We start from the raw sequence: 71,757 nt of genomic DNA on the forward strand, positions 1-71,757 counted from the left end.
AAAGTAATCACCTCTTCAGGGGTGTTGTGTGGCAACTATTTGGCAGTGATTAACTCTCCACTTGCCTTAGCTGAACAGCAGGTAGGGTCTATAGCTTCTGTTTTGGGAATTAGTGTTAGCACAAAGGTGCCTGTAAGGCAGGAAAGGCTGGGCAGACGCTGGCTGGTGGGGCAGTGGTGGCAGCAGTGGTCAGGGCTGATCCTGCCTCATGGTGCAGTTCCTTTTTGACTTTGTGCAAGGTTGGACCTGTGATCTGATGTCGGAAATGGTGTTCAGTGAGAAACTGCTCATACATTGCGTAAAGCGAATTCGTGATTATTTATATGCAGCCTATCCTTTGTCCTCATAAATATCGATATTAACTGGTGTTCTGGGTAAATTCCAGTTGGGGTAAATCTGCCTGTACCCCAGCTACAGGAGGAGGTGGGTGGCATTCTGAGATCAGGTACAACAAGTAATTAGAAGGTGAAGGATTAATCAACTTTGAGTACAAGGGCTGGGCGGGATCTATTATCCTGCGTGAGTCAGATCTTCACGTTGCTCTCTGCTCCTGATGTGTCCCTTTGACGATATTAAATTGCTACAGCCAGTTTAATGGTCTGTATAAGCAAGTGTGTGATTTCTTGTTATAATTGTAATATTGTTTTTGGCCTGTGGAAGACCTGAACATACTCACATCCTCATTCAGATATCAGGTGTGAATATTTGTGCTTATGGATTAAAAATGCCTTTTTCGGTGTTACCGGAAAATTTGTTTCATTGACGTACCTACTTGCTACAGAGCTTATTCATTTGAATAATGATAAGGACAAAACAGAAGGAGGAGTGAATGTGAATCAAATCAGTATCATTTTTGGATGAATATTCCCAAGTAGGTCTAGTTATTGCAAAATTATTTATTTCTTCTTAGCAGAGTGGCTCATCTATGAGATCTTGATTTCTGATAGGCAAAGCTGCTGTAAGCTTCAGCCAGGGATGTTCATACGTCCAAGACACAATCCATTTCTCTTCCCACATCTGCTGGATGATTGTACTATTACCTAACTTCGTCCAGTGGGTAGACAGTGACCTACGGCTGTGGTAGTGGATGCGTGGTTTGCTCCTATAACCGCTTCCTGGGTGTTTTAGAGAACAATGAAGTTGCTCTGGGAGTTTAAAGTTTCCCTCTAGAGAAGGCAGCTGTGGTGGTCTGGAAGGAATCGCCCACTGAACGGCACTGCCAGCCAGTTTCGCAGCAGCTCTGGGTTGCACCCAGTTGTTGGAGAAGGCTTTAACCTTCATTTTAAAAACATGCAATTTCATCCACTATCTGTTTCATCTCTTTATGCTCTTTCACAATGCTGCATGAGTATACCCAGCCTTGTGATTAATCTTACTCATTCTGATACCAGTTGCCTGATACCCTGGGAAATTTTCTTAAAATGAGCAATTTTTGCCAGTAGGTGGGGTTTTTTGTTCCTTTCTTTTTTATTTGTTTGTTTTCCCCTATATACATTGACCGTACAGATTCAGCCTTTATTACTGCTCCCAATGGAAACAAGTTTGAAAAGTGTAGGTCTCTGAGATACCCGATTTTTCGTGTTTTATCTATTAATCACATGTACTCAGTGTTCAGTAATTCCCTTTTTATGTGGAGGCTGTTGGTAAATTATTCCAGGAAGACGTTTGTTGTTTCCTGTTGTGCTTGTCCTGGCTGGAGCAGGATGCTCAGGATGCACAGGGGTCTGTGGGGGTGATTAAGGCTTAGGGCCGGGATGTTTGTACTTCTTTGAATGGTGCGGGCTGTGAGAGCATCCTTGGCAGGGCTGTTGGGAGCACTTGGAGTGCCCTCTTGTGATGAGCCTCTGGCTGAAGCAGCAGTTCTCCACGTTTTCTGAAACCTCTTTATCCTCCTCCATCCCACCTTCTGCCCCATCATCCCTGTTTCTTCACAGCTGCACCTGCCAACGTGGAAACCCTCTTCTTTGTCTCTCAATTCTTGTAAAAATATGCTACATTTCACCACGATGTCTGGCATATGGCAAAGCTTGTCACTACATTTGGAGTCCAAACCAGACTCTGTCACCTCCTTGCAAACAGCAGCTACTGCCGTAGAAATTCTTCCCACTGAGGCATGTTTGGTTCTTTCTTCCTTTTCAAGGCCTGCTATGAGAGACGGAAAGGAAGTTGCTCTGCTCCTGCTCTATCAGAAGATCTAAAAAATACCGTGTGTTTATTTATAATTATAATTTAGTATTATTCTACATTCCCTTGTATCGTTCCCGCTGCTGGATGAGGTGCAGAGGAGGTGGAGAGGTTTGTGCAGTGGCTCCTCTCAGGGGACCTTCAGGGGAAATCAGGATAAATGAGTGCGGGAGAAAGACGGATGGTGGTTTGGTGGGTGGGAAAGTAACCCTGCAGAGCATGATAAACTCTCACTTATGAAAGTCCCGTAACAGACCTGTGGCGGAGACAGAAGATGCTTTTACAGCCCAATGTTGGCAACTGCAGCCACCCCACAGGAGACCCCGGATGGCTACGTTTTTTGGGAGACGCAAACCTGATGTGCATCTCACTGCCTCTGCAGCTCATCTCTGAGCATGCTGAGGTGTGAAATGAGCCCCAAACCACCATGTTCTTCTCACACAGCCTCTCGCCTCTTCTTAAATGGGGAGTTGCGTTTCTAGGAGAGTTAATTTGCACCTTGCGTGGGTATTAGGTGTCTGTTCCAAAGAAATCAGTGGGAATCTTTCCTCTGGCTTTAGTGTTGATCCAAAGTCCCTTGCATCTAGTTTGTGTGTCAGAAAAAATAATTCTCTCTCTCTCTGTGCTGTTTAATTTTGTAAATACTATAAACTCCCAACAAGTTTTGAGTCTAGCAAACACACAGGCAGTTTTGTTCCCAGATTTTTTGCTTCCTATCGGGATTTTAAGGTTGCAGCATGTGACTCTTTAAAACACTGCAACTTTGTTCTGTAGCACTGCTTAATTACAAGTCATGTATTTGCCAAAGCAAAGAAGAATCTGGGTTAAAGGAAAATAGTCATTTCCATTTCCTTATTACCAACGGGTGTTGCAATACCTCCCGATGTAAAATTACCTGCAAAGGAGTCTGCGTCACTGTGTGTCGACACAGTGCCACAGAGGAGCAGGACAAGATTCTCTGCTGAATAAAATTTGCCATTGTGGAGGTCTATAAGCCCTTTGTCTCATAAGATGCTTATTAACTTGGGTAGTTTCAGGCTGACTGGATTTCACAGTATTAAAATAGATAATGATTGCAGTGTTTATTATGGAATAATAAGCTTAGGACAAAAGCTTTTGCTAGTGCAAAGTGCTTTGCCGTGGACAAGCTGTGTCTGACAGGGAGACATTGCCATCTCTTGGGCAGGTGCAGCTAGAACGTAGACTTTGTTTAAGAGCTACAATAATTAAAAGCCTGGTAGCGTAGCTGAGGACTAGGAAAGGGCTGAGTCTGTCACTGAGTCCTGTTTCCTTGTATTTTAGTTGATGCTGTTTGTACGTATACACCTTAGTACTGGCAAGGGCACAATCAGAAATCAGAAACACAGCTCGTTATCTCTCTGTAAAGCTGGTTGTAGTTACCAGGTTGATATCCCTTAAGTATTCCAAGCTGTGACTTATTTCCTCTCAAATTATGAGCCTGGAAATGTTTAAATATAATTACATTTGGGATTATTGTCATTTACTTCCTAGAGTCTGAGCCTTTTTAACACAGGGCTCAGAACTGACTTTTTAAAATGAAATCTGCAATTTTCTGCAATCGCAGGGTTTTAAGAGCTTAAGCGTTAAGAGTCCTAAATATCCTAAGTCTCACAGCAAAACTATGAGGTTTGCAGTATTGGTGCCTGACTTGCTTCCTGATACTATATCTCCCTTTTTAAAAAGAAGGTGCGTAGGCATAATCTCCTGATTTTAATTAAATTTTGTCTTTCAGAAGGGAAAGTGGCAGGTGTATGGAGCTAGAGAGACCCTCTGTGAAATAATTAGATGAAAACTGATAATATTTGGCTTAATCCACAGTGCTGGTATAAAGGTTCTTAGAAAACAACACCTGCCCTTTGCTGATTAATAGGCTGCTGCTGTATTAGTGATCCCGGCATACACCTTTGGTAAATGTCGCCTGTTCTAATAGTAAAAAAACTTCCTGAAACTCAGCAGCCAGCCAAGCCAATTTTCTTTGTTTGTGGAACTTTATGGGAACTTTACATGTATGAGAATAATTGCACCTGATCCAAGTACAACAGCAGCTGTGTGGCCAAATCTTTCCCAATTTTTATAAAAAAAAAAATAATTAAAATTTTGAAAATTAGAGTATGAATTTTTGAACAATGGTGGTTCACAATTTTTGACCAAGTTTTGAACTTTAGGTATTTGGCCTCTATGGGCTTGTAGCGTCTTTGCAAAGAAAAAGGGAGAAACGGCCTATTTCCTTTGAGTGACCCTCAAAGACTAATGCCTGTCCCGCATCAGTAGAGCTGCCAAGTCTGGCGTTGGAGTGAGGGTGATACAGGGGTGAGCGCTGGAAGAAGGTGGCGTTGACACGATGGGATATACCCCTAAAAACTTTGGGGAAGGCAGGTATGTGGGATGAGTGAGATGGGGCAGTACAACCAAGGGTACAAAAAATTAGAGACAATATAAAACTTTATGGTGTGCTTTTTATTCCTCGAGTTCAACAATAGGCAATAGGTAAATTTCCTAGAAATGGAAGGAATATATATATAACTCACGCCCTCCACTACAGTGTTTAGATGTAGAAACTCCTGAGCTCAGAGTGGTCCAAGCAGCCTGTTGACTCCTCCAGTGCATCTTTCTCCGGGTGGGCTTTTGCCAACTCACCGATCCTCTCTCCTTCTTACTTTGGCTCCATAAAGGCACTTTGGTTTCTGAATTGCACCCACCAGAAGCCAGAAAGGACCCTCTCCTTTTTAAATTTTTCAGAAAATCCAATTAAAGTTGGATGTTCATATAAAATCACTCTGACAGTTCACCTCCTTGCCGTGATACTATCCAAAATACAATTTTATAGTCCACAGTGTGAGTAGTTTTAAAAGGTAAATTACAGCTCAGGACTGTTTATAGAGGTCACTGTGATTTCTACCAGTTATTCACAGGCAAATATTTAGCCTGAGGGAAGTAAATATTTTGAATGTTAGGTGTCTATTTAAACATAATCAATTATAAATTTGGATACATAAAACTGCTAGTTTGCAATATGCTATAGGCATGATGTACTTCCTCTGGGATTATTTTGATCTCAGAATAATTAAATGCTGGGATATACATCATGAAGTGTCGAGTGGCCACTTTAAGCTGCAGAATTAGCTCATGAAGGAATGCAAAGGCAGCACATTACCTCATAGGTATTAGGTATGGGATCTATCTCATGGGTTTCATATATTAAACATGAAAAAGGAGATTTCAACCAGAAAAAATATGTTCCAGGAAGCTGCAATAAAGCAGCTGGTGCTCTGTCTGTCCTGTGAATAGTCAGAGTGGAGATCTTTCTGTGCTTCTTTAAGGACTGTACAACATATGCAGTTTTTCTTCTTTATTTTAGCATCTAATCCTGTGAATACAACAGTCTCCGTCTTTGCGGCTGGGAAAGAAGTTTCTGCATTGGTAGATATTCTTCAGGTGTGGTACTTGCACTGCATTATGACTGCGTGTCGCTTCTCTGCTTCTTTTAGTAGTAATCGTTTTGCTGGGAAAGCCCTTTCTTGAGGTGCATTCAGCTGATTCCCCTTGATACCAGGGGCGGCAGGGGACAGAGACCAGGAATAGGGGACCTGCCATGGGCACCCACTGTCCCCACTGACCCAGGCTTGCACACTTGCCACCGAAGTGGTCCCAGAGGGTGGCACTTCGGGGGGCTCCCGGGCTGCTTTGCCATCCTCAGCTGCAGCATGCGGCTGGCAGAGGGGCTGACAGCCCTCGCCCCAAAGGGACAAGCCGCTATCACCAGCCAGGCTGGCATTTCAGACCCCTCTCCGGCAAATATCATCTTCCCTGAAAGTTGGTACTGGAGACAAGGAGGAAAACAATCCCACCGCTTGCTATTAGCAAAGGCATGGCTATTGAGGACTATTTTGTTTCTTAAACACACTGAAGGAAAACAGCAGTACACCAGAGAAACAAGGTTTCTGTGACATCCCCGAGCCTGACACACAAAGGGAGACCAGGGTGAAAAAGGGGAGCCAGGTAATTTTATCACTTTTTACCTTTGGCCGTCTACAGTTTCCAGGTGAGCACAATGGACGTGTTTCTTAGTCAAGACCAGAGGCATCTGTAGGTCCTGACAAAGGAGATCCGTGCCCCGGAGCAGGGCTTGGAGCGGGGCCGCGCTCTGCTCCCCACTGCAGCGGTGTTTGCAGGGCCAATTTACACTCCTAAAAGGGCTTAAAAAATCAGCACCGGTGTAGGAGTTCAGCCCAACGAGCTACAACAGCTCGTGCGCTCTAATTCTGGTCTCTCATATAAATAAGGACGTGTTACTGGTATTTTAAATATGCATTTAGGGACTCTTAGAGTGATTGACTCGATAGAACGTAATAGGTACCATGAAGTTCTTATAGTCCTTAAATAACTCCCTAAATGCTTATTTATGTGCAACGGTAGCTTTTGGATCCTTCTAGCCATTATACTTTGAAGTGCCATAAATCTCTATTTAGGTGTGACTGCACTGCCATCCTGCACGCTTAGGAAATTTAAAACAACATATAGTATAGGGTTTGTGAGATATACGGGCACAGACTGATGCAGGTTTTTTTTTTCTGATCTTATTTTCCCCTTGATATCTGAATCTTAATAACACTAAATACAATTCTACTGATTTATCAGGGAGATTATTTTATTCTTTTGCATCCAGTGAAAATCCCTATGGCAGTATTTTTTTCAAGTCAAGCATTTTAAAAGCCTACATGTGTAGCAGCTCCTTTTTCTACATAAATGACTTGTTTAATATTTACCCCACACAGTATTTAAAATTCTCATCACAAATGAAAGACCCCCAAAATTTTAATCTGAAATTAGAACAACTGTAGAGATAAATTACAAAGATTTTTTTTTTTTTTTGCATCTTAGGTTTTGTTTGGCTCAAGCATTTATTTCATAATTCTTTCTTTTGCAAAAAAAACCAAACCAAAAAACCGCAAACTAGCATCCCAAATGCTGTGCAGAAGGGCACACCGCACATGGGCTCCAGGATGGCTGCGGTGTCCCCAGAGTGGGCTGTTCTCCATGGCATCTGAAGAGCAGCATCTCCAGATGGAAGAAGATTTTGATCTTTTGTATCTTGCTTGGTTTGTTGTTTTTACACCACTTACAGCTTAGTTCTCAGTAGTCGTATGTTGCCTGCTTTAGGTGAACAAAGTTGACATTATGTAGGTCAACATGTAATTTGATAACCAGTGAAGGTTCTCCCACAGAGCTGTGTTCTGTCTATTCTGAGATGTTGTTCTTAGTAAAGGGAATTTAACAATTTTTTCCCTTTTTGTGGATAGACTAGGATACATTGGGAAGAGGGGAATACAAGGATCTCCAGGAGGACATGGACAGTGAGGACCAAAGGGAGAAGAGTAATGAGGTGCTCAGTGGTGAAGCAGGACTTCCTTCTTGGAGGGGACAAACTGGTCCTGGAAGACCTCCAGGAATTGCAGCCTACAAGGAGCAACTGGATCCCAGAGGTGACACAGGACCAAGAGGTAACTGGGGAGAAAAGTGGTCCAAGGGGGACAGAGGAAAAATGGGTGGGAAGGGCTGGAAGGGGCACATGGGGTCACTTGATGTCTGAGGATTGTTGGAACCCAAAGGAGACCCTGAAGTCCCTGGAAAAAGGGGTCAGCCTGGAAAACATGGGCTGGCTGAATTTCCACGTCGAAAAAGACAGAAAGGACAGAAGGAAAACGGGGGAGAAAATGAAACTGTAGCTTTTCCGTGCATCTTAAAAATAAAAAAAGCAGCCTTCTGCTTTTTTTTCACCCAGCAAGGGTGAATTCCTGCTCTCCATGTAGTGCTGCCTCTAAGGGACATTTAGGAGTCTGCGGCATACTGAGTACATAAGAGAGGAGAAAAAAGGTTGTATCTTGACTTGATTAATTTATCTGTTGTACCATCTTGTATGGAAATATTCCCTCCCCTAATTAACAACATGGCAGAAAATTTTCATTTCTGTCTGTTTTCTGTTTAGCTCAATTGTTTTGTGATAATGAATAAAGGAGACCAGAACACATTTCAGTTTTTCAGGAAATAAAATTATTTGGGTGGGGAGAGGAGGGCTTCTTCCAGGAGGTCTGCTAAAGTGTTGTAGGAAATCTTGTGAGAAGTGTTAATTGTTTTTTCACACAGAAATATTAATTCCCTTTTAATGCTTTTTACCCGGCTCGAGTGTAATTTAATTCCATTTTTGCCTACTTCCTATTCTATGTGAATATTCTTTTTTCCAGTTTGCCTTCTTGATACTTGAGCATTAAGATTTTAAATTACCTGTTATTACAAACCTGCCTTATTTTCTATGCTGCTTCAGTTTTCACTGTTTCCTCCTTAATTGTATTTCCAAAACAGATTTTTTTTTTTTTTTATCTGCAGGTCTAAATTTTCTATTTTCATTTGCAAACATTTTGAAGTGGAACCCTCCAGGAGGTGCTTTTTGAATCTCCTTTGCTGATCTCATTATGAAATACTCCATTAATTTAATGCAAAATATATTTACACAGCTTGCTGTGTCCGCCTGTGTTTCAGAAAGGTAGCCAAGGAGAGGATCCCGCAAGGACAAGGTTGCTCTGGCCACATCATCCAGGTTCAGGATTGCCCTGTGCCCCAGGAGGAGCCTCAGGCTGCAGAGGAGGGGAGAGGTGAGGGTCTCTGACGAAATCCTTCCTTTCCTCCCCATCTCTGATAATGATGGGGAACTGGCATTAGGGTTGCAAGGATTATTGGTTGCAAGGATGCTTCTTCCTCGGGGAATTGCTTTATGCTGGTTAAAGCTTCCTCTGGCTTTCCGGGATGCGCTGGCTTTCATGTGTTTGCTTTTGCCAAGCTCCGGCAGGAGCTTTTAGTGACCCAGCACTTATGAGAAGATCGCAGCCCTTCCTACCCATGGCTGGTGGATGTACTGGTGGAAATCAGTAGCATGGACACAGCTTTTTTTTTTCACTTAACTTTGCAAATCTCATTCAAAACCAGTTATCTGCAAATACGCAAGGCTAGGAGTGTGTTTGAAATGTACTTTGAAGGAATTTTAATGTCCCACATGCATCATTTATACCAGTAAAACGTAGATCCAGATCCCCCGAATAAACAGAGTGGTTAATCTAGTGCTAAATCTTAAATTACACTCTCAACCCATGAGTTTTCCAAACTGCTTCGGTAACTCAATAAGCACTGTATAATTAAAAAACCTGCAGTTGTCCCATAATCTAATAATACTGTTGCAGACTGCTACTATTCAAGCTATTCAGGAAAATACACTAACCCAGGATTAAAGCTGGCTTTAGCTTTAGTGTGCAGCAAATATGGCATTAAATTGAAGTCTGTGAAAGAGTAGCTTTGGTGAATATGGAGGCAACACTATAAAATGCAGTAATCTTGCTTAAAAATGGTTAATATTCCCCTGTGGAATAACTTCTGTTGCTGAAGAAAAGTCCCGAGTTAAGATCAAAATAAGGATTTTATTATAATTGGTTTGATTGCCTTTTGTCTTCAATTTATGTGTCTATGGTCTTGTCAGAAATATAACTGCTGAAGATGCAAGTATTTTTAACTTCACTTGGAAACGCCGAGTCCAATTACAGTCCTGAAAAGGGTTACTAATTTTTTAAAAAGAACTGGTTGAATTCAGGATCCAGCGCTGTTTCCAGCAGTGAGAACGAGGAGCAGTGAGTGCTGGTGGAGGTTCCATTGCAGGAGCAGTGACAAGCCCGTGTCCTACACGGGGCTAGAGCATCTCGCTGCAAAACTCCTAATTGATTTCTTTGGAATAGCCTGAAAAGCTGGGGAATCGATCTAGCCTGGTATGCTTAGTAATAGACTTTCCTTAATCAACTTGTTATTGCTGAAAGCTCTAGACTGTTGTGCAGGAGAAGGTGGTCGCAAATAAATCATGGAGGATTACAATTCTCTCCCCTTACATTAAGGGAGAATTGATTGTTTTCTGTAGCCTGCCTGAAACAAGCAGCCTTTCTTGGCCGTTAGCTTGGAGTGTACTGGTGTGTAGTAAATTCAGACTGATTGAATGAGATGGTTTCCTTGCTCATATTTCACCAAGACAAGGCAATGAAAGGCAGCCTCACATTCCTGCGTTTCGTACTGGACTCTGAACCGGGTTGGGAAATCTAAGAATAAACGCTGGCCCATTTTAAGGTCACTGGGGAAGGAAATGAGTGCTGTGATTGCTGGGAAAGACTGAGGAAAATCAATTAGCCTGTGAAATCCAGAGGGGTTATCAGTTCCAATAAGAACAACTTTGCAGCAACCCTCCTGGGGTGGATTTGTCCCTTTTCCCAGCGGAGTTTTGTTCTGCTGCCCCGACGTGCTGCACAGCCTCCCGCAGGTACCCTGCCCTGCACCGCAGGTGGAGGGACAACGAGGCAGCATTTGCTTACTCCATCTCCGCATTTACCTGGGGGGACAGCCCGGATTTGAGACTGAATTCCCCTTTGGGTGCATTTCCATGCAGACACATGCACCCATGCACCCGTGATCCCATACAGCTATTTCTGTAATTTCTCTCTTACCCTTTCTAAACTCCCACTGCAGGGAGGGGAGTGCGATGCCAAACTCTGCACATTAAATACCCACAGAGAAACCTGGACCCTGCTGAAGCAAATGGGCAAATTCATGCTGAGTCTGATGGTACCAACATATGATGCTGTGAGTTGAAAAAGGAGCATCCCCAAAGCCCCCCAAACTGATATTGCGGGAAGAGCCGTAAAAGTCCCATGTGAAGAGCAGCATCCCAGTCAGGGAAAGCGTTTGAATTTCCTCAAATTTCAATGTCACCTTGCTCCTTTCAGGGGACTTTGCCAATCCCCCCTTCTCCCCGCACCGTGCAGGCTCTCATTGGCCACAGGAGCAGCCGATACACAAATAAAACTGATTCTCTCCGAAAATAAGATTGTCTTTTTCAAAGTGCCATTGAGGGGGGGTCGTCCTGGGAGCAGGACCGTTTATAAGGTAGGAGATAGCACGCACTGATCGTTTAGTCTTCAGGCGGGATATTTGCAATGAAGTTGTAGAATTTAAGACATAGCGACAATATGATTTATCTCAAAAAGTTAGTCTGTCATGAATGTACAGCTGCAGGAGGACTAGTGTTTTTCCTCCCCTGTATAAGAATTTGAAACAACTAAATGACAAAGTGCAATCATCTCCCTGATATTTAAACCTGGGAGATTGGGGTTAAATACCTGTTGTGAACTGCAATACCGAAATTCTATTATTTTAGGGACTAAACCAAAGAACAACTGTTTTATTACAATGTTATTATGGGGACACGTACTAACAATTAGTGGATATTTAATCCAATTAAATAGATGTGCTGAACAAGATGTCACTGCGGCAAAGTTTAATTCTTCATATTTTGTGTCCACTGTGAATCATAATCTTTCCTAGTGGGGGGACTCAAACGAATGACTTCAGAATCAGTGGTGGTGAGCTAATGTAATGAAAAAGTCAAAAATTTCAGTTTTATTAAAATGCATTTGTATATTTAGGAATGCTTATTTTAGGAACAGTCTTGCCCATTATAATGAAAATCTGTTTAATGATACTTAGCTATGAGAAATTTATTTTCTAAGCAGACTGGCAAGGTATAATTTTTTTATTAATTATGTTTTTCCAGTATTTGACGGCAATCCATCAATCCAGCTATGGAATTAGAAAGTGTCTGGATTTAGAGCTTGTTGCAGGAATTGTTTGTTACAGTACAACATGGTAACAGTTTTGATTTGAAAACTGATTTACCATTTCCTCATAAAGTTACAAGGTCTCTAAAGCTGCAATTTCTTTCTTCTGCTGGCTTTCAGTGTGCAGAAGTCATGAGTCTGTTTAGTTATTTCCAGCAGTGGCAAAACACTCCTGCATGAGTACATTCTTCAAAAGGAGAATTTGATGCTTTTTTTTTCTTTTCCGAGACGGCAGATGACCCTCCTTCTCCACAACTGCGGCTGCTTCCCTGCTGCTGGCTGTAAGGTCCGGCTCCTCTCTGCCTGCCAGCGCTGAGACCTGCCCTCACCCACCAACCGCCCCGGAGTTAAACTCTTCATGGTCAGGTTGGCAGGGGCTGGTCAGGAGCAAATATGAGTCTATGACAAAAATCAGTGCCCAGTATCCTGTCCTGATGTGACACACACATGGAGAAGGGATAATTTATCCCTTACTGGAGCTGATGGGGTGAAGAATGGGTTGAACAGCAGCAATGAGCAACAGTGATCACTGGGGATTTTGTGTGGATAATCAATTTTCCCCTAAATGATTTGGTTTTATGTGAAAGCGGAAAAAATCATGACCCTGTCCTCTAAAACTGAATTCTTAAAGATGGAAAGATTATAATCCAGCCCCCAAACAGGTGACTTTGGGTTGGACCTCCTTTTGCCCCTGGATGGCAAGGATAGCCAGCGTTTATCTTGGTGACTTTTTCATGTAATTAAGTGCCTTAGCTTCTAAGGAAGGTTAGATTACAGGTTCAGCAAGAAAGGGAGTCTGTTCCACTTGTATTTACAGGTTGGTACACTGGTTTAGAAAGGAAACAAAGATGCTTTATATCACAAGTCATCTGAGAGGCGTCATTTGTCCTATAGGAAAAAATGTGTGCTTCTTACTTTGTTCTTTCTTCCTGATTGAGCTGAATCAACGATTTAAAAATAGAAAGAATGGACATGGAAGTTTACACTAAAAGAATATGCAAGTCCAGAAAATCATTCGGTAACAAAGAAAAAATCGACATAATTTATGAATACTTGATGTTTCATTTTGTTTCCATTTATTCTTTTAGAGCAGAGCTTTTTATAATGTGCAGTTGTGTTGGATTCTGAAATCATTATTGAATTATTCCTAATCCTATACTCAGAAGGGTGACATCATGTGTCTTGGTGATCGTGAAGCTCTCAGTCAGTGCCTTGAACTTCTGTGGGAACCTGTGGGAGCACTTCCAACCACAGCTAACAGGAGCAGCCGAACAGCAAGTGCTCTGTAGGATGACAGTCAATAGGAGTGAGCAGGCAGGAGGTTTTGCTAATTTTGCTTTATTTTTCACATAAAAAGTGAGGCTTTGTAATGTAGTCCTCCAGGCAGATGCCCAAATGTGCCTGACACTACTCCTGCAGGTCTTCTGGCTTGTGCCCGGGCTGAAGGGTCTCTGTGTATGGGTCAGCTGTGATGAGCATGGCCAGATGTTTCTCATGCTAAACCAGGTGATTATCTGGATTAAAAGACACAAGTATAGTAAAAGGGATGCAGAGAAAAGTGCAAGGAAAGAGATGGTGGATGCAGAGTAAATGGTCTTGGTGGGGAACATGCAAATGCAAAGGGTGTTGTGCAACTGTTTGTAATTGCATTCATCTTTTCCTACAGCTGCCAACATGTGGAGCTCACTGGGGTCTGCCTTGGTGTTCGTGGTGCTGGTTGTAACCGCTGTGCACGCGGGAGTGAAGGTGACCCCAGCTGTGAAGTACACAAAGATGAAGCCCTTACAGCTGGTGGGCGATGGTGCCTCTCACACCCCCCTCGCTGCCCTCGTGGGAAAAAGCCCGTTCTCAGCAGCCCCAGGCAGAGCTGAGTTAGCCACCCTGAGACCTGCGCCCCAAGGGGCCACCACACTTTTCCCCTTTGAGAACTACACACTTGACACAGCAGATTTCTTCTACAACTGCTGTGACTGCTGTCCACCCTCTGTGGGGCCCCGGGGACAGCCAGGGGAGCAGGGACCCCCAGGTACGGTGTTGTCTCTCTCGCCACTCTTGGCTAAAGTGTATGAACCATATTAAGGAGTCTCCTGCTTTTTCTTCAAGAAATGGGTTGTCAGGACTTGTGCAGCAAATGCTCGGTGTGATTATACCTCGTGTAAAGCCAGAGCAAAAAAGTGCATGCTAGCTACATCCAAGAAGTTATGAAACACCAATATGAGTGGGAAAGCCCCCAAAAGGAGCTTCCTTCCCATGGCACTCACTTTGGGGACCACGCTAGCATGGGAGCGCTTGCAGAGGTGGCCCCATACCATTGCAGCTGGTGGATGTCCCACATGGCCACACTCTTCAATTCTCTGTCCCTAGGTCTGATCCCCTGGGAGTCACAGATTTACTTTCACATTTATTTCAACTATTACCCTCAAAACTACCTGCAAGCAGTTTTGTGTCTTTGCTGAAGGCTTATAATAAAAGCCTCTTTTCTTTGATTTTTTTTTTCCCCTTGGAAAAGAGGGCGTTAAATACAAAAATAGTTTTGGGTTGAAATTTTAAAATAATTATTTGATCTCACAAGAGGCAGCTCTGTATAGAGCACCTAAATATTTTATAAGACACACTTTGTCTCTTTTTTCTACTGCTAAAATACATATCTATAGAGCACCTAATTCTAATACCGCTATAATGAATAGTGCATTAGTCTGCAAATGTTCACTTTATTAGCAGTAATATTGGAGATAGAAACTATTCATCTGAGAAAAGGTGGTAAAATAATGAAATAATTTTCTTTTAATACAATGTACTCGAGGGATTTTCACTTCCCGTGGCTCGGGAGGGATCAGCTAATGGAAATTACAGTGGCTGCAGAGGGAGTTTGCACTCCTGTGTCTCTTGAGCGTTGATGGAAAAGTCCTTATGTCAAACAGGTTGTGTTGTGGTGATTGAAACTGCCATAGTCTGCTCCCAGACATGCACTGGGAGTCTCTAGATTCCCAAGTGGATGAAAAAGGAAAAAAAAGATTGAAGGCAGCTTGCATGCCTTTCAACCCGTCCCTTATGCAGCATGGAGCTGTCTGCCAGGTTCCACTTCTGTATTTGCAGACTTAATTCTTTTTAAGGAGAGGGGCAATTACGAAGCTATGGGAGCTCCTTAGGTGCGCTCAAATATTACAGGCAGATTACTTCTGATGTTTTATGAATGTCTGAGCTCTTGTGGCTCTGAGGCAGCTGGAAGTTAGTTTTAATAAGTCTTTAACTACAGCCAAGAGCGAACTGCAAAACTATAAGATTTGGGGACCGCAGTAGCTGAAAGGCAAAGGCTGGGGAGCTGTGTGCCTGACCAGGGGACCTGCGAGCATGCACCCCACTAATCTCAGCACGATCAGTGCGGCATTGCCCCTGCCATCTCTCACCTTTTGCTCTGACATACGGTTTCAGCTGTGATGTCTGCAAGAAGTAGGGGAGCAAGGGCCCAGGCCACACTCGTCTGTCTCACCTCTTCTTTGCATTGGTTGTATGATGCCAAATAAAATATCCAACTCTTCCCAGGGTGATGGAAACAGAGTTTCCCCTACCTGATATTCCTCCGTGCCCTGTTGCTTAGCTATTACTGTGAAATTTCTTTATAAAGTTAAACCTTTGAGTTAATAAGATAATTTTGTTCATGTGATTACATTACAGGTCCCAAGGGGGAGAAGGGAGACGCTGGTTTGCAAGGTCTGCCAGGAACTCCAGGTCCTCAAGGCCCAAAAGGTTCTAAAGGAGAAAGAGGTAAAGTAGACTAACTGCTCATTTCAAAAACAGATGCTGTTGTCCTCATTGAATACCATGAAGTTATAGGAAAAAATATTTTTCAAAGGAAAGGGAGTATGCTCATATGGATTGACACCTTGCAAGTTTTAGCTGGCATTAGGGCAGGGACAATAACTCAGATGGTGGTAGGGTATGTGCAGGAGGTATAGGAACAGCTGCTCATAAAGTTCTCACTTGAAACTCCTTGTTCTGAACGGGAGTTTAAAAACTGAGTTCAATTTGCTTTGGATTAAGGACATAAGTAGGAAAAAAACACACCGCGGAAGCTACGTGTAGGAGTCGAAGCTGGATTTCAGTTTAAGTATCTCAGGCAAAATGATTTCAGCTAAGATGAAGAGCAATTATTATCCATCAGTAGTAACTGAAAGGAGATCCTGCCCTTCATTTCTGGCTTGGAGCAGCTCTGTTTTGCTGCCACACACCACTGGTAGGACCTTGCAGCTGCCTTTAGTCGTGGACAAATACACAGCGAAGCTGATAACGGAGGTACCGGCAGCACTGTGCTGCACAGTTCAGTCAGTGCAGTCTTTTAGGCTTTGATTCCCTTTTTGAACAAGACTTTTGGAAATCTTGGAGCAAGAAATGCAGAACTCTCATCTTCTCCATCTTGCCATTAAACAGCGGCAACTGCCTCCCAGTGAGGCACTGATTAGAGTCAGAAATCCAACATTCACGTCAGATGCAGTTGCCTGCATGATGGTGCTTGGTGCTGTGAGATTCAGCTGAGGTTTCCGAAGGCATTTCTTGAAAACACGCATTGCTCATACCTGTTTTATTAATGAAGTGAGGGACATATGCAAAATGGTACCAGTCGTCTTCTGTGTAATGATTGCTGCGCCGCAGACATCATCACCAACAGTATATTAATGGTGAAATGTCCTAGGAGGCAAAGGGGAGCAAGGCGAGCGAGGAGTCAGTGGAAACCCCGGTTATCCAGGCAAACCTGGGCTGCAAGGTATGTTAACACAGGCTGGGAAACCCAGGAATATTGCGCTGCCCTTTCCCTTTGCTGTTGATGAGGCCCCTCCATCTCCAAAGCAATCCAATACTGTTTTAAATCTTTTTTCCCCCAGGTGAAGCTGGAGTAAAAGGCAATAAGGGCAACTACGGCTTCCCTGGACTGAAGGGACAAAAGGGGTCCAAAGGGGACACTTGTGAGAACGGGACCAAAGGAGACAAGGGAGACAGGGGGGATGCTGGAGACCCAGGAGTGGATGGAGAACAGGGTGACAAAGGGGAAAAGGGAGACACAGGGGAGAAGGGGTACTGTGGGGAGCCAGGGGGGAGAGGTGCAAAGGGGGAGAGAGGGGAAGGGGGGACAAAGGGAGAAAAAGGGAGCAAAGGGGAGATGGGGGCTGAAGGTATTCAGGGAATGGATGGAAAACAGGGAGAAAAGGGTGAGCAAGGAAGTAAGGGTGAAAAAGGGGACCTGGGACCTGCTGGTGTGATGGGACCTACTGGGCCCAAGGGGGTTGCTGGCAGCAAGGGGGGCCGAGGGGCCCCGGGAAAGAAAGGTTCCCGCGGGGCGAAGGGCGCCCGAGGGGACACCACAAAGGTCCTGCGATCGGCATTCAGCGCCGGCTTGTCCAAGCCCTTCCCTCCGCCCAACGTCCCCATTAGATTTGACAAGATCTTGTACAACGACCAAGAAGATTACAACCCTTCCACCGGGAAATTCAACTGCAGCGTGCCTGGGGCGTACGTCTTCGCCTACCACCTAACGGTGAGAGGGCGTCCGGCCCGTGTCAGCCTCGTTGCCCGCAGCAGGAAGGTGGCCAAAGCCCGTGAGACGCTCTATGGCCAGGAGATTGACCAGGCATCCTTCCTGACCGTCCTGAAGCTGAGTGCGGGTGACCAAGTGTGGCTGGAGGTTGCACGGGACTGGAACGGGGTGTACGTCAGCGCTGAGGATGACAGCGTCTTTACGGGGTTTCTTCTGTATCCGGATGTTTTTGAGATCCTGCTATAGATTCAGAGGGCAAAGATGTTACCGAGAAACATGCCTTTCTTTCTGCCTGTGAGGAGAAGTGAGCATCAGTTTAGCATATTGGTTTAGTTGCTAAGTTTTGTGATTTTTTAACTAAAATATGTATATTTGCAAAATACGGATTAGTTTTAACTAGGAGCCCCAAGAAGTGGCATGTCCTTTACGCAGGTGGGTGATGGCTAAGAGAAACCATTGTCCAAACGCCAGCAGGACCAGCATGGGGAGGGGATTTCATATCACAGACTTCAGGTTTATAATTAGCTTATTCAAATTATGTAATGAAACTCATCGTCTGACTGCAATTTTAATCAGGCCAGCTCCTGCGATCCCTGCATGGTCAAAACTCCTCTGGAAATCAGTACTGATAGCCATTAGTTTTGGTAAAGATTGCAGTTTGATTTGTAGAGCCTAATCAGATGTGAACATAAGCAGTAGGTTTCTTGAAATCAAATGAAAAGATTTGAAGTTATTTTATCCTTGAATCAGTATTATCTAGTACTTCAGACTTGGTCATGAATTAATTATATGACGGTTTGTCTAAAAGAGTATTACAACTATTTGATCAGTGTAAAAAAAAACACCCTAAATATTATCCTTAGGCAAAAATATATCTGAAACTTTCAAAAGTAAGTAAAAGATGCATAATCCACTTTATTAGGCTACTCAGAAGCCCCCCGTTTCTGAGCTGCCACCAATTCAGCTGATGCTGCAGGGTCAGCCCTGGGCTGCGGGGAGGAGGAGGAGGCAGTCGGGAGCAGGCTTTGGCACTCGCACGAATCCTAAGGCATCGTGACGGCCCAGTGGACGTGTGAGCACGTTTCTAAAAAGCTCGTTTACCAAAATGGAACTGAATCTTGTGAAATAAAAGTATGACATTAAATAATCTCTGGATGTCAGATTGGGTATATTTCCTTACTAATGCACCTTCTCTCATCGCAGTAACTTTACGCCACCTTTGGCATATTAACTATGGCACACAAAATTGTTCCAATCGCTCTTTTTTTTTAGAAATAAAACTTACGTCTCGTAATTAGCCTTCAGTGGTGCTGGGATTTAGTTGTCTTCTCAGGCAGTCACAACTCTGGGACATTTTCCCAGTGATTTGATAAATGCTGGGTCTGACTCCAATGCAGACGAGGCGAATTAGGCTACTATTCCCATTGCTCTCCGTTTCCTTGCTTAAATTCCGTCGTGCTTTCCACGCCGTATTTAAATACCATCATAAATCACGTCCCTGTCCCTAACGTCTTCTTTTTACATGGCACCAAGATGAAGAGCTCCTGAGAGATTTTTTTACACAGTGAGAAAATTAACACCAGAGAACTGCTGTTAAATTTTAAGATAAAAACAAGGCAATTTTAAAAGGCCGATCCTATCTCTCCGGTAAATGTAGAGGGTCCTTCAACTCATCAGCTTTACAGCCGTCTTTCAATATCAGCAATTCCAATGTGAGGTGTACTGGCTTTGACAAAAAGTTAGTGCTTAATTTGGTGCATAATCTGAGTTAGTTCCTATGTAGTTCAAGTCCAGAGTACTAAGTGTATAAATGATGCAGATTTTAGATTCTCTGGCAGCTGTTAACTATTGAAGAAAATGAAGAAGTTATAATAATAATAATTTTGGATTCCTGCTGCCACAACACCCTCAATTCTTTTGTTGTGCCTTCATGCTGCTTCCCATACGGCTCCTGTAACAGATGGTGGTATGTGGACATCTGACTAGCAATCTTCTCTTCTCCCGCTGAAGTTTTTTACATTTTTTGTAAAAATAACCTCTACGAACACTCTTGAGAAAGCAATGCAAAAATTCAGGGTCTCTCAAGAATCTGCTCAGATCTAATCCTCTCCATAAATTAATTGCCTGGTCCTCTAGAGAAAAAAGAGCTGGCAACACCATGCAAACTGGAAGAGCTCCTGCTTCCTTACAAAAATATCTGCGTGAAATATATTTTAGGATTAGGAGACTTCGCGCTGCTTAAATCCTGCAAAGGTGCTCCGAGAGCAGGTTAATGGGAGCAGCTGGAGACAACTCAGGCTGTGCAAAGGTCCGGACTCGCAGAGCCTGGGGAAGGACACGGGATGCACATGGCACAATCCCGCTGATTTCTGAACCCCCATAAAGGATACGGGGGGGCTGCGACAGCAGTCTGTGCTGGCTCCTGTGCTAAGGACATATTTTATCATTAACTTAACACCAGTGGAAGGGATTTCTGCCTGGAACACTGACTGGGAGGGCAAGAAGCATGCATGCAAGTTACTGATATAACACACGGCTCCTTCATATTCTTAAGTTTCTTAGAGTCTACAGCCTTGCCAGTGGTACCTTTAGTTTAATTTTAAGTATCGATGTTTATTTTGAAAGCTTTTCTTTTTTAAATTGAATTAAAACACATTAAACAAGCATTTCGCAAAGTTGAGCATGTTAAGCACAGTGAGGGGCGGTTTGGATAAATACGGGTCTTTGCAGAGAGGGAGTTATCTTTATCTAATATCATATTGAATTAACAATAATGCCTGGAAAATATTGTTTCTCTACATTATTTTTTTTTCTACTGCCAAACCGTGTGTTGTTTGTTAACAAAGTACCTTTAATCAGGTCAGTCCACAGCTGGGCTCAAAAATTGTCCCAAATTAGTTGAAATTTTCAACACAAACAAATGCATACAGCTCCTCTTTTACAAGCAGAGACCGACGATGCCTCGGCGGGGTTTTCTGTCTTTTAAAGGCCGTATGAAGCCTCCCTGCTCAAAGGCTTTTGGAGCTTTAAACACAGCCAGTCTGCAGGGGGGCTGACGTGAAGGATTGGGGCAGGGCTGCCGCCCAGCTGGGTAGGACGTGCTGTGGGTCGCAGGTCTGGCCAGCTCTGCTTTCGCCTGCTTTACCCTTTCCTCCCAGGTAGCCTCCCCAAGACTAGAAAACTGGCTAGAAAACTTTAATCCAAGCCATTTTCCATTTTAAAAGGTCATTTTTTTTTTTTTTTTTCACGACAGCATCTGCAGTCTCACTGCTGTGGGGTGCTTTGGTGAAGCAAGCTGCCCCAACAACTTTTAACTAAAGCAAACTGTTCCGTGGGAAGTTTTGAAGCATTAAAAAAGCCCTCATTTTTATATGGCTTTCCTCATTTTTCACGTCGTGTCAGAATAACAGTGAATTAATTGATTGAGGATGTGCTTTGTCTCATTACGTAGCACCGATTAAAAAGATGCCAAAATATTTGTTCCATTTCGGTTCTGCTTCTACTTAGTGCAGATTTATTTTGTAAAACGAAGTGTCTCCTCTCTGTGCTGCATAGAAGCAGTTTGACACCGGTGTAAGAGAAAATAAATGCTCAGTGTACTAATCAGAAGAGCAGCTGTTTTCAATAGCTAAGAAAAATTATTCCAAGTTGACATAAGGCCATAAAAAGCAGCTGCTTCTTTAATTAGGATGGTGAGGGCTGAATCTACAGGAGGATTTGGGTGCCTTGCTGGCAAAAAATGTACTGGAGCCCAGAGTTAGGCAACTAAGTCCTTTGTATAAAATCAGTGGGGAGTGAGGGATATCAGATGGATGGATCCTGAGGAGTCACGACTCCTTCCTGCAAGGACGCTTCCTAACCTCAGAAAACAGAGTAGGCTGGTGGGAAGAAAAATCCTTCTTCATACTTTGACAAAGCCCCTATCTAATACAGCTTTGCTTTATGCCGTCGCTTTCATCTCAAAGTAAATAAAGTACCTGGAGTGGTGTCAGGGCAGCGCTGAACTGGCACAAATCATGCCGCCATCAGTTCTAACAAGATTACAAAGCTGTTCTGATTTCCAGAGGAAAACACACCTCTCTTGGTATTTTTCATGTCTTTTCATCCCTGTCTCAGGTGTTACACAGATGCCATAATATTAGCACTTATTTTCATAATTTTGCTGGCAGGGCTGTGGTTTTTGCCCAGAGGAGCATCGGAGGCTCTGTCCTACACAGGACGTAGCTTGGATCTCCCTTCTTCTGTGCTTCGTCCTCTTGTTTTGGGGCTTTCCAGGTGCCCTGCGCTCCTGAGAGCCACCGCTTGCTTTCAGGCACCTCCCCTTGCTCACCAGCTGAGCTGAATTTGCCCCAGAACGAAGCCCACCTGCAAAGCCTGAGGGCTGCTGTGTTGGTTATTAAAGGGGGTAATATCCCCCCAGCTGCTCTTTGGGAGCAGAGATCGTGTCTTGGTGACCTTGGCTGGTGGAAGGCAGCTCTCCTCAGCGGGGGCTTCCTCCTAGATCAGTACGCTGAGTCCCAGGCAGCAGCCAGGTAAGCTAAATGTTATACTGTTATACACCGGTTTGGATGAAAACGGATGTGTTTTGGTGAAGGCACACTGACTTTAAGGTAGGAACTTGTAATAGGCTTGAAAACACAATTTATTAATCCTGATTCAGGTATTTCAGCTGAAATATGCCTTGTTTTTTCAGAGACCCGTAACTTTGCTTACAACCACTTGGCTGCAGAAAGACTTTCTCCCTTGAAAGGAGAAAAAAGACACTTTTTTTTCAATGTGAATTACAATGGATTACAGCGTGATCACTGCTAGTTATCTGGTAGGCTTGTAAAACGCTGGAGCTTCTTAATAGCGGGTATTTATCAAGCGGCGTGTAGGCTGGTATTGTTTTCCAGATATAGCCACCATTATTTATTCACGGTAAGCGCTCTGTCACGGTTTTATGTGCCCTGCCTGCGAAGCTGTACCTCTGAGGCTGGGGCTTCAGAAATACGACTTGAAAACTGTTTCAGACTGGCAGAGCACTGCACCATGCCATGATTTAATTTCCAAATGAAAGGGGCTTGCTCTTGCGTGGGGTTATAAGGTCTGGTTTAACAAGAGTCTTCTATAGAGATGCCTATATTAAAAGTTGCAAAGTCAATTTTTGGGGTAAACTTGGGTAACTTCGTGCGTTTTAATGACTGCTTTGAGTTGCTTGTGGTTTTTTTTGTAAATGAATCCTTCTTCAAGCAGGAATTTTCCATCTTGATGAAAAAGCGTTCTGGGTGAAGTTCCACTCACTGCAGCCAGAACTCTAATACTTTCTTCCCCTTATAGGAAATATCTTATTGCAATAAGATAAAATTGAGGATGGACAGAAAATGTGCTGGCTTTATTTTAGCTAATCTTTCTCAGTTTAAGCTTTGCAACCTCCGAACCAATCTGTTTTGGGACTCTCCAGACTTTGACTCAAACTTTTTTTTTAAAAAAAGAGGGAATAAGTCATCCTAGAACTAAGATATCTCTGAATTTTTTTCATGAAACAGGTATTTGTGTTGGAGATGGGGGGGGGGTGAGGGAGTGAGATATCAAGCTAAAGGCGTGGTATCAAATTATGACATTAGGGCCATCAAATCAAGCAAAAAACGTGCACACTGTTTGAGAGATTAAACTAATAAATCATTTTGATTGAAAATTTTTCTGGTATTTGGTCAAAAAGCCCTATGCATCTGGCTCCGCAGCACTTAAATCTCGTTCTGCTATAAATCCTTTTTATGGTCCAGGGATTTGAAATTAATTATGGAACTATGTCTAAGAGTATTTTTTTTCTTATTAAAAAAAAAAGTTTTGGTTCACTTAAGCCTTAAATGCTTGCATCTGAGCGTGCACCTGTATGCAGCTTGTGCTTGCGTGTGCCAATGCAGGTGGAGGTTTTGGTGTGACTGTATTTACTATGGGACCATGCGTGGGAGGAGGGCATTGCTTTTACTACTCATTTCCAGGGAATCTAAATGGTGACAAACACCTGTAGACACATCCGACCTCTGGAAACCCTCTCGCTGTGTTGTCACGAGTGGTGGTGGCTGCGGCTGGCAGAGATCACTGTGTGAATCCTACTTCGGAGAGCATTGTTGTTGTGCTCCTGTTTCCCTCTTTACCTCCCTGTGTGTCCACGATGCTGTGGATGCCAGCACCCAAATTTGTGCTGCATGTGAGGACAAAGCCTGCTAGTGGGTGTCTCTGGCTGCTGGGCCTGCTCTGTGTCCTGGCTTGCCCAGGCTACCGGCACCACCTGTTCAGTTCTTCATAGTGACTGACGCAGTTATTAATAATAAATATGTTTCTTATATAAACATGAAAAAAATAACAAGTCTGATAGAAAGGTGTAAAGGTAGAGGAAGAGGAAGGGAATAGGAAAAGAGGTTGGAACATCTTATTTTAAAAATATAAGTAGTATTTTTTTAAACATACCAGCTCTTTCCTAATTGCTTTGTGTTTTCTGGATGTAAACAAGGTGGTGGTCTGTGTTCCCCACGGGTGTTTCTGATTGGATTCAATGAGGTTACTGAGATTTATATCCCTGTAGAGTCTGGACCTGTGTGTTCTGGAAGACAGGAGAGGTGAGCTTTTGGGGAACCTATGGTATGGTTCTGCTTGAAAGCAATGGGCTGATGCTAATGAATTTGGTTACGAGCCACAGCACGCTGCGTTTAAGGGAGCGTGGCTAACTGAGCTGGGCTTTTTTTCTGAACGCCTTTAGGTTGCAATTGTGTCCCAGTAAAGCAATGCGGGGAAGTTTGTTAGGAAAAGAGAGCTGGAGGAAAGCACAGCATTAAGGGATGCTCCGGGGAGCTCTGCTCAGCAAACGGAAGTTCAGGGCTGAGCACCAAATCCCTGCTGCGCATCCAGGGCAATCGTGGCAAGGGCTGAGTTGTTTCGATGTCCTTGGTGTTGCTAGAAATAATCTATAGGAAGAAAGCTGGGTTAAGAGTATTTACAGGGAAGAGTGTCGTAGTGTCTGAAGAGATTACAGATTAGATTTTGAGCAACTCTGGTGTAGACATGTTCACTTATAGCAGTGACTACAAAATGCATTTACTCCTGGCTCCTTGCTTGTCCTTGGCCATTTGCTATGTCCTCCCCAGCTGGAGCTGTGTATGTAACAACCGAGTACATCTAACTCAGTGTTACAGTGTGACCAAAATATTTTGGTGATCTGCTGTAATTCTGTTTCCCTACCTCTCCCTGTCTCTTTTTTCCAGGTAGGCTTTTTGGAGAAGGTTTTAGTCCAAAAGTGCCACGTTCTGTAACAGATCCGCTTCCAAAGGTGTGTTTCTCAGTGAAATGTTTTACTTGTCAAGGCACGGTTTCAGAGACAAGCTCTAATTCTTGCTCTGCATATTTTAGTACAGGGTTTTGGGCCCATTTCTTTACGTGCTGTGTGTGAGAGGAGCCCAGCAAGCCAGCAGCTGCTTCTAGGGGGAAACCAACTTTTTCTTCCCCCACTAGTGCTGCTGTTCCTTTGGATGGAAATTAGAGTTCTTTTCCCTAAAGATCAGTGCTTCTTACTCAAGATTGCAGTAATGCAGCCGGGCACAGAACAGGTAGGGTGTAGCTTGAAAACTGATTTTCAAAAACTGATTTTCAGTTTCCCTTATTGTGTTTCTGGTGGATGCTGTGTGAAACAGATGATTGATTTTTTCTGGCAGCCCCTCCAACAGAATATAAAACTCCCTTTCCTGCTCCAAGGAGCTTTCAGTTTAGGTGTTTTGATGGGAGATGGATAATCTGAAATGAGATTTTTTCCTTTTTTTTGTTTTTTTTTTTTTTTTTGCAAAGTGGCTGGTGTGTGTGGTCTGTTTTAGCCCAGCTCTGCCTCTCTTAGGAAGCCAGGTAGATGTCTGGGAGAGGAGATAACCAAATAGAGTTGCTTTTTCTTTCTCTTATGCTCTTCTGGTAAGAGATCAATGTAAATGTGTCTCTTCTAGACAGCATAACACCTAATTGCTTCTCTCTTAGAAGGAGCCATGAGGCAGTGGGGAAATCACTGGCGCACCTTTCCTCCCTGGCAGAGGAAACATCTGTTCTCGCTTTATTGTTAAACTGTCTCTATAGTTGCATCTGGTCCACCTTTATCTCTGCACTTTTTCGTTCTGTATCTTAAACTTAAGCCTATTGCTCTCTAATGAAAAATCAATTATCGTTAAGTAAAAATTACACCTGTGGAGCGTCTTGCTGTGATGAGTCACCAAGTAGTGAGAAAAGGCTGGAAAACTGAAGTTTGTTATGAGGGCAAAGTCATAAAACAAGTGCTAGGTTTTATTTAAGTTGGATTGTGATTCAAATGAGTAATACTCCATTTCATGGTGTCTGTGTAGTATTATTCTGACATTTCTAGTTATCTACGTAAACTTTCATTGCTCCATAACAATTTATTAAGCTGTAGGGTATTCATAAATATGTGGCTAGCTTAATACGATTGTTCATCAGTTTGCTATTGAAAGGGCACCAACCTAGTCAATAAAGATATCTATCTTGGTGTTTCTTTCATTTTAAAGAGTCGATAAAGTGTTAGGATTATACAATCACTTTATGTGAGCTAAATTGTTATTTTTTTCACTTTGACTCTTGCCCTTTTTCTTTTGGTATTCAGCTGCATAACACAGGGCAGTAGATTGGCTTTAAAGGTGTAAGATTGGGGTTATGGAGGATAGCTTTATAAACACAAACTGTAATAATTTGGATTCAAAGCAGTTATGACCCTAGAGAACATCTCTCTTGCTGGATAAAACTGCTATCAGCCTGGTCGGAATATTTTTCTCTTTAGCAAGTGAAGTAGCTGGGAGCCATGGAGAGTATGGCTGAAACTGCAGGAGACCTCGAGAATGGGAAGAAACAAAGAAATAAATTTTAGAAGTTTGAGTCCTTAGTATGCTTTTGGTATCAAAACCAAATAAAAAGTCTTGTTGAACCTGACGAGTCATCTTAAAACTTCCAGTGTCTCTGCGGCATGTAGATCACAGCTCCTGAAAATCAACATTACTGGAACTTCGCAAACCGTGACTACTCCAAGTGTTTCTTCTGGCATCAGTTACAACAACCAAGGTGGTAGCTGTTTTCCTCCCTCAAGATCCCCAAAATAATAAAATATCCAGGGATTCCTCTGCTTCCAGTGCAACAGTGTTCAGTATTTGGCGTAAATGGACATTCAGGGTGACTGCCTGCTTGACTAGGGACTGAACTTCAGCAAGTGGTGTAAGGAAACCATTGAGGAAACCCCGTGTCCCAGTTACTGCCTTGCTCAGGAGGTACCTTGATTAATCGCCACAGACAGGAGAGTATGCACAGATCATCTCTTAGGGATTTGTTCCTAGAGTTTTGGAAGGTCTCTGCAGGGCCAGGTTAGCTGGTGAGCTCTGGTAGAGCCACACATGCTGCATGGAAGAGAGGACAAACCCAACTCTCCTTCCGCTGATGCTTTTCCCCTCTGCTGAAGCATTGTCTTCAAATTAAGCAATTCTGTTGTCTGTTCCATAGCTCATCTTCCTACCTACTTCCCATTTACTGATGTCATCTCCAGCCTCTCTCGTCTGCCACGAGACGTGGATGGAAGGGCTCTGATGTGTGTGATGGAAGCTGACATTTCTCAAATTGCATTGCTGCTCTGCTTTTGAAAGCTGACGAGCAGGACGGCAGCACGGGGCTGCTTTCGGCTCTGCCTGTTTCCTTGCTGTGGTGAGAGGAGGAGAAACCTCTATCCAATAGCTGCAGTCAGCGTCGGGGGCTAGATCGGAAAGGACGAATGCCACAGATGAGAACTTTTTATGAACTCCTCTGTAGTTTGCCACAGTTGCTTGGGAGGACCTAATTACATGAGAAAGCTCAATTCAAATGCTTTTTTTCGCCTTGTAAAGCTCTACTGCCTTTATAGGTTTTTGTAAGCGGCCCAGGAAGGTCAAGGTCTGACCACGACCACCACGGAGCCCGGTGGCCCAGCTGTCACAAGAACCTAGGATCCTCCCAGCATGCAATTACCTGCTCTAAACAGTAGATTAAACTGTCCCACAGATGCAGCTGCAAGTAGCTCTTTGTGGCACGTTCCTCCTTTTTCCCATAGAAAGTGTAATTAACATAGCTGCAAACGAGCTCTTTCAGCAGTTTTCCCCACTGCCTCATAAAATGTGAAAAATATGGGTCAGTGCATTTATTAGACCCTCAGAATGTGCACAGCTCTATCAGCTCCTGGCACTTAGCAATAAGTCCTCTGCTCTCCCATTAAAATGTAAATTGGAGGAGAAAATGTCTTCAGGCTGGTGGGTTTCTAACTTAGCTCTTCTGGTACTGCATGGGAAGCTAATGGAAGAATGTGATTTGTCACAATCTCCCTCATGCTGAAAGAATGGGCTGTTTTGAGGCTGATATTTAATTAGTTCTGCTTCTCCTGGATAATAAATGGGGAGAAGGGAGTTGATGCGTATGTTGCTTAACTTCTGCCTGTAACAATGACTAGAAGGAAAGAGTGAGCAACGATTAATTCCCCAACAGCTTTGCCAGGGCTGACACAGCTGTAACTGGAGGTTCCCACCTCTCTGCCGTGCTAAATATAACTGAAAGGTGGACGGGTATGTCTCACATCGATGATAAGCAAACCGCGCCTTTAGGCTGCTCTGTTCTTAACTGACCTCTTTTGGTGAGCTAAAGGGATGTCACCGAGTGATAGTGCCTCCCGCAAAGCGTATGGGAATAGGTGGGTTTTTTGTAGACTCTCGGTGATGGGAAGATTTCAAATGTTTCTGCTCAAACTATTCGCGTATTTAAAAAAAATAAAATCTTTCAGGTCAATTGAAATAACTGTTCTTGAAGCCAAAAATGCTCGGTATTGAGTCATGATGCTTGGGCTGGAAGCAATTTCAGAACTGAAATATTTCTAATGTTTTTGGTGCTCTTATTCTTTGGCTGTTTTGTGATATCTCTGCCCCCGCAATCCCCACTCCAGCACAGCTCCGTGGCACCGGGGGAAATAAAGGTGGATGGAGGCAGGCTGAAATGTCAGGATCTCTCTGCCTGTTGTCGGAGCAAAAGTGTGGGGTTCCCTTACCTGTGTTACCTACTTCTCTGGTTTCTCTTCAAATGCCTAAAATCTTTAGGTAGCCAACTCTCCAGGATTTAAGAGAAAAACACAAAAATTCTTATTGATGGAGAAAGGCTGGAGCCCGGTCTGGTCGATACAGGTTGTGGGTTGTATTTTTTTTAAAATATATACTTTGACTAATATTCCCTTTGAGACACTGAATATCAATGACATGTTTAGCAAAACTATAAATTTGCTTTAATTATCTCAACTTCCGTCTGGAAATATCTGAAGATAAAACCCTTAGACGTCTCCTGCTCTAATCGAAGGATGCCCCTGTGGGTTTTGGTTTGGGCCTCTCCTTGGGTTAGTTGCCCAGGCAAAGCCTGCGTTGCTGTTCTGATGCTATCGCCGTACGGAGAAGTGGGGAACAGCAGCCAGAGTAATAAGTAGCTCATCCCTGTTAATTTACCAAGGAGATGGAAACAGGGCAGGGACTAGCGTAACTGTCTTTCACTGCCAAGTGTAATCCAGATGTCTGACGTGCTCCTGGAGAGAATACTTAATATGCCTGTGGCTCTGATTTTTTTTTCTTTTCTTTTTTTCTTTCTCCTGCCTTCTGTGAAGGGTAAGTACCAACAGTATCTCAGCTCTTTATCCCTGTGTCCTCTTGCTGAACAAGATGATAGCCTCTAACTTACCGGAATTTGCATCTGTGGATCTGGCAAGCAATTTCTGGACAGGTGGAAAGCAACAGGGTCCAGAGAATAACCTGCTGTGCATATGCTATTTCTGGACACCGTGTATTACACGTAATCTGTAATGCAAACTGAAGGTAATGACACAGCCCCGACATGAGAGATGATTAGATCATCCAGACCATCTTCTGCCTTGGCAAGGTTGCTTCCTCTAGAATATTTCTAAGAAAATTACTTCAGAGATGCTCTTTATTGCCTAAGAGATCCTGCTCTGCGACCTACCCCCCCTGCTCTAATTTTAATTTTAAATCCTGAACCTTAATATAGCCTGAATATCCCATCGCATCTAGCTGCTGATGTGCAGAAGGTGAGTATGCGCTGCCCGGTGCCTGTGCAGGGAGTCTGCTGCCGCTGGCACACACTGGGTGCATCACACGTGTGCTGCTGGGTCACCCCGTGCCCGGGCTACCTGAGGCTTGTAGGATGTGCCCCAATCACTCTGCGATGTCAATGTGTGGTGCCGGCCAGACACGGTGGGTGTAGGGTGCCTGCAGAGCTGCGGAGGCTCTCCAGGTGTGCTGGAAGGGATTCTTGTGTGCACAGCTGGGCACATCTGGGGACCCGACGGCCTCAGTCTTCCTCAGCAACACTTGGGGTTGGGCAGTGTTAAAGTGTTTGAGAAAACACCGATGTATGGACCTGTATGTTACAAAGGCTGGTACACTCAGTGCTTTTAAGATCTCGGTCTTTCCTTCATTGTGTTATAAATGCAGCCACACAAGAAATGAGCATTTAGCAGACAGTTGTATATGCCCGCTTTGTGTTGCCTTGCTTCTTTTCTCTTTATATTCCCTTTATATCTGTTTCTGTCTTCTGCATGCTCATAGTCTTTATTTTTCTTAAGGTTTTATTTTAGTTCCATTGCTATCCAGATTTTTCTTCTCCCCAGGGCGTATCTATTTGTTTGGATGACTAACTTGCTTTTCCCATATAAATCTGAATTTCTAAGTTGCTGATCCAAGTCTCTCCAACAATAAGTCATTGTCCATCTGTTTGCTTCCTCCTGAGCTTGCGCTGCGAGCAGCAAAAAGGATTAATGTATATATAGCAGGCATGCAAGTTAGGCTAGTCAGAATTAGGAAGGAACAGCCTCATGCCCTGTTCTTTCTGTGTTTGTGTTGGTGTTTCTGGCTGCTGAGGAACGAGTTTCCTTTGCTGGGTTTATTTTCTCACTCTTCAAGCCCAAGGAACTTTCTGAAAAAGAATATTCTTCAATTTCCCTCCATAATTAAGACCTAGGTTCCATCCCCTGGGTCTGGTTAGCTTTGTGCCAAAGACACTGCTTAAACCTGCATTTAATAGAGAGCTTTCTGCAAATTCTTTAGGCCGGGGGAAGAAAAAAAGAAAGGCCCGTGAGCAAGCCATGAAGACTGTTTGCAAAAGGATGTAGCTGAGCAGTGATAGCTGGTTGCGCGCAGGATTTAAGCAGAAGGTTAAATCTGCTGCAAATAGCTTGGTGTATCATTTCAAGGGCCAGTTAAAAATATTATTGCATGTTTAGATGATAAAAACAAGACATTAGCTGAAGAGGCATGATTTAGTCTTGAATGACTGAATTGCTGGAGTATAAAAAAGCTGTTTTCGAAGTGATACACCTGTGCAGATCCTAATGTGCCAAGATTTAATACTTGCATTGCTATTGTACACTGCTTTTTTTTTTGGTGACACTTCGTCTGACTGCGTCCTTGCAAGCTCGTGTCTTGTATTTCTAAAATAGTTAATGAAAACGTTCAAATCCATTTAAATGTGTGATGGATCGCAGACCTATTTGCATCTTGAACAGCTTTGTTTAGACTGCGCTAGCTGTGCCGCTGTATTTCACCTGCTTGTTGGCGAGACTGCCGGGGAAGGCGAGGGACACCAGATGGCAATGTGGTGCTGCAAACGGACCAGCAAAATCGAGGAAATTCTGCTCTGGCCTTACAAAGTCCCCTGAAAAAACCACAAGATGACGGCTACTGTGTAGGACCTACCTTTGGTTCTGACCTTGGTGCAGAGGGGTGGGTGCAGACAAGGGCTTTGTGCTGAAAGAGGGGAGATTTAGACCAGATATGAGTAAGAAATTCCTGACTGTGAGGGTGGTGAGCCCCTGGCCCAGGTTGCTCAGAAAACTGTGGCTGCCCCATCCCTGGAGGTGTTCAAGGCCAGGCTGGAAGGGGCTTGGAGCAACCTGGTCTGGTGGGAGGTGTCCCTGCCCAGGGCAGAGGCGTGGAACTGGATGGTCTGTATAAGGTCCCTTCCAACCTAAACCGTTCTATGATTTTAGGGCTGTTATGGGCATGAAGAATGGGATTTCCCTGTATGTTTACTGCTAGCTTCCTCTGTGCCTATCTGTTTCTTCTTCCCAGTGTCTTCCTTGCTCTCAGCCTTACCAGTTGGGAGCCATATAATAAACTCTGTGGCACCTGTCATCATGGCATGTCGTGCCGAAGACCTGTATATGGTCTGCAGAAGCATGTAGGCCTCTTCAAGAGGGATTGGGCTGAGAACCCAAAATGTTGATCAAATCCCTGAACCTAGCTTTGCTTTTTATTTTGAATTAAGCGTTGTTATACTACAGAGGATACGTGTCCATGGTGAGAGCTCTGAATGCGGAGAGCTGGAGTGCAAACCTCAGCACGTAATATGTGTATTATTCACCCACTGTTACAGTCCAGAGTCTTAAGAAGTATGTGAATGCACGGGGGACTCTGGTTTTGGTTTTTTGCATATGAAGCCTGGGCTAAAAATGGACCCAAACCTAAATCTACACCGTTTTGGTGTCTCCAAATGCATGAAACAAGGAGGCAGAAAAGCTGTGAGTGCAACATATACAGCTCTTGGACATCTACTTGATTTGTGAGACTCATCAATTAATGAGGCATCCAAATGCTCTTATCTGCACCTGCAATTGATTTTTGGATGGCAAATTACTGGTACATAATTACAGGTGGTCTTTAAAAAAAAGTTCATTAGCCTTTTTGGAGCCTGAAGCATAAATAAATCCAGTGGGTTTTCAATGTGAGAGATGTTTCTGTTTTCCCTTTTACTGCCTGGAAAATGAGGGAAAGATGTTCTCAGTTTCTTTGCAGGTACTGATGCTTCCCACGTGCCTCATTAGCGCTGGAGCTTATTCTGGATGGAAAAGCAGGGAGAAGAGGGGCAATGTGGGAGTTATTTTGAAGAACAGGGTTATGGTTACCAAGCAAACGAAACCATGTCAGGACCCATGTTCTGCACGCCCTCAAGTGCACCTGGCTGGCACTGAGGAGCTGTTACTGGGTGTCTCAATTTCATAACTAATGTATGCTCAAAGCACGGGAGATTGTGGAAAGTTAATATTAAAAAAAGTATATTTTCCGCCTTGCCTAATTCTTGGTCGAACTAATAAACCCAAGCAATGCCAGCCTTTAACTTCTCTGTGCTTTGTGGGCTGAAGGACCCCACTAGTGTTTCCAAGAATTGGCGCAAGCGGATTTGAAGCCTTGGCTTTGTCGCCCAGCCAAAGAAATGGATGCTGTGTGAGTAGTGAGGGCATGAGAATACGGTGGCCAAGCCCTTGGACTGGGCATGGGATCCTCTCTGAGCAACCTGCCTGGGCCCAGAGATGTTAGCAGAAGTTGTTGAATGAAGAGTGAAAAGCAATAACTGAATGGCAGCTGTGACCGGTTTGGTGACTGACAGCTGGGAAAATAAGGGTAAACCAGTAAAGATCTTGTTTGCAACACAGAGTGAAGGCTTTTCAGGAAGACGCGCTAGGAAATAATTGTCCTTTCCATTCTTTAGGAAGAGCTTGCAAATGCTATAAGCGCTTAACTTGATGGATATATTAGCTCTCTTTAATTTCATGCTCTTGTTTTGGGAAGATCTGTTCTAATTTTTGAATGCACCAGGATTTGAATGTGCTGTAGCCTTGTGTCCTTAACTACTGTCTCCACTGCGAAGGATGACATAAGCCTCCCTTAAAAAAAAGCTCTGCCTCGGAGCTTTCCCATTTGCTACAAATCTCATTTTCACGAGGTATTTCCCCTGGCGTAGCTGGGCAGAGGCAGACTGGTTTTGGATGGTGTGAGGTTAATCAAAAAGCTGTTTTTATGCTCTGAGACTCTAGGGTGGGGGGGAACAGCAGGCTCCCCAATGCCATACCTGTGTCCCCTCCCGCTCCCCTCCTTCTCTTATGCTGTGGATGATGCTTATCTATCAGCTTCAATAACTCTGCACCCTTCTTTAAAAAAAAAAGTCATAGTGAAAGAGGATCAAAATTGGGTATCGACGTTATAATCTCTTTTCAGCTGCAAGCTGGACTTTGGAAATTCTCTTGGACAAAATGATTATTCGTATGCAATTTCATCACATTTCCTAAATCAGTTCTTTCCATATCTTTCACAACTGACAAGCGCCTGCCGACCACAGGAATAACAGCCCATTACAAACACTGTAGAAAAACAGAATTTGGATCCGGGCTGGACTCTGGCCTCTGAAGAGCTCTATGCTGGGGTTTTAATTCCTACTACACGACCAAGCTTCACACAAGCATAAAATGATGTGTCTTTCTAAAGTACCTCTTATACTACAGACTTCTTTTCTCATTAGGCTGCAATGCAATGATTTCTTAAACACTGTCAGTAACGTTCACACCAGTCTAAGCTATTTCAGAATAGCAATAATTATTTTTTTTTCCACTGGAAATCTCTAATACGGTAATGTTCTCTGAAATGTACTGAAGCAGATGGGAATAAGAGGAGACGAACATCTTGTTTTTTTGATTCAGCATAGCTTAATGGAAATAGCCTTTAAAGTCAAATGGTTTAAAGCTGATTTTCACACAGTTTATATGTATGAAAGAACAAATCCTGTCTTGTCAGGACACCCAAATGAGTAACACCAGCAAAATCTCTTGTTAGGAGACAGAACATAAATAGTGTGGGCATGGAAGGGAAGACAAAAGTGTTATTAACATCACTGAAGGAAGAAATTAAGCCATGTAGAACAGACTGAAGCCAGAAGTAAGGATCACTTACGCTGAGCAAGGCTTTAAAATATGCGTAGCATAACACAGCGTGACCTTTAGTGAAAGACCACTTCTACAAGGTAGCTGAGTATTCTTCATCCCTGAGGTGGTTGTTTTACAGTATTTAATCACTGGCTGTCAAATGTCAGACAATTTTAGGGGGGAATGCTTGAAAACTGAAACTTTATGAGGAACTGTAACTCTGCTCTCTGGTATTCCTAGAAAATTCGATCTGTGCTTTTAAGTGAGGACTTTCTGTGCAGGTCAGAGGTGTCTGGCATGTCCCCCTGAACCTCCACCCCCCGAGTTTATCAGATGCTTTGGCAAGGACTAGTGGCTAATGGCTGTTCACAGCAAGCTGGTGGGGCTGACACCCGGCTCAGCTGGAAGCACAGCTGTCGGATGAGTTAGATTGGAAGACACCACTGGAGGTCTGTTGGTCCACTGCCCAGCCAAGGCAGGGTTGACTTAAAAGCCGTGGTAGCTTCATCAGGGTCCTGTAGTGCCACCTACAGAAAGCTGATTAACGTAATAGAAGGAGGGGAGGGAACCACTTTTTTACCTTTTGTTTTCCTGTACTCTGTATGAGTGAAACTTAGCTGTGCTATGAGGATGTATATCTTCATTGACTCTCGTAGACAAATGTCTCTTTCAATCTAGGCTTTGACGCTTGTTAAATATCCCAACGGAGCACCTTATCAACGTTCTTCTTGTTTCCATAATATAACTAATAGCTGGCTGTTTGTGCAGTGTAACTATTCAATTCATACCTGCATTTTGCATCAGTGCGCTAGGTTTTGGGGATAATAAATCTATCAAACAGGTACAGTAACTACTTGCCTTTAAGCTTAATAAGATTTATTCATATGGATTTAGCGTGTGAGAAGTCGCAGGCTCTATCAGCTGTAGCTTTACTTGCGCTGCTATTGTATAACGATACCAAGGTGCAACAAATGGTGTTTGGAAGCTCAGAACTGCGGAATACCAGAGTTTCATGAAGATAAAATGGTATTTGTCACCTTTAGTATGTTGTATATTCATCATTGAAAGCTTCTGTGTAAGGTTTACCTGCTGGGGACTCCGGATGAGAGGCATTTGGATGAAAGTACTGAGGATTAAGAGCCTTGCTTGGTGGACTTTGCAACTTTAGTTTTATGAAGAGTTTATTTAAAAACAGTCCAGTAGCTGTAGTTTGGAAATACTCTTTAACTGTGTGAGGGGAATTGGAATAAATGTATGTGCCAGATCACCTTGTTGTTTACAGCCATTGCAGTAGCCGTTTGGACCTGCCATTGCAGCTATGGTATTTCTGGGTGGGTTGGACACCCAATATCCAGCTGTGGCCCATGAGTGGTGCATGTTCTCCTTTTGGCATAGTAAAATGTGCAGAATTATACGATATTCAGGTATCTTAAACTCTTAAAACTTTCCTCTTGCGCACTGGTAGGAGGTGACTGAGGAGTGTATTAACCAGGAATCATCCCCGGACTTGTCATCTAAGCTGGTGATAAATATCAGACTTGGAATTTATGCTTCCAAAATGCAGTGATAAAGCTCTAGAAAACTGGACAAACAGGCTTGCAATGAATGGTAAAGCGTGACGTGCTTTCTTTTGGGAGAACCTCCTGTGCATCTTGATAGCATAGCACACTGATCTTTGCGTATGAATGCAGTTTCCTCCCCAGGTCACTTCAGTGCTATTTTTAATGCTTATATTGAGAATAAGGGTAACTGCTCCTTGGCAGGAGGACTAATGAGCTTTCTGGAAGGGAGCAGGTAGTTTGATTTGTGGGTTTGACTAAAGGCGATGGTATCAATGTCCGTTGCTGATCCTGTGCTGCTTCTGTGTATGTGCAGCTTCTGCTCTGTTGCTCATAGGCTTTATTTCCCTCACGCCAGAGGCTCTTTCCCTGGCTTAAACACACTTTTTTGCAGGCTCAAGGCATAGCCATTAGAGGTATTGTGTGAAACAGCTTGGGGACATCAACGCTGGCTGCCACCATGCTGGTCACAAGCTGGAAGTGGCACAGCTGCATTGATGCCTGATGGGGGTTAGCCCAACTCTCCTGTATTCCCCTCTTAGCAGGCACATCCTAGCTTGTGTTTTCATTGTTAATCTGGAATATTAATGATCAAAGGTAATTCAGACCAACAACTTCCCGTGTAGCCATGTTTTACTGTCTTATTGAATGCGTGACCCCAGTGCCAAAGTGAGAAGTTCAGCCTACCTGCCTGCACTTGAGACAACATAAAGAATAACTGAAATGGATTGATTTTGTTTCATCTTCACACAAAAAGGGAACGCCCAGCTAGCAGGCACTCTGCTCTTGATACCATTAGCTTCTGCGTGTGCCTTTTGAACAGAGCTTTTGTGCTCTGCTTTATCTCCTCTCCGAACTCCAGGCAGGCAGGGGCTGCCAAGTGCTGTTGACTTCCAGAACTCTCCCTTGAGATTTGCACCAATGCCTGTTAAAAGGAGCAGACACTTCGCTCTGGATCCAGCCCTGCGAGGTCCAGTGCGATGGCTGCGGGCAGGAGGCCACCTCCATGATGCACCAAGGCTTGGGCTCAGCTGTGCCGAATTGTGACTCTTATTCCCGAATTAGACTTTATTGGCTGAAACTGAGCACAACTTAACTTTCAGTTGAATAACAATGGAAAAGGACCCCAAGCTATTAAAGCAGTAACTGCAGTTATAAACAGCCATTCTACAGTCTCTCTGGCTTTTCCCAAATATATCTTCCCACTTCTTATTCACTGTTGTTATCTGTGTTTAACTCCAATACAAATGTTTCCACTCAATTGGTTGTAATTGACTTGAGCACTTTTAGGAAAATAACTTAAAAAAATATATCTAAATATATTCTTTCAGCGGTTCATAAAACCTTCCCTAAAACTGAACCCCCCCCCCCGCCCCCCAAACAAATAGCATATACGAGTTGCTGTTCCCAACGGAGTCTAAATTCATCTGCAACACAATTGGAGTTATAGCATTTCCTGGCAGCCAAAAAAAGTAATCAAGAAGTAAAACTAAAAAGATCTCAGGCACTGGAAAGTTATTTTAAAACCGAAATGAAGCACTTGAGGCAAAAAAAGTAACTTAAAATAACGGCAATTTTTAGTAACAAACGGTCAGCTTGGTCAAACCAGGTATCAAGTTAGTTATATCCACATTTCTGTTTTATTCTGAGTAAACAAGATATAATTGAAATTAGAGGAGTCTCAACAACTCCAGTATCTAAAATGAACCCACAGACACCAGTATCTGAAATGATATGAATTCAGTGCAGAAAACAGCACTCACTTCAACTCTGTATGCCCCCCTCTTGTTTACAAATGAAGTTATTCAAGAGGCAACACTTTCTTCCCTAGATAATAACATGTTTATTAATTTCCTGGGTACTTTCGAGTTCCTCGAGCACTCCGGAGCGAGAGGTGTGCAGCCCGACGCTGAAGCCGGCAGTGTATGTGCCAGCTGCAAACCTGTGGTGTTCCAGATGTGTGGTCCCCATGGATGGGTCCTGGTGGAGCCCTTATTTGTCCAAGGAGTTGCTTAATCCCGCTGGAAGGGCTTTGATGAAGACAGAAAATATTTTCTGTTCTGTCATTTATGCATTACCAAAAGAAGTTAATGGACACAGAAATACTTTTTACCAATCTGGGATAAGAAGATCATAGAATGGTTTGGGTTGGAAGGGATCTTAAAGGCAATCTAGTTCCAACCCCCTGCTGTGGACAGGGACACCTCCCACTAGACCAGGTTTCTCATGTGGCTTGAGCAATGTCCTGGCCTGCTACGTACATAGTTTTAATGGAAAAAAAAATATATTTTTTTTGCTTCTTTCTATAGAAAAGCCAAATATGTGCGAGGCAAAATTTTTCAAGTTGGTGTAAAAGCTATAGAGACCCCTTCATCACTGAAAATTCAGAATAATTTGCTATCGAAGCCCTGTGCGTGGTGGGGCAGGGGGCTGTTGGACAGGGTGGGAGGGTGATGTTCTCCTTGACAGTGCCACGTGCCCATCTAGGCTTTCCTGGTGTGTATGTGCTCCCCAAGAAAGCAATCATGGAATTACCTTCAGGCGACAGGGCACAGGGATGGGGGGTTGCAGCGCAGTCCCCGTGCTGTATTCCTGTGCTCCGGTGGAAGCTGTTGCCGCCACATGTTAGCACTTGTGCCTGAAGTTGAAGGTGTGATATGGCAAATGCTGTATGTGTGTGAGATCTGCTAATTAGTTTTCTGTGCCTTTCTTGATGACTCTTACAGATCTCAGTTCAAGGGGGGGGGGGGGGGAAATAATCCTGGTGAGATTTACACAGTGAGTTGCTGGTGGCAGGATTTCTTCACTAAATTCAACTCAAGAAATATCTGCTATTGAAACACAGTATCTTGTCCATCCAGGAGCACTTCATCATTCACGGGCTCCTAACCAAGCCCAGGCATGCTCTCGGAAGGGTTATCATTCCATATTACACAGAAAAATCCCTAAATGCCTTCATCCTAATGAAAAAAATCTTTCACAGCGGACGGTTTGCAAGATGTAAAAGTTATTCTCCATCGTCGGGATTTTACAGCAAAAGAAGCTTCTGAGTGCTGTCTCCCAAAGCAATTCTAATAAATCAACACTGCTGAAAGCATTAAAAAGTTTAGTGGGGCAGAAAAAAAATTATACTCCTAGAAAATGATGTTTTTTCTTTCTATAACACGTTAGGAGCCCTTCACTGTTTTGCCAGCCCCTCCTATGAAGTCTACGGTGGACGTGAGTAGAATCGGTGTGCTGGACCCATTTCGATAGCTGTGCGTTCCCGAGGTATTCTTATCAGCCAAAATGTGTTTAATGCTCCCTGGCTGCGCTGGGATTTATGGCGAATCGCTTTCCGTGAGATTTAAAGCGACTTCAAATCTGCCTGAGATTTAAAAGACTTGGAGCAGGGAAGCTTTGGGGATTTACAGTGTTTTCGAATTTGCAAATGCTAGAAATGCCATTATCTGAGCAAGTCTTTATTAATCAATATAAATAAAACCATTTTTCTCTCCAGCAGAAAGCTGTAGAGCAACTCCTGAACTTCCTGGGCGTGTGTGGTAAAACATGCAATTGAAGAGAAATCTGCAATTCCATGCCTTGGATAATCAGGAGCTGTTTTGAGCCAAATTGAGCTGTCTCGTTCAGGTGTAGCTCAAATTGTTCTTTAGAGCCTCTCCACATGTGTGATGTCTTATAAGAGGTCTCCAAAGCCCTGTGGGAGCTTTTACTCTCAATGGTGAATGAACCTGGGATGCAGAAGGAGAACATAATTGTCTTTGGATAAATTTTGGATAATTTGGGGAGGTAAGACCCCATTTACTGTGGGTGGCTTCAGGTGCTCCGGGTTGTCGCTGGGTGGGGGTTGTGGAGATGTGGGATGTGAATGGTTGGGACCCTGAAATAGCCCCTTTAGATCTCAACAAGGTGATTCCTTGTCTCTCCGAGCTGTTGCCGCTGGGCTGTGCAAGAGGACGAGTCGGTTGCGTGCAGCTCTGGATGAAGTGCTGAGGAGCATATGGCTTGTCTGCGGGGAGCGTGGCAAATGGCTCGGTATGTGCGCTGTGAGGGGGCGGGGGGAAAAAAAGGCGATGTTTTGACATGCCGGCTCTCTGGATTGGGCTGGGAGTGGCTTGTGAACTGCAATGTATAAATGAGCTTAGTAAAATCTGTAATTCCAGCCTATTCCAAGCTCTGAGGATGCGTTTGCATTGGCAGGAGCGGGCAGCTGAGCAAGCCCGTAGCTGGCTTTGTGTGTCGGTCCACCCTGAGTTGATGTTCTGTACAAACCTTGAACATTTTAGTGCTAAGCGGCATACTGTTCCCTCTGAAATACTTGGCTGATGTTGACAAATGCTGGTGATCCCAAAAGGCGTGCGAAGCGAGAAATACTTTTCATGGGTGTCTTTTCCTGGACCGAACTGGGATATGGGGTCAAGCCTTAAATCACTTATTCAGAGCTGCTTTCAGGCCTGTGGTATCTGCCCTGTTGCGTAAGAATTGCAAGCAAATTTAAAGTTATAAAAAAATTAATTACTCGCTCTTGGGGCAAAGAGTACAAAAGTGCAATTCCTCTCTTTTTCTGCGTTTGCATTTTTCTCTGAAGAGGCAGCTTGCAGACATGAAGTGGAGGTTGGAAGGAGGTAAAGAGGAGTCAGATCTCATGTTTGAAGTTGGTTAATTTTAGCACAATTTTGCTAGGTTGTGTATTATCATTCCAGCAGCTGTTTTGAAACTTTGTCTAGTCTACTTCATGCTCGGAGCACTTACTGAAGCCTTTGCTGTGTATAAATTGTTTTTATTTTTCCTTTCCACTGCTGCCTCTCCCCAAACATTCTACCTTTTTTTTTGCGCATTATCTTTGTCAAAGCATTTCTCACCCTTTCTCGCATTTTTCTTTGAGGTTCATCTTCTATTACAGGGGCTCTTTTTTGCTTTGCGGCAGGAACTTGCCACGTGGTGGTTTTTCTCCTCTTCCTGATTATTTCAGTTCCCACCCCTGACAACCCTTCAAGCTCTGGTGAATGGAGGTGTCTTTGTGCCGTTTGCTTCCTCTCAAGCGGAGTCAGCTTTTTAATACCAGAGCAGGCTGAGGGGAAACAAAATGCAAAGGATGACATTTTTGAAGGAGAGAAGACTTACATTATGTCAGTTCTTGCATTCAGCATAATGTCAGTGCCGGGATACGGCAATGATTGATTCCCTCTGCCATCAAAGTCTTCCTTACACTCCTGCGTAGGACCAGCAGAAATCCAGCTAGTGCCATTTGCAAATAATATTTTTGTTTGCTTACCTCTTTCAAAAAAGTGATTAAAGATTAATAAGGTAGTTAAATAGCAGCTCTCGCAGTGCATCATATTCCTGTATCCCTTTGCCTTCAGTCACCTCTGTTAAATTGTAGCAATGCTCTAATAGTGAGATCTCCTTTTTTGAGCTGGTAACAGAATACTCTAGCATCTGACATCATTCCTATCAGTAGTGCAAAGCGCTTACAAGTGATACTTAAATCTTGCATATCTTAAATATCTTATACACGGGATCATAGAATCACAGCATGGTTTGGGTTGGAAAGGACCTTAAGGATCATCCAGTTCCACCCCCCTGCCCTGGGCAGGGACACCTCCCGCCAGACCAGGTTGCTCAATCCCTAAACTGTACAATGCACGACAAAGCAGGGAAGAACAGAGATCTGTTTAACCAGATAATGTACCAGCAACTAAATGGGAGTGGGATAATTTCTAAGGGCGTCACCATTAGACAATAGCCTAATTGTTCACACCAGCTTGATTAGTCCAAGGTGAATTCAGTTCTTCATAAAGTTCGCCTAAAGCTAGAATCTCTTCTACAGTTCTCTTTTGTTTCATTAACAGTTGGTGTAAATGCTTTAGACTTCAGTGTTCAAAAATCTTTTTCCCCTTATTCTTTCTGGAATTCCTATTTTCATTGCTTCTCTACTGCTAGCCTTTTTCCCAATGTGCTGGTTTATCTTGGCCAAATTTCCACCTTCTCTAAGAGCTCCCGTTTTTGAAGTGTTACCATTATGATTGTAGAGACTTCTACACTCCTCACAAAACTCATGCGATCTGTCCTCCCAAGTCTTGCTTACTGTTTCCTGTTTTTGTTCTTGCTAGAATGCTGATTAGTCCTTGTGACTCAAAACTGCTTGTTTAGGGAAATGTACCCTCCAACAATTGCTATACAGTGGTGTTGCTGATGTGAAAATTTTTTTAGTGCTCTCATTAAGTGTGTCCAGAGTTGTTGTAACTGCGTGCTAACCCAAGAACAGTGAGCAGACAAGGTTGGAGGGCTATAAACAGCTTGTCATTTGCAGGTGACTTCCCTGCTATTCTGGTTTTATCACAGTCTCTACATTTATTCCTTTTTTTTTTTTTCCTTGGTATCTTGTACTGTCTCATGAAAAATCCTGTGCTGAATATTCAGTCTCAATGGTCCCTAGGCTGACCCAAGGTGGATTCTTTTTCCTGAGATGCTGCAGCTGTACTCGCAGTATAAGCACATGCCTGTTTTATCTTATAGCCTCAGTGTATCTGTATCTAAAACATCGCTTGAGATGAATGCATAAGCACTGTGAAGAACTTATCCAGGAAATATAACTTTTTCCCTCTTCAAATTGTCTGAGAACACTGCAAGATTTTTCTTGAGCTCGTTTGGAAGTCAGTGTTAGCTTTTAATATATTCTGCAAATGTGTCCTAGCCCATGGATCTCTTGTGGACAATTTGTTGCAAGTACTTGAAATCCAGTTAATGCCTCTTTCTTTAATCACCAGTACGGATTTACCCTTGAGCTCGGCTTGGGGTGTGACCCAAAGCCAGCTGTAACTGGTGGGAGCTCTTTCAATACAATTAATCACTAGAAAAACAAAGTAAGTTAAAGGTCTGACTTTGATTTAACTTATCAATCCTATTGGCTTCGGATTTAACTTATCAATCCCGTTGGCTTCGGAAAGGGAAGAATGTTGCATCTTCTCCAACAACTGTAAAAAGGATGCTCCTCCTTTTGGACACTTTGTTTGTAGCTTATTAAAACCAAACTGTAGGCTTTTACTATATAATCAATAGATCTAATCAGTTTTTATAGGAAGGGGTGGATTTATTTTATGTTTTAATTAATTCTCCTCATTTCGTCTATCAATATTTACAAGATATTTGAAAAGTGTTTTGAAAAAGAAACCCCATTCTGTGTCTCACGTCTAGTTTATCAAAAGGACTCTTAAATGTCTGTCCATGCTACGTTAAAAGCAGAATCAAAAGTGTTTGATAACCGCTTATTAAATCTGCTCTCCTAAATCAAGTCAAGACAGACATCCCAGATGGAAACTCATCTCCTTCTCGTAAATGCACTTTACGCACACAGGGACAAGGCATGGATACTGATGAATCACTGAAATAAAATTCTGATAGATATTAAAGAAACCCCAAAACGTTGTAGTGTTGACTTGATTCTTTAACACACTACTGTTCTTGTCTGTACCTGTTCTGTCACTAAAAAAAAAAAATAAAAATAACGCTGGACTTGGTGCCTTCCAGCTGCAATTATAAATGAAGGGTGTTGGGTGCTCAGTCTCAGACTCTATCCTTAAAATGCGTTAAAACAAATGGACATAACTTCATTTTTAATTGTTTGCTATTCAGCAACGTGGAAGATGTCTGGAGGATTCGAAAGCCCATTGCAGACTTTCAGAAGTGAACCCTGGGAAACCAGAATGCGGTGCAATTTTACCCATTCCTGTTCTGAACAGGATGAAGGTTTTTTTCCCCCCCAATTATTTTTACCGAAAATAGTTGTGAACCTGAAACATAGGGAGCAATGGTGCGATACTGTATCTGAAGTACTGTAGCCAGACTGCAGGGCCTTTGAAGTCCAGCAGTTCCTGGGGAAGATAAAATTCACCTCCTGCCCAACAAGACTTCGAAGTGGATCTGTGCCGCTTCAGAGGTAGCACCAGCGGAACCAGCTTCCCTCCACGCTGAAACTCCTTTTTTGCTGTCTGTCCTTTGGAAGGTTCCAGGGAAGCAGGAGTTATTTCAGCAAGGGAGCCTCATCTGCTGACAGCAGAGTTGTCTAACTTTTGGATTAGTTGTTGACACCAGTATTCTGTGTTAGCGGGGTTCCTGCTTTCATTCTGCGGACCCTGCAGCAGGGTCACACACAGGAGGTTTGTCTGGTGCAAGGGAGGAGCACAATGATATCCCTCCTTCCCAGCAGTGCCAGGTCTCTATCCAAGTAAATTTGGACTCATGGACATCAAATTTTTGAGCAAAGTGCCTTCTGGTCAATCTTCCTTGAAGTGAAACTCAAGGCAACTGACTTTGTTAATAAATTTTCTTTTACATGCCAATCTCTTTTTTTTTTTTTTAAACTAACAAAATCTATGTCAGTGTTTTCTCTGAGAAAAATAAGTATTTAAAACCATTTTATAAAAATGACTGCAATGCATAATTTAATCTGAGGTTTAAGTGTGCTGGTTTTGTCTGTTGCTCCTCTTGGTTTCTTGCCAAATACTGGGTTGGCTTTGGGCTTGAAATTAGCAATTACTTCAAAGCAGTACTTGGGATAGGCAGGCTAAGAGTCTGAGGACTGAGGAATTAAGCTTGCAGCAACTCCCTTACACATGGAGAAAATTTAACTTAATACCAAACAGCGAGTGTAGGGGTCTAAAAGTCAGAGAAGTATAATCAGGTGCACACTAACTGTCTGTTCTACCCAGGACCTGCCTCTGAGAACATCCCCCACGCTACAGGCTCAGTCTGACCCTGGGAACTGGATGGTCTGACCCTAAAGGATGAGATGTGTCTACCTAGATAGAGTTTTATCCCCCTTAAGGCGCTATTAGCAAGCATCAGATCAGGATAAAACACACCTACACCACCCCACAAAAAAAAAAAAAAGTTGCTGCTACTTAGTGAAGATGATTTCTGTGCTGGAGATGCCTAGCAGAGCAGGCTGACCTTCCTGGGTGCAGAGAACTACCAGCATCCTCTCCCAGACCTCCCCTGTGGCAGCGCTTTAAGTGGGCAGGCATTTCACAGCACTTCCTTGATGCTCTTTAGGACATGCTCTTTCTCCTTTAGACTTTTTCCTTTTAATATTTTCTTTCTTTTTTTTTGTGGGGGGGGGAGGATTTTCTTCTGTGGTCCATGTTGCTCTTGTGTTTTATCTCCTGTTACAAGCATTTCTTTCCCCGCTGTGTGACTGGGAACCTGTTTTCTGGTAACCCCCCTCTGAAGTCTGCCCTGCTCTTCAGCCTTCACCGCTGCTTGCTGAACTCTCCATCTTCTGCTGTCACATGCCAATTAGGTTGGGCTGCTCCTAGGACTGACTCTGAATATCAGATTGCTATAACACTTATTTTTTTTTTTTAAACTCTTTTTCAATGTAGAGTATTCCCAAAATGAGAAATGTATAATACTTTAATCACAGAATGGAAGGGACCTCTGGAGATCACCTCGTCCAACACCCCTGCCAGAGCAGGGTCACCTGCAGCAGGTTGCACAGGAACGCGTCCAGGTGGGTTTTGAATATCTCCAGAGCTGGAGACTCCACAACCTCTCTGGGCAGCCTGTGCCAGCGCTCTGCCACCCTCATAGTGAAGAAGTTTTTTTCTCATGTTGAGATGGAATTTCCTGTGTTCCAGTTTATGCCTGTTGCCCCTTGTCCTGTCACTGTTATGGAGAGATGCTTTTTGATGTCATGCATGAAAGTGTTTATGACCAAACTTATCGGAACTTATTTTACTTTTCTTTTTTTAAAAAAAAACCTTCTCCATAGACAAAAAGACATGTGAGAAAGCTGTCCTGGAGTAGATGCAAGCTGTCTGCTTTGGTATGGCTCTGGATAGTAACCCATCCTAGCCAGACACAGCCTTGCCGTGTGTGCAGCTGCTGGTGTGCTCCCACAGTGCTGCCTGCAGCGTTTTCAGCTGGCAGCACTCACAGCTTGAGGTCTTGGTTGGGTAGGACCAGTGCTGCGATGGAGCTCTGAACCCTCCCTGACACGAGCTGGTACCCTGCAGGCGGAGTGAGCCTGTGCCCTGCGTGTAGGGTGTCTGAGCTTCCCTTCCCAACGTGGTGGGCACGAGGAATGCTTCACAAAGCAAACAGGTATCGGAATATCTCATAGTTTGCTGCAAACACCTCTTTATGTCCCCTGTCATCTTAAAGTAAGCATCACTTACTTTAAGCACACATTTTTGTATTGAAAGTAGCGTTTTCTCCTCAATTAGCGTGTTTCATTTTTTAACAAAGCAATTGTGCTGTTTTTGGCTAAGAGAAATGTGCTGGAATTTGTGTTGGTACGAAATCCAGACCTGAGTCGTTGTGCATATCTGATGCTGTTTCATGCAGGAGGTGTTGTGCTCACGGGACAATGATTCATGGAACCCTTCCCAGAAGGAGAACAAATATCAGCCTTTGGATTGTCAGGTCACTGGCGGTATATGAGCAGAGGTCTGTCAACCCCTGAACTTTTTGCAGCAGCAGCAATAATTTATTTGATGTGGGTTTTTTTTTGTAGAGGTCCACTTTTGTTTTGGTGAAGAGTATGTGTTTATATGGACACATGCGTGATGTTGCACAACTATCTAGGGTGCTGATTTAGTTCAAGGACAGGATCAAGAAGCGTTGCCAAGGGATTTAAGATGCCCTTCTGTTGTGCAATATTGTGTCCTATTTTCACAGCAGACTAGTAATTTGCAGATATCACGTATTCAGCACTTACTGTATGTTTTAATTTATGTTCCTGTTGTAATTTATTCATGGCTGAGAAGACATGGCTGGATTATTAATACTGTCTTAATTGGTCTGTTTTCTGGTGGTAACTTGTCTTTTGTGGCTGAGCAGGAGCTGACAGCGGAAGCTGGGCGGTAACCTGGGATGATGTGATTGCTTTGATCCTGACCTTAAAACCAGGGCAGGTTGCCTTGTTTGGTATTAATACCTCTTCCTACTAAAGCCACTATGATTTCAGAAGAAACTGAACTGAAAAAGAGACAAAATGTTGTGTGTTCATGTGGTATTTTTATAGTACATGGATTTAGAAAGGTCTCGGCTACGCAGCTCTACCTAATCCGTTACGGCTAGCAGGTCTGTGGTGGGTGACCTCCGGGTTCATGAGGGTGCTGATCTTTTTTTATAACCTTTGCATGGTATAGCCCATGGAAAGCCCTTACAGAATACCCCTTCTGAAAACAAAGTAAGTCAACAGTTGATAGTGAAAGACAAAACAACAAAAAGCACTGAAATCTGGTAAATGCAGCAAACTCTTGGCTGGGGACCTTCTGTTCCCTCTGCAGCTGACCATTGGAGATCACTGTTCTTGGGATGGCTGTTGTGCCGCCAAAGAGAAACCACTTTAAAGTGACTGGGTTTTTTCTTGGGGTTTTTCTTCTTTCTTCTGTTTTTTCCCCCCAGGGATTCACCAAAGTGCATTCTCGTATGTGGGGCAGGTAGGAGAGTCAAAATGTGTGGAGGTCTCAAACCCGACAACGTTCCAGAAGAGCTGGAGAAGCAGAGGAGGTGGGAACAGCCTGCGCTTGCTTTCTTGCTGTCTTACACTCGCTGCTCTCGGCTCCCAAGGACAGTACGTGCACTGTGCATCAAACAGGGAAGATGCTCTTATCTTCTGGCTAGTAATTAACCCTGAAGTTGAGCTCCTTCTTGAGTAGGAGGCTGGAAGCATAGTGTGGGAAGCAGGTACTTATCTGATTACTTCTCTTTGGTTCTTCTTGACGCATTGCATATTTATTTCCAGACTATTTCTGGCCAGCAGGAGTTACTGATATTAATGATAGGTGAGGCTTTCAAAAGATCCTGAATTTTAAAGCAACTTTGAAGCCAGTTTCCTTTAAACTCCCTAGAAAACTTCTGCCAGTACAACTTATTTAAATATAATTAAAATCTTGCATCCACATGATCTTATAGTTATCACTCTCCATTCTTAATTTTTTGGGTTTTTTTGTAATCTAGATTAATAAATTCACTTTTGGGACAGAGATGGACTATTCCTATATTACTTTAAATATTACGCAGGTTTCCAATAGTTTCATACAATTAAATCATGACCTTGAGGAGGCTTTGAGCCTGTATGACAAAACTTGTGAGGACATTTAAAATTCACGCCACATCTGAAGTGTGTAACAGGCTCTCTGTGAATGCATTTTGCACCACATGAATCAAATGCTTATAAACGTAGGGGATTTAAAATCCCGAATGCAAGTCAGATTGCAATTTTTGTAACACGCACCTATCTCTGTTGCTGCCTTTTGCTATCACAGAAAGGTAAATCTTTCTCATTTAAATGTTAAAGGAGCCATTAACTCCAATCAGTGTTTGGGTGGTCTTTTGCCTTCACCTTGACATTTGATAGTAAAACATCCTTGTTATCTCCTGTGCAAAGAGGAATTAATCTGACCTATGCTGCTGTTATTTCCTCCTCCTTGGCCACTTGTCTGATCAAAGCTGTAGTGTGATGGGGGAGCTTCCAACTTTACCATTACTCAATATAACGCAATCCAGCTTGTTTAAAAAAAGTTGCTCTGCTACAATTAAGAAGGTGCTTGATGGTGCCTTTGATCCCTCGGCTAATTAGCAGGTTAGGGAACAGAGCTGCTTCTGCTCAACTGGCCCACAACGAACCGGGGAATGGAAATTACTGTATTTCTTGTCTCCTCCTCCCACCTGGAGCTGCTGGGTCTGAACTGATGGAGGCAGAGCTTGGCAATGGACCAGAGCCACCATGTGCAATCAAACCTGTGGCATTCTATCAGATCTCCTGTGTCGCCTGGATTTTGGGGTCTGGGTGTCGGTATTACGGGCTTGCTTCCACACGTGAGTGAATAGTATAGCAGCAAGTTGAGTTTTGTTTACTTGTTTCTTCTTAACTTTTCCTCGAAAGGTCTAAACCAAAACTGTCAGCTTTTGGTTACCAACAGTTTATTACTGTTCTGCCTACCTATCTGCACAGAGCTCAGGGTCTGCGGGGCACCTTGGACCATTTTGTCTTTGATCCATGTGTTATCCCTGGATGGAGACACCCCATTGGACTTGGGGATTTCTGGCATCCTTGTTTCCTGGTGAGTTCCTTCAGGAGAAGATGTTTTGCTGGAGCAGTTCACATCTTTGTCAAGCAGTGCTCTGTCTGAAAGCAGAAAAGCTTGATAGTCCCCTCGTACCCTTTCTCAGCTTTCTGTCCAAGAATTTCTACTGGTCTGTTTGTTAGTAGGAGGTTAAAAAAGAGACAAAAAAAAATGTGAGCGTTTTTGTTGTGAGTCTCCCCTTGCAAAAGAGGAGCCGAGAAATCTGGTGGGAATTGAAGGTCTCCAGGAGATCTGAGACCCATCCCTTTTGGTCTGAGTACTCGGCTTTCAGCATGACCTTCTAAAAGCTTCGTTTTAATTGGCTTGCTGCAACCAGTGACTTCCCTCTGGCACAGACATGGCAGGGCTGATCCCTTTGCTCCATGTAATCTGGACCCTCTGGTCTTCCACAAGCACCGCCGAGGCCAACCCAAGGGGCAGTGTTGGCCAACCCAAGGTGCCGCTTCCTTCAGCTCCCTTGTGCTGAGCTCAGCCTCAGCATGGGCACCTGTGGGGGCTCCCTTGTGCCACCCTGTGCTCTCCTCATCATCTTCTCCAGGGCAGAGCATGCTGCACGTGTACCTGCCTACATACCTATGCTTCATGCTATAAAATCTAACTTTGCAATTTACATTGGAAATCTCGCAAAAAATGTCATAAGATTTGGCAGCAATGCATATTAATCTTCTATCTTGTTTTATAACATGTGAAATGTAGTGGCTCAGGTGCCTGTCTCTGAACAGGTATAATAACTGTGGGCCTGCTTCGCCTTTCAAAGAAATAATTGATATTTGCTTGGGGATGTCTGGGACACTATTCTCTGCTTTATTTATGTGGGCTCAAATCCAATCAGTTTAGTTTGAAAAAGTGATGATGATATCCTTACAAAGTCAATATTTCAGAACAGCTTCAAGGGGGGGAAGGTTAGAGAATACCAATATCCAGAGTGATGGCTTTTTAATCCTTTGTCTTTAATTTAGGTCCACTATTGTGAAATAATCTTGTTATCCATAACTACCTGGCTGGGTGGGATAACATATTTCTTCATTTCTCTGTAGCTCACCGCCATCCTTGTCTGTAATAGCAACATGTTCCTGGATGCCTAATGATAGCATGCAAAGTGTCTAATATTTTCCGATATCCTTTAGTAAAAGCTATGAATTCATATTTAATGAAGCCCAAGTGTCAGGGAGAGTCATTTCAATTATACTTCTGACAAAAACAATATTCTGGAACATGCGGAGAGCTGTGAGAAATAATTATATGTTCCTTATTTATATGGCAACTCATAATGGAAAATATTTTTTTTTCCTCATAACATGATTTAGTCTCATGAAACAGTGATTTTCTTCATTTTTCTGTGGAGTGCGGTTTCAGCTGCTGCTCTCTTCTGAGATGGGAATTTCTTAATGAGAGGTTTTTTATTTCCGGAGGTCAATTGCTTTACTAGCTGTCTGAGCTAAGAGATGGGACTTTAATTTTAGCCAAATCTCCTGATACTCTGTTTTGCATGTGAAGCAGAAAGATATTGTTTGACACATAATGGATCATTTACAAGAAGAATTACTACAAATGTAAAATAAATACTGCTTTTAGGACATGTTCTTCTCACGTGTTTGGGGGCTGTCTGGTAGCGGGCAGGGAATGGGCTGAGCTGGAGAGCCCGGTCCTGGCTGCTGCTGTCTAGTCCCCAGCAGATTAAAGGGAAAAGAGTATTCCCTTTAAAACCTTTTATTTTGATGGACAGGGAAGAATCAAAATGCATTCTAATCAGGAGAAAACTTTTCTGGCTTCAATGAGAATTTTTCTGCAGTTGTGGGAAGCGAGCATGTTACTGAGGATAAGCTGAGATTTGGCAACATCTAGTCCATGAAAATACCGTTGCGCTGTTTGACATTTAAATACAGTAATTTCAAAATCTTTATGGGGAAAATATTGGCTTTATCTTTTCTAACGTTGGTACTGAAAATACTAACTCTGTGTGAAGCTCTGAAGTTGGGATTTGTTTGTGTTACTTCAAGTATAAAAAATTTAGCACTTACATAAACTTTCCTTGCATCTCGACCACGGTCTCTCGGTGGATCCTACTGGAGAACTTGTCTGATGTGGGATAGTTGTAAATAAAAAAAATATAAATGAATTTTTATTGTAAATTGGTTTAACTAAAACCAGAACACCTGACTACAACACCTGCAGTTCTAATAAACACCTTCTGTAAATTGCCGAGGTGACACCTGTGTGGGATCTTCACACCTAAGTGCAAAGCTTCCCCCGGTGCCTGCCCAGTGGGAACTGCAGCTCTGAGCACCCTAAACCAGAAACTTTTGGTGGGAAGGAGGAGGGCAGTGCTGAAAAACTTTGCAGATTCCCTCCCTAAAGAATTAAAATATATATTTACTCTTTTATCACTCCCCCCCCCTTCTCTGAATTAGTTCACCAGCAGTCTATTTCAACACAGATACCTTTGTGCTCCTGTTGATTTTTAAGAGATTGAGCATTATTTTCTTTGTGCAGGTTTAAATAATGCATATTTAACTGAAACACACAGAATAGAGGTCAATGGCATAAAAAATGTCGGTGTTAGTGTGGACCTTGTTGAACTTGTGAACAACATGTAGATATTGAGACAAATTCAATGTTTGGCTTAAGTGCAGACAGCCCCACAGACTCCAGAAATTCATACCAGCGGTGGGTTGGCTTCTGGCATGTTGAACGCAAAGATGTTTGTACTTCAGAGGTAATTCTGGACCTAGTCTCAGAAGTGTTTACTTCTTCTGGAATTAAGTTGTGGAGGATATGTAGTTTGGGCGGATATTCATTTAATTGAGTATATTATAGAGATATATTAATATATATTAAATTTTGGAGGGTGTATTCAGGAGAACTGGATATATTTTTATGTCTGTTCAGAATCTTTGGATCGGAAATCTTTAAGCAAAAACCAGGAGCGTCATAAACGCAACGCTTTTTTCCTTGAATTTCTGAGCAGTTAATCTTTGGCGCGGAAAAGAATCTCACTCTATTGCTGATCTTCACCTACTCAATGCTGTGGTGTTCCCCATGGTGTGTCCCACTGCCATAGTCTTCCAAGGGTCCATGTGACGTGCCCCAGTAGCACGTTTTTTTTATTGGCTCTAAACCCTTGTCAAGAATCCGCATACATTTAAGCATGTTTTTTTTTTTTTGGGATTTGTGTGCAGAAATTCAGAATTATTTTCCGTTAAGGAATATGTAACACAATTATTTTTTTCCTCCTCTTGACTATCAAGCCTGAAGCGCTATTGCATTTCAGATGTAGTTAGCGCTCGCAGTCTTAACTGCTAACATCAGAGTGTTAATTGATATGGACTATACAGTAATTAGTTATCTAACTAAAATAAAGGCAAGCAGAGGAATCCCTTGAATGGCCACAAAGTAACTGGGACATCAATCAAAGGCTCGAGGATTTTGAGATTATTCTAAATTTAAACAGAGTTCAGACCCCACTGGGGACCCGTGCCCTGCCTAGGAGGCTTAATTAGACTAACTGTCTGCAAGACAACATAAAACAGATGGGTGCGTTCCTGTTGGAAGTTGTTTAATGCACCTTTTGATAGCTCCAACAGCATATGCATGAACTTCTAAGCATCCTTGACTAAGCCTTTTTTTTTTTTCGGTCTCTTATTTCCTTAAGGGGGGAATTTTAATAATATGAGAATAGCTGCATTGAAGAACTTCATATTTCCAAGAGCTCTGAGCTGGTAATGTCTGCCTGGTGTGGGGATTCATTGTCAAACCAAACCTGATGGTTGGTTGAGTAATTTGAACAGCAGAGCCTAACATCTCAGCTAAATATAATATATAGCTTGGGAAACGTGGGGGATGTTTCTTTAATGAATTCGGGCATAGAATGTATTAAGTGTGCATTAATAATGAAAATGCTGTGTAAACTGTGGGTTTGTTTTTTTTTTTAGTAATCAATTTTTCCCAACCAGTATTTTTTATGAAGCAAAACAACCCCTTGCTTGCATACTGTTATGCTGGTGGTGTTATGCTAGTTCCTTCTACAGGAACTGTTGCAATTAAACTTTAAACCAAAGACAAATACACTTTTCCGCTGCTGAGATCTTGCCCGAGGCTGATCTCACCTTGCCTGCCCTAGCGCCAGGTTGCCCAGCTGGTGGCTTGTGTCCCATTCTTCTGTCACTTACCCCATTTAGACAAATATTCCCTTCCTTGACAGCTCCCACAAAGCAGGGCTGACACAAATCTTGGTCCTTAGCTGTGATACAGCTGAGGTAAGAGCAAGTCATGATATTATATGTTACAGAGACAGACTGAAGGAATATTTTTTCTTTGGAGAGTAGAAGGCAAGAAAATTTTCAGTGACTTTTCATTAATTTAGCTTTTGCACATTAGACTATTTTCTGGTCTAGGAGCTGCTACCAAGCTGTGCTGCAATGCTTTGCTGGCGTGGGTGTATCATCACCCAAATATATCAGAAAATACAGAGAAATAAGAAGACTTAGTCTCCCCCCCATAGGAAATGCAAGGGATTCTCTCTACTTGGTTAAAAAAATGCAATAACTTGTTACCTTTTGGTATAAGACAGTTTGAGGATAAAGCGGTATGTTTGTATTCAAGAGTTTTGGGAGATTTCTTTGCTTCTCTCAAGCCAGCCCAGCATCCGCGGGAGCTCTCGGGGTCACTTAGCAATCTTCAGTTTGCTTCCTTGCCCGCGAGAACAGATGGAGGCTGACTTCGTGCTTGGGCTAAGTTCAAGCAACATCAGGAAATCGGTACAAAGGTAGATAAAGAGAAAAACACTGACATGTTTATTCCTGGTTTATAGGACTCTCTTATATCCCAGCAAGTGTTTTTCTTTTGTGCTGTCCCTTGCCAGCAAAGCGGCCTTACTGGCTTTGTGTGGGATTTGGGTCATCAGACAAAAAGGATCAGATCTTCTGTCCTTGAAAAGCTTTGAATTGACTTCTGCAGATTTTTGGTTGGAGTCCCAAACAAATTTTAATTTCTGAAAGATAAAAACCCCCATCCTTTTGGAATGGTTTGTTACATGCCTCTGCTAGAAGTCTGTATTTATTTCCCTAAAGTTAGTTTTCATAATATTATGGCTTTTGCTGCAAATATAATTTTCCTAGCTTTTGAAGCTTAAAAGAATAGTAGAGCTCCCTAGCTTTACATCTTGCTGGATGCTTCATAAGTGACTAGTATTAAAGTGTGCTTAGACGAATCTTTTGATGAAAACACTGGGGTTTTCATGGATGAATAAGACCTAATTCTGCCTTGCGAGAACATCACTATAAATAAGAGCTGATGCCATTGCATTGAGAAGAAGCAATTGTAAATAATGGGAAGAAAATTCTATTCATGGAAATATTTCTTGTCCAGAGGGTCATACCCATTGTTATTTATCTATCTGATTTTAACTTGCAGAATGTGTGTATTTGGAGGGAATGTAGACAGCAGTTGTATTTTATTAAAAGTAGGAGCTGAATGCTCTGGCTGGTGTTGGCCAAGTTTAGAATAACTTAATTGCTGAAAATGCACATCTTCTGCAGGAAAACTCTGAGTATGATAAACTCTGCCTGGCACAATCGGTTTGTCACTTTTTCCAAGCATGGGAATGTATTTATTTTTGTCTCAGTGACTGTTTTGATGCTTCAGATTTTATCTCATAGGTGTTGAAATTTTCCGAGATTAAAAGGAGTTACACGAAATTATTCCTGAGGCTTCCATTCACCAATTTTCTCTGACATTTAATTCTTTTTTTAATGCTGTATTATGCTTGATTTATCCTTACTTCTCTGAGGTCGTCTTCCTCTTTCTCTTTCTTCCTTCTGACACTATAACATGTTCCTTTCAATGTTTTTATAGATCAAAGCACTCTCCTCTACCTTTCTTCCAGTCACTGTCTTTAAAACAGGTATTTCAATTAGTGTAGCCTGTAGCTGGAAAGGAAAGATGATTCAAGAGCACTATAGTGCTGTGGTAATTTAATTTGGGCATCTCTGAGTATCTTGTTGAATTTCCAGATGTTAACATGCTTAAATTTCTTTGTCACATTTCACTTTCATGGAAATCTTGAGGGACACCTCCAGACAGCTGAAGTGCCCCAAAGAATGCAGAAGAAAGGGGAGGGTTTAGAGAGGTCTCATTTATTCGCATATAGTTTTTTGGAGATGAAATGAATCTTTAATTGGCAACCAACTCTCTGGGAACGCTGCTCCGTGGTCAAGTGTATCCTCTGGGACTTGGTCACCTCCTAAGCAATCTCTTGCATGTTTTAGTTGTCATCTGTGCTGCTGGCAGCCAACCTGCAGCGAGTTCCTCAGGGGAAGCCTGGCGCACCACTTGGTGGGGGGAGCAAAAAATTATTCTTAGTTCAGAACCAGCTGCTCAACCGAGATCACTTTACTTCATCAGAACAGCCAACTAGAGGTTTGTATGTCCTCTTTCTTAATTGACACATCTTATCAAGCAAATCCCTAGGAAGAAGATGGAGTTGGAATCTTTTTCTTTCTTTTACAGCTTTCTCCACTATGAAGCAATCTCACTTGGCATGTAGAGTCTGCTAAGACATCAGAAGGCAACAGAAAGATGGATGCAGGTGGTCTTTCTACACAGCATCAGAAGAATCAGAGAATTATAAGGATGCTCATTCTTTTCAATAGCTGCCCGTTTAGGAGGAAGCATCAGTTTTCCATAAGTGGGACTCTTTTGCTATATAAAGAAAAGACTTAGTAGCTGAACTGCAGGGAAATGTGTGTGTTTTCCCTGGCACGCTCTGTCCCTGCAGTTCACCTCTGGGCTCTCATGTCCTTGTGTCCTGGCTGAACAGGAGGACATGGGGCAGCAGGTACGAGCATGTTTTGGGTGTCTGTGCCTAGAAAACATCTGTCCCAGGTGATAGCCTATGGTTGCATCTTCTACTTCCCATAGTATCACATGCCATATGTGGTTTCCTTTCCCTCATCATAAGGCCCCATCTGGTCCCTTCCCCTGGCTGCAAAACAAAGTTAAAGTGGAAGGAGGGAAGTAGAGTGGCTTGGAGCTTCCTCAGACAGATTCAGCTCATGAACATGGTTTTGGCCACCTGTGATTTGTTCTGAAGACTGGAGATATGGATGTACATAAGTGTGTTTGCATGCAGTCCCTTACAGAGAATCTTAATTTGCTGCAAGGATGGGTACTTCAAGGTACTGAGCTGGGAAAACAGGAGCTCTATTTCTAACCTGTGTTTGAGCTTCTGTGAGTACATGGGAGATGTACAGCTGTGCTACATTGGCTCTCCTCATCTGAAAACTCACTTTTAAAGAAGTAGGAATATGGGATATTTTGTGGTTATTTATTCACTCAGTTGGAATAAAGCAATTGGTGTCTGTTGAGATGCTGACGACTCTGGTCTGTTCCACGTATATCTCTGTTGAGGCGAGAAGGTGGCTCTTTGTAGGTAGGTTGTGAATCTGCCGAGAGCACATGCAGAAGGGAGAAGAAACGTCAAGGCGGACGGTTATGAAATACCATCCGTGTTCCCACTTCCTTCGTGCTGAGATCAGTTAGTGGTTAGGTCGTACCCTCACCGGAGAGGGGTTATCTCTACTCAGTCTTACAAACCTTCATCTAATCTCCTCTTCTAATCCTGATAAAACCATGGTGGTGTCACTGGTTTATTTCCACAGATCTGGTGTTAACGTTTCACTGAACAGTTACGGACTGGTGAATATGTATTGCAATTCTTTAAGATTGTTTTGTGATTTAATTAGCTGCTACTTTGATCCATTGCAATGTAAATAGGAAAGTGAAATAGTGCTTTTTTCCCCAAAAGGGCCAGATAATGTTTAAACTGATAAAGGCACAATGTGTTTCTGCAGCTGCTTTTGGTTCAGTTTGTCATCAAATGTATTTATTTGTCAGAAAACAGCCAGCAGGATCATATAGTCTTTTCTTTTTTTGCTCTGAATTTCTTTTCACTTTCAAATAGGGTAGGAGCATTGCACTTGTGTTACGTTAATCTCTTCTTACATTCAAACTGAAATTGCGTTTGTTATAAGTAATCATAAACCGACAGACTTGAAAAGCTAACATTTGCTAGCTTCAAAGGAAGGGAAACTGGCGATAAGTGAGGTTGTAAAAAGTCAAATTAAATGTTAATTGATGCAAGGGCACAAAGCAGTGAGGCACTTATTTTGGATGCAGGCACTACATTTATCAGACTTGACAAATTGACCGCTGTGGTTTCGTGGATATTCTCGTTTCTATTTTTCTTCATCTTCGTTTATATGAAGAGGAAGCTGTTGGGGGAAAAAATGGTGGTTGGACTACAGCTAAAGCCAACCATTTATTTAGATCGATGCAAAACTGCAGGTAAGGCTTGACTGCCATTGTGCGTACTTGAAGTATTTTATTTTGGGAAAAGTGGTGTGATCTAAAAAACTGTACTGAATAGCCCCGGTAATTTGCATAAAGAGAAAGGACATTCACATACTTGGGGAAATAAACTGAAAATCCTGTCTTAATCATCATATTGCATTTAAATTATGTGAATTTGCATAAATCCTGATAAATACTAAAAACCTGAGTGATTCCTTTCAGAACCATCACAAAATCATAGCAACTACTTGTTATTACATATATAAAACAAAGAATTAAAGTTATCAAAACTAAATCAGATGTTAGGGACCGTTCCTCTCCTCTCTTGTTTCCTGCTCTCCCTCCTTAATAACCTGAGATGAATCACAGACTGTTTAGAATTACTTAATGCTTAAAATAGGTTGCAGAAGTAGGACAGATACATGAGCATACATTTAAGATATTTGCATTGGCCTTCAAAGTAAGCTGATATTGGGGGGAAAAAAAAAACAAAACCAAAACCCCAACAAAAAAAATCAAAACAAATGAAAAAAGAAACCAGGGAGGGGGCACGACACACAAGTCATCTTTCTCCTGAAAATGGAATTCTCTTGAATTCTAAATCAATGTGTCTCCATCCTTGGATACTGTCTGCTCAGCTGAGGAAAGCTTTGGAGCAGAAAATAGCAGGACTCAGATCCTGGTCTTCAGGTTTCTTGTAGCTCAAAGACTACCCTTCCCAAATTAGCCTAAATTTTGTGTCCTCAAAGGAAAAATACCAACCAAAAAAACCCACCCAAAAACCAGCAGGCATTTTCTCACCCACTTACTTGAACCCTTTGGGACTACTTGGGTGAGTAACATGAGTGAGGTTCTGCACTGAGGCTCCTAATATAAAGCCTTCAAAAAATTAATGCGTATCTGGAGTCTGAAAGCAGCTCCTTATAGTGATAATTTTTGCGCAAGCAAAGCTGTACAGTGGCATAATAAAGACTTAAGTGATGAAGCAGTGAGGTGGTAAGCGATACCTCTGAGAGGCGTTAGTAATATTAGACTGCGGTTTCAGGTTCCTGTTGCTGGGACTGTATAGGTGTGAGGGAACGGGAAGCCTCACCCTTCTCGGTAGCCCTTCAGCCATGTCAAGCCTCACAGCCCTATCATGTTTCCAAAGGCTCCTGCTCGGGTTGGAGAGAGGAGTGCTTTACAACGCGCTGGAGAACAGTGTAGGATGCTCTCTGGAGGAGCGTCTGGCTTGTTCCCTGCTTAAGTGTATGAATATTTTATTTTTTTTTCTTATTAAAACAAAACCAAGATACAAACCTGATTAAAAAAAAAAAAAAAAACAAACAAAAAGAAAACCCAAACAAATAAAAAAACCAAAACAAAACCAACCAACCAATTTGACATGATTAGGTTGTCACAAATGCAGACTTCTGCCTAGGTTTGCTGGCTGGCTTTCCTGCAGCTTTCTGATCTCCTAGAGAACATAATCTTGCGTGAAATTTAACTCTCTCATCCTCAGAGCCCATTGGCGCTTTAGTTTTATAGCTCTGACACTGTGAGAAATACTCGTGTCCCTCATTTAGACTCTGAATTGACCAGTTGGTATTGGCTTTGCTACACAGTTAAAAAAGTCTGCATCGCCTTTGACTCAAAATCCAAACGCGAAGGTTTTGGTATAAATTATGAGAAGGTATTTTTGCAGAGTGCTGCAAGCTAGTCGCAAAGGGGCCTCCTGTTCGTTCAGTGTCTCCTCAGCGTCTGAACTCTGGTTGCAAGGATAAGTGTAGAAGCCACGCAGATGACTTTCACGAACTTTTTATGTACTAAGCCAAAGCAGAAAATAATAACAAAAAAGCGCCAGATGATCGGGTCAATGTAATTACTGCATTGAGTAATCCAGATGAAATAAGCCGGTACCTGGATAGCTGCGTAAGAAATTAAAGGACAGTCTTGGTGAGCTGTTAGTCCTCAAAGCAAACAGGACAACGCCAGCTGTGCTGGTAACTGATTTCTCTTTTACAAAGGCATCCAGGTGTATCCTGAAATGCATCTAATAATTCTGGGCTTGGAAATGTCGCAAGTCATTTGAAATGCCCACAGGTATTCTGAGATACTTCAGTTCAAGGGTCAGACCATCAGCAGTATGTCAACTTACCCTAAAAATTAATGTTTAAAAAAAGGCATAATGAATAGAGGCCAAACAGAAGGCTGGAGATGCATTCCTGGTGATTCAGAAGTCTCATGTTTTTTCAGGTGGACACATGAAGAGGTTCCTGATGTTTGCAGTATTTTTTTTTTTTCCTAAAAATATAAAAAGGTGTATTATAACTTGCTCAGAGGGCAGTTGCTTTTGGCTTGTGATGACCACCTTTCATGCTATACGAGCCCCTTCTCTAATGACTGTTTTTTTTTTTTTTTTTTTCCTCCTGCAAACTCAAAGTTTGAGTTTCTGGTTGTGAACCCCCTTACAATGAAAGCACCCGGAACGTAGATTCCCCCAGAGTGTGCCAAAATCCGCTGATTTCTCCCAGCTTTCGGAATACTATCTTCCATTGCTGCAAAATCCTCCGTCCTCACTGCAGCACTCGTCTCCGTGCTGCAGAGCTCTGCTTTGTATTCTGCCCCGCTTTCCCCGCGGGGAGCTCCCGTCGAGGCCGCGGAGCTGCCTGCATGCAGAGTAAGAGACCGTGAGCTCCAGCGGTGATCAGGGCAGGCTTTTGTCCTCAATGTTTGATATAATTGTTTATATAAAGGAAGGAAAATAAAAAAAAAAAAGAAGAGGGGGGAATCAACACCCCTTCCCCCTTGTCCACATTGCAGTATTAACCTCTTGGTAGTTTACCACCATCTAAATTTTCACTGAAATATATAGTCTTGATATGAGGAGCAGCTGAGGGAGCTGGGATTGTTTCGCCTGGAGAAATGGAGGCTGAGGGGACGCCCTATTGCTCCCTTACAACTACCTGAAAGGGTGAAAGAATTTGGGAAAAAATAGCAAAGACAGCTATGTCTGTCTGTCTTTATGAATTAGCACTGTAGTATAACATTATTCTTTAAGTTTCTGAAGAAAACTTCTTAATTCAAGGTTTCTTGGCTTCCTGCTGGGATAAAGGAGGCTTGAAACTAGCCAGAGAGATGTCTAGAAGACACATGGAAATAAATGTGAGAAACAGAATGGTAGCCTGTGCTGTGCTAGTGACAAAGGCTGCAAATAGAGTACACTCAAAGTGCGCAGGTGATCCCGCTACCTTAACAGCTATTTGCACAATAACAGAAGGATTTAGATTAACTATGTAACTAACTGCTACAGAAAGGCCACTGTCTGTGAAATAGCTGGGAACACGCCTGCCTGTTTAAAAAAAGTACCTGTCTTTTAAGATGAAGTGGTGGTGGGAAGAGATGATTATGGACAAGAAACACAACTTCGAAGACTTCCTTCCAAGGTCTGTGCTATCCGTAACCTCTTTCTCCAAAGCCCCCATCTGTTTTCCAAAGCAGGAAGAATGCCGCATTTTCTACTTGCAGGAATTTATTTATATTTTGGTTATCAATGACTAATTCTGGTAGGTCCCCTCCCAGCCGGCTCCACGTACCCTGAGCAAACGTTTGTCAGAGTTGGGCCAGCCTTCGGTCCTGTCCTCTTCCCCCCCGATGCTGAGGAGGCACCTTTACATCCGGGTTTTTCTGAGCTGCTTTCTCTTTGCAGATAAATTCTTGAGGTGGAAAAGAATAAACTTTTATAGTTAAGTTTTATTTAAACTCAGGCAGTAATTATGTGCTCTGTACCCAGACAGCTTTGCAAGGCCAGTTAACTTTCTTGTAAACAGTAGTTTGTGGTGGGTTTTTTTTTGTGTGTGTGCATAGTAACAGCTTCTAAAAGGTTTAAAATGCTTTAAAAAAGATATTTCATGACTCTCTGGTGTGAGTTAACATCTCCTGTATGTCCTTTTCCTCTTTGACTTTGTCATTGTGGGTTAATTCACTCAAAATATATAATGCCATTTCTCTGCGTTTTAACTTTTATGGGTTGTTTGTCTCTATTTCATATGGGTTAATTATGTAAATCTTTGTTTCATGTCACATAAGTCTCTTCATTTCACACCTCCCTGGAGCTGGTTAATACCCAATAAAGGTGTCTGTCTTATTTTTTATTTGTGTGTGTGCCTCCTGATACAAGTTAATGCTCTGTAAGACTTGGGGTTTAAATTATTTAAAGCGTGTTGGATCTTTCTACTTCGTGTCAATGCAAGTTGTATTCGAGGCATACTTTTAAAAATATATTTTTCAAGAGACAATGATCTAGCCTTATAATTCTGTATGTTTGAATAAATATGGTGTAGAATGAATATATAGTCTCAATATCTTTAGCTATTGGACACCGGTATCTCTTTGGGGTGTTTTCTCTGTGTGTGTTGGAGCTTATGAGGAGCAGGAGTGTAAAACTTCTTTAATAATCAACAGACTGTAACAAATATCGCGATTAACTTTGATGTTGCTTGATTTGCAGGTGGCCAGTGCAGGAGTTGGCTGCAGCTGGAGTGGGGGTCAGGGCCCTGAAATGCTCCCGGGGCAGCACCAGGCTTATGCTTAACTCCAAGAAACTTTTGAGGCAGTAAGATATAGGGGTTGTGGGCATTAAAACAAGCAGAATTTTAATGAAATTGATTTTAATTAATACATTTTTATATAGACTATAGACTAAGTGATGCTGCTAAAGGTAAAAAAAAAAACCCAAAACATATGTTAGAAAAAAAAGCATTTAGCACCGAGATGCAGCCTCCTGACCCCAAGCTGGCTGACAAAGCTACCTGCTCTGGTTAGGACAAAGAACTCCTCGTGCAAAGCCAAAGGAAAGCGAGCTTTGTGTTAGGGAGTTGTTGTGTTGCTTGGAGCCTCTTGATAGATTTTGCAGGGTGTGTTATCACGCCATCATTTCAAGACTCTAGCTATAAAATCAGGAAGCAAAGCAAAGGAGCTTGAGAAACTGGAACAGTTTGGTAAACAAGATAATTAATGCATTTCCTCTGTAAGTGTACACAGGAGTTCAGTCAGAGAATGCAAATTGAACTGAACCCTACTCTTTAGTAGAGAACTTCCTTCTGCTTCCCTCTCTACGTGAAAACTTTTCATCTTTTGGAAAATTCCAAATAGCTCACCCTCCCTAGCAGTCTCTGTGTGCTTGCTTGGGCTTTCAGGAGTAGAGTAGATAAGTGCCGGGGAGGATGCTGTTTTGGTTGAGTACAGCACCTAGGTGAGGTGCTTGGTTTGCGTGCTTTCCTAGCAATCTAAAGAAATAACCGTGGAGACAAAGTCGACATTTTCAAAGTGTAACAACTAATGGCTGAGGTGCAACAGTCACCTCTCTGAAATATAAAATACAGTTGTAGATGCGTATGTATGTATAAAAGTGCATTCCAGGGTGCTTATTTATATTTTTTTCTACGGTATGCTCTCTTCTTTCTATTCTTCTCCTTTTCTATTTTTTTTCCCTACAAACTCCATTTCTGTTGCTCCCAGATGTTCATTTTTGTGTGTGCGAGAGTACAGTATGCCTGACTGGGCTGTGTGTGGCTCATGCATAGACCTTCTTCTTCTCCTTGCCTCTTTTCCATCAAAACAAAGCAAAATTCAGAATACGTGGACATAAATTGCTTGATTTAATGTGAGCTTAACCTTGAGTAATTCTGAAATTTCTATTTCTTGTAATTTAGCCCCCTCCCCTCAAACGGTTAAAAAACCCCTCAAATCCCACTGCAACAACAAAAAGTTACTCCCCCAATACCATAACAAATCTTCTATTTCAGCCTCTATTTTCTTTTCAAAATACGTTTCTGTTTGTCTTGGACTAATATCTGGAATAGATGGTCTGTTTCTCAGTCCACGTGCAACAGATTGTGTGGAAGAGCAAAGGAGAAGACAGCGAAACTGTGTTTGCTCTATTGTGGTCAGCAGGGAGAGGGGTGATATATAAAAAGATCTAAAGGATTTATCTATACTTACTATTGCAGCTGAGCTACTACGGCGAATGAAAGCTCTTGGTACAGAATGAGATTCTTACCTGACTTGTGGCTGAAGCAATATTTGCAATGAGAAATCTGACTTTTTAACGTATGTATGTGGTTACAGATGGTTGTAATTACACTCCTTTTGATTGCAGTAATATAATCTTAATTTTTAAAAATTAGTTTTTAAGGTGTAGATCAATGGGATAAAAATACAGATAAAATCCCGACCAGATATCTGGCCCCTGCACAGTAAATACTCCTTGCAGCTCGTCCCGCTGTTTGTGCTCTCCTGTGATCAACAAATAATATTCTCTCGCGTGTACCTGCGCGCCCAGTAACCTAGCTATCTGGAGGTTTGCCAGGCGTCGGGTTCCTTGATTGCTGACAGAAGTCAAAGACAGAAGGAGATGTCCCTCTAAAGCCGCCTGTTGTCCTGTAACTGTAGGATTAGCCTTCGCAATAGCAATAATACAGATCTTTCTCGGCTAAATGTTTAAGTGACTCTCTACTTTCATCCTTCCCTGAGGGATGCTGTTACTTAATCCGTTAGTGCTTGTGCTGCTTAATTTTCCTTAGTGCAAAATTAAGCAAAGCAAAGCTCCAGGCTTAAGTTAATCCTAGTGTTATAGTTCTGTTGCGCTCTGTGTGGACAAGCGGGTGTTGTACTGGCAGGCTGTCGCGCTGCGCACCTCTGTCTCGAGGCGCGAAAGAGAAGATGTAAGCTGCGATGATGGTAAGGCTCCTTCAACCTTATATCTACGTAGGTAAATTAATGCCTGGAGCATTTGAATTGTTTTCAGGACTATACAAGAAGAGTTGCAACAAGATAGCACAGCGTTTATCGTGGATTGTATTGGACGTAGAAAAACCTAACAGCTTATTTTTTTCAGTGGAAAATCGTAATATAAACTCAAAACGCCACAAAATGAATCCAGTCTCCTTGAGCTCTTGAGATTTCAGTGTCGCAGCCTTTCTTGCATGTTTTACTTTGTTTTCAGTGGGTCTCCTCACTTTGAAGACTTTAGGTGATTTTGTGGGTACTGAAGGGTTTTGTGTTGTGCTGTAATTTTCTTAAGGCCATTACCAATCGTATCACACGTCCTGACTAATCTTTCATTCTCCCGTGGAAGTTAGAAAGGCCTTTTCTACAACAGAATCGGGACAATTACTTCAGCAAAATTACAGTACATTAGCTGTGAAGCGTCAGAAGATGGCAGCCAATTTCTGCTGTGTTTGATCAGGATATTCAAGGTCCCCCTCATTCGATAAGAACAAAAACTCTCAGAAGAGGAAATGAGATGTAATGGTAATTTCCAGATTGCCTGTCAGCCCTAAACACACTTCTATCCATCAAGACAGTGACATAACTCTGACTTCTTTAACATTTTATGGTTAATTTGCATAACCCACAGCACCTGCATTTTCTGGAGGCTTCACAGCAACGTTTCCACAGGTAATTCATAGAAAACCCTTCTTCATAGTGTAAACGAAGGCTAAAGAAGTTTACTGTCACTGTATGACTCCTTATCTGAACATATCATGGTACTGCTGCACAACTTGTGTATAGCTCTCAATAAAAATGACTGCTGTAAAATCAAAGCTCTCCTTAAATAAACCACACAGGTATTATTTTATGCCTCTGTATCTGCCACTGTGGTAATAAATACTCAGCAATAGGGTTTTTACGGGTTTTGATGGCTTGGTGTTAGATGACTGGTTAAACGAGTGGCTTTCTGCCTGCCGGATAAGGGTTACTGAATTTATTGTCCCTGGAATAGCGAGGACACGTGTCCTGCTGGCTGTCCGGACTACAGACAGAAAACACCATGCTCAAATATTTGGACCTGTGAACTGGGTTTATTTTGTGGTAAGTGACTGAACTGGCTGGTTCAGTTCACAAGAAGTTCCCAATAAGGTCTTGTAGAATGAAGTCTTTATTGCTGCTTCAGATGATATCAGTACAATGAGAAAGAGAGCAAAGCCCTGAAATAAGTTACGGGGGGGGGGGGGGGGGGAGGGAAGGGATTAACAGTTTTAACTTTTATTTAGGTTTTCCTGGGAAGCAGCCTATGCTTGACAAAAGCGCAGGCACCAGTGCAGCTCTACCTAGGGCTCCGATCTATGTGATAGCAGAAGAAGGTTAGCCTGAAAGGAAAAGGCTTAAGGAAAATCGAAGCAAAAAAAGAAAATGGATTTTTTTAACATAGAAATAAAGGATAAGAGTATGAAACATAAAGGAAGAGGACAGTGTTCTTGTCCTCAGTTAAAACTGAAAGAAGAAGCATTGCTATCTTACTTGCTGCTCTGTTTTAGGGGGAAGATTTAAAAGGGCAGGAAGAAGAGGTTCATCTTCCTCAGAGGGATGCCAGAAGGGCAAGGAACTTCTCTGGGAATGATTTCTGTCAGTAGGGCTAACAGCCTGCTTTTGGGTAGTTTCATTTCAAGTTAACTGAATGTATAAAGGGGCCATCAACAAGAAGAGTTTAATTTGGCTTTAAACGTAGTCGGAGATGGATTGGGATGACTGAACGCAGGGGGATAGTGAGGAGGGAAGAGACCTTCTGAAGAAGCTCCCCTACATAGAGCAGTGCTGTCTTGTGTTCACGCTTCTGTAACACAAATGCTAGAAACTGTTCGTTCCTGTTTAGTGAAATCTGAAAAATTCAGTCATTTGCTGCATTGAAAGAACTGTGGTGACATGGTCTCTGCTGCATTAAGGTGTTTTTTTTTATTTGTATATAATATTTCAAAATAAACAAAGCAACAATTTGATCTAAATGTTAATCCTGCTTTAGTTAAAGATATATGGCTATTTTACCTGTGTGTTTTAGAAGAGTTTGCCTGTATCCTTTATGTATTCATAATGCATAATATAATTATTATAATTCTAGTGGATTTATAAATACATTTTTATAGTTATTTATAATCCTACATGTATGCAGCTGTAAATTGGAAGATAATAGACACTATACTAGGAAAAACGTATTCCTGTGATTTCCCACCACCCACCCCAAATTGTACAGTTGGATTTATCAGACTGATTCTAGCACAGATGTGGTCTCAGTGGCTTCTATAGTAATTACGGAAAATTTACTTAGACCGGTTTGGGCTGATTAAGGAACATGAGGTTTCAGCAGCGTGGGTGTGCTCCACAAGGATTGGTCAAACAACAGTTAGGATGTGCTCAATCCTCTTGGGCTCCAATTAAGCCTCTGCTTATCCCTCTACTTAGCAAAGCTCCGAGGCACGTTTTATGTTAGGTGATCTACATAATCTGTGCCCCACCACAGCGGTGGAATCGCAGCTCTGCTTTCTTCCAGAGCCGGTGGGCATAGCAGGGCTCATGGCTGAATTAAATTTTCTGTTTAAATGCTTACGTTTTCTTTCTTTTTTTTTTTTCCATAAATGTTTCACATCAACCACCGGTTGAATGGTGACTTTTCACAAACTGTGCGATATTAAAAGTCTAAAACCAGGAAAAATATTCCTAAGTGTGATCCGCAAAACTCTGCGGATTGGTCACTGTACATGGGAACACTTTTGGGTGAGAAGTTTTCTTTTGTCTCTGCCTTCAGCATCTCTGGAAGCTTCATGCCTTATAAATACTTAGAACTATCTCCTGGCTTGTTGCAGTGATATTACTTGTAGACTGGAAATATCAGATTGAAGGTGAACAGACTTCATCTGATAGCGTGACTTACTGAAGCTATCAGATACAGAGCAGCAACCCAGCCTTTTTGCTGAATAGTTTGTTTTCAAGAAGGGCTTATTTTTAGGGCACTTGTCTTGCAGCATTTTCTGTGGTGTTTTATCGGCAACCTAGTCATACTGATGACCTGGCCAGAGGTGAGCTATCAGGTGGACAATATGGGCTGTGATACTGTACTGCAGAAGACGGGAGAGGGCAGGGTTTGTTTGGGAATCACTTTTTTGCCTGCATATATGGTGTTTATTGCTGTAGCTTCCAAGCATACACAGATGTGATTGCGGTTAAAACCACGGAAGGGTGATGGAAGTTGGGAGCAATTGGGAAGGAGGGGAACGGGTAGCAGAGCAGCCTGCTCTCGGCAAGAGTAAATACTCAATAACAATGGAGAGATACTAGAGAAAGAGGAGGATGAGGCTGAAAAATAGGCTTTGAGATCAATTTTGGGAGAGGTAATGCCAGACTTTGGGGTTGGTTACGTATTGTGGAGTAGGCATAAGCCGGGCTGAGAAGTGTATCCAGGTTAAGAGAATGGATGTGGACAGACTGCTTGGCTTGTTCAGAGGTGCAGGGGAGGAGCAAGAAAGGATGACAGTTGGAGAAAATTCTATCTCCTGAAATAGTTTGCCTCCGAGAGTGTGTTTTGTTCCTGGGACTACAGGAAAGGTATCATTTTTGATGACTAGTCTATCTATAATTAGTCTCCTAAGCTGCTGCCAAGGAGAGCATAATTTTTCAAAGGAACGTGTGCCAAATGTATTGAATTAGTTGGAAACAAATAGGCTTTGTTTACATTTTTGAGGTAACTTCCTAATTAAGTTAGGCTTAAGTGCTGAGAATGCTGACAAGCAATGAAAATAAACAGGTGATGTAAGGAAACCATTTAGATACCTTTCCTAGAGTGAAAGCATTGATAGCACATCCCCAAGTAGCAAGAATATTACAACCAAAGGGGTGAAGTATAGTTAGCACCTAAAGGCTAATCATAGAACAACGCATGCATTTCATTTATTATGTAGAATAAACGCAGTCATCGCACCTTGCCTGAAACCTTCAACTCACCTACTTAAAAGAAAAGCTTTTCTTTTTATTCTTCTGAAGATGTAACATGAAATGTCATGTGAGTGTAAACAGAATGAGCATGTATATATTTTTTAATAGGAATTCAGTTTTGATCAAGTCTGAGGTTCTGTTCACACAGTTTAATTTTAGACCGTCAATGCCAACAGTTTCTACAGAAAAGAACATTCACCCTAAAAATGGGAAGCCCTTCAGATAGATTTTGCACATATGTGAGTATTTTCTACAGCATCTCTGTTTCACTGCGTCCAATGTAAAACAAATGATGTGCATCATAACTCGAATAGCCTGCAAGGTGGGACATATCATGGGGTCCCAGACCAGAGATCCCCTTGCACCTCCAGATCTACTGATGTTTTCCCACACTGATGTCGATCTAGACTCTGCTGATGGTTTCCACGTGATTCCCAGACAGAATTTTCCAATACGTCACTGCTATTGCCAGAAATGTTAAGTTAAATGCAAAGTCAAATACTTTTGTCTTGTCCCCAATGGACAGAGATGTAGAACAAATTCTTTTCCTTTGAAGGAGTTATCGCATCCTTCCCTTTTGTCTTACCTCCAGAAGCTTCTGCTTTTCTCCTCAGTTTGATCAACCTCTCATCGTTGGTCCGCTTTTCTAGTTCAACAATAATTGTCACTGCTTTTCTTATTTTTCCTGAAGTGAACTTTAGTTTTCACTTCATGCAAAATAAATCCAAAATGTCCAAAATTCATGAAATGATAAGGGGTTCCCATTTGATAACTGCCCTGTTCCTGTGTTAGCCTACTGTCTATTATCTCTTGAATTTTTACAACACACAGAGTCCACAAATATTCCAATGATATATTATATTCCATATTGTATTCACTGCATGCTTTGACGTATCCTGAAATTCTGATTAGAAATCTTACAAGTCAATAGGCCCTGAAGAAGGGAGTTTATTCTCTTCCTTAGTCCTTCATGGAGTCTTCAGCTTAGCCGCAATGATATTAGTTTCCCTCAAGTAGTGTACTCTCCTTAATTTCAAGTAAATGATCACATCTGCTTTCATGAGTTGAACTGGGTTATAAAGCATCATGGAACATCATTTGGTGTTGGTGCTTTGAATATATGTTGATCTAGCCTTTGCCTGAGTTCACTGTTGATTTCTCTTGTATCTGATTTGGTATCTTAGGATCAATATAGAATAGTTTTGAAACTCACTCAATGACCAGAAGTTTTCAATGGGACTGATGTTTCTCTAAAAGCACATCAAAATCATTGCGGAGCCTGTGTACGTGGGTGCTGTGAGAGGAGGGCAGCCCTGGGAAATACCAAGCCTAGTTTCCTACTTGAAGTTCTTGCACAGCAACAGAGATGAATAAAGATGGGGGAGAGGGGAAAAATAGCTCCCATCCATTATTAAAGGAATAAAATTTACTCTTCTCAGATGAGCTGCTGAGTTTTCCTCTCCACCATTCATCTCTCAAAGTGGTAGATTCCTGTTGTTGCATTAAGGGGGGACTGGTAGATGATGGCAAGAGTTGTGACCCCGCGAGTTTCAGAAATTTGTTAAAGGTCAAGATGAGACGAGGTTTGGATTTCAGACAATGAAGTACACTCCGTGAAGGGAATGTTTGCCTTTTGCAAACACCTCGGTACTCTCTCTGCCTCCGCTCGTTAATCTTGACCTAGCAGCACTTCTCCCATCATATATCTTTTCTGCTTTTAAAGAAAAAGATTTTTTTTTTTGTTAATTATGAGGGCACAGTTGCAGACCACAGCTTGTTACGTGCAGAACAAGAGAAGTGTTGTAACTGAAGTGTTATCTCTGAGCTGAATATCTTTAAAAAAGTGTGTGTGGGGGATGTGAGACGCACGACCCATGCAGCATATCTAAGACAGTAACTTTTAGGAAAAACAAAAAAAAATTTTGTTTTTAAAGTAGCCTTTTAAAAGGAAAACAAAAACAACCCTAAAAATAATTTGCTGTCGAAATGTGTTGTGTATGTTTATTTTACAGAAAAGAACGAGGCTTTAATGCTTGTACATTGGGTTGCAAGACCCTAGAAAATGTAGCTCCGTATTTTAAAATTTTGTTTGCCAAAACAGTCACTACTGAATCTTGATGTTTGGCCTTTGCTATGCTTTCAGTGGTCTCTTCTTGATTTATTCTGATTAATTGCCCCCCCCCCCCTTTTTTTTTTAACATTACCTTACTGAAATATTTTCTAAAAACACCAGTGGTCTTTGAGGTTTTTCCTCCCATTAGAAGCGGCATGTCGGTTTTATGGATTCCAAAGGAACACGCCTTGTCATTGCAAAAGGTGGATGCCTGGGATCCTAAGGATTAGCTATCTGACAGCAGATTTCCTTCTCTTTTAGGTGAATGCCACTGGGGAGTATTTTCTTCCTAGAGGAGAAACAGTCCAAACAAAACCCTCATGTTTTTCCTTTCCAGTTAGAGGACTAGATTTCTTTAAGCCTAAGTGTAAATACTAAATAACCTCAAGTTTTAGCCTCTCACCTTCTTAAGGTGACGTGCTAAAACCTGTTGGAGATCTCCACGTACTTGAAGTTTTCCTTCAAGGGTTGCATCAATGCAAAGGTCTTTTCCGTTACAGTAGGGAATAGCTCAGAATAATTCAGAGACAAGAAAAGATATTGCTGAAGTGACTTGCTTATTTTTAGGGAATTAGTAGGAACAAAACTGGTGTCTCCTGGCATTTTCTGCTGTATTGTGACTTGTTTCATTCTTTTGATTGATAACAATTAATGTGGTATTTTAAATTTCACCTTACTGTTAGTTGTAAGCCGCTGCTCTGCTGGTCAGTCTACCAAAGAAAGGAAGAGCTTCCCCTAGATTTGGGTTTTACTCATTCTACCATGTGTATGGTGATTTCATCTTGCGAGACTATGGCTTGAACTCTGCAGTTATTTGATGAATAATGGTATGGACTATAAGCCAAATCTTGGTTAAGAGTCACAAATTAAGACCAATGAAAATATATAATCTAGCTTCCTTTCCCCCCCCCCCCCCCCCCCCCTCAGCCAACTTACACAAATGTGCAGCATTGTCTACTAAACGGAAAAGACAGTGGTGGTGTTCCTACTGCTCAGCGCTTTTACAAATTGAGATGAGTTCTTGCAGTTTATGGCTTTGCTGAGAAAAGAATAACTTTTAACTGGGCTTGTAAACACTGGCATTCAGTGGTTGGCAAAAGCTGCTGTTCTGCTTTTTTATTAAATTTCTTTTTTTTCTTTTTTTTTTTTTTTTTTTTAGGTAGGGGCTGGCAGTAACTAATTTTACAAGGATCCTGTTTCATTTTGTAACTTACACTGTAATATTTCATAACTTGGCGTGGTATTCTGCAATATTTTAGGTGAATTTCGCATTGGTTCAGTGATCGCTACTGAAATAAAGCGCTAAAGAACTAGCATCTTGTCTTTGTTCAGCCACTCTTTATCTCTTGTTAGGGTTTGGTTTTGATCTTGGAGACAAGTATGTTAATATCTATTTCAGTTTCTGCTAATGTCACTTCATTTTCAGGGCACTTTCCTTTCCTGCATGAAATTAGTATCCTTTCTGAAGAGTCAAATTAAATTTAGATGCAGAATGTTTCTCTTTCTCTCTTTCTTTTTGAGAGCCAGGTGGGAAATCAAATTCTCATCTCCTGAGATCTCACTCCCACAAAAAATAAAACACCCTCTCTCTCTGACAGTCCATAATTTCACCACTGTTTGAATTGAATGAGGAAAGCCTGATACTGGAAAAACTGATTCTTGTTTTACATCTTC

General features: G+C 42.4%; 1 protein-coding gene across 1 annotated transcript; it reads left to right on the forward strand.

Moving 5' to 3' along the window:
• Positions 1-7,525: 7,525 nt before the first annotated feature.
• On the forward strand, positions 7,526-17,700 carry OTOL1 (otolin 1). The gene is made up of 6 exons (XM_063338980.1): positions 7,526-7,706; positions 8,743-8,855; positions 13,573-13,932; positions 15,582-15,671; positions 16,597-16,668; positions 16,787-17,700. The coding sequence occupies exons 3-6, from the start codon at positions 13,581-13,583 to the stop codon at positions 17,680-17,682; spliced, it is 1,410 nt and encodes a 469-aa protein (XP_063195050.1). The 5' UTR covers positions 7,526-7,706; positions 8,743-8,855; positions 13,573-13,580; the 3' UTR covers positions 17,683-17,700.
• The last annotated feature ends 54,057 nt before the right edge of the window (positions 17,701-71,757 follow it).

The sequence above is a fragment of the Chroicocephalus ridibundus genome, chromosome 6, assembly GCF_963924245.1.
Source record: "Chroicocephalus ridibundus chromosome 6, bChrRid1.1, whole genome shotgun sequence".
NCBI classification, from domain to species: Eukaryota; Metazoa; Chordata; class Aves; order Charadriiformes; family Laridae; genus Chroicocephalus; species Chroicocephalus ridibundus.

Excerpts from the sequence above, each read along its gene's own strand:
- OTOL1 (XM_063338980.1), top strand. The coding sequence starts at position 13,581 with ATGTGGAGCTCACTGGGGTCTGCCTTGGTGTTCGTGGTGCTGGTTGTA. Across the intron at positions 13,933-15,581 it reads AGGGGAGCAGGGACCCCCAG|GTCCCAAGGGGGAGAAGGGA; the intron begins GTACGGTGTTGT and ends ATTACATTACAG. Across the intron at positions 16,669-16,786 it reads AGGCAAACCTGGGCTGCAAG|GTGAAGCTGGAGTAAAAGGC; the intron begins GTATGTTAACAC and ends TTTTTCCCCCAG.